The 72,089-nt window shown below is 45.5% G+C and overlaps 1 protein-coding gene across 7 annotated transcripts; it reads right to left on the bottom strand.

The window, feature by feature from the left end:
* Positions 1-46,963: 46,963 nt before the first annotated feature.
* Positions 46,964-55,601, bottom strand: LOC136506459 (nucleobase-ascorbate transporter 3-like). Of its 7 annotated transcripts, none has more exons than XM_066501390.1 (15): positions 55,007-55,601; positions 54,038-54,239; positions 51,150-51,247; positions 50,880-51,059; positions 50,600-50,700; positions 50,428-50,503; positions 50,252-50,311; positions 49,935-50,131; positions 49,740-49,836; positions 49,562-49,648; positions 49,200-49,258; positions 48,868-48,959; positions 48,713-48,790; positions 48,431-48,594; positions 46,964-48,226 (listed from the first exon to the last, which is right to left on the bottom strand). In XM_066501390.1, the coding sequence occupies exons 2-15, from the start codon at positions 54,192-54,194 to the stop codon at positions 47,999-48,001; spliced, it is 1,674 nt and encodes a 557-aa protein (XP_066357487.1). In that variant the 5' UTR covers positions 54,195-54,239; positions 55,007-55,601; the 3' UTR covers positions 46,964-47,998. The 7 variants fall into 7 exon arrangements, with proteins under 7 accessions (XP_066357487.1, XP_066357489.1, XP_066357485.1 ...); XM_066501392.1 differs by having other exon boundaries at positions 54,038-54,236; XM_066501388.1 differs by having other exon boundaries at positions 55,113-55,601.
* Between the last annotated feature and the right edge of the window lie 16,488 nt (positions 55,602-72,089).

Raw genomic sequence — 72,089 nt, 5'->3', positions numbered from 1 at the left:
CCCTCTTTGGCGTCACGGTCCCTTCACACACCATTACCAAGTTTCATCATTAACACTACCATGGGTATAGAAAGTAAGAACAACCTTAAGATTTCTGTCTCGAGGGACTTTAGGCTTTCAAAACTCTGCAGAGGTGTACAACTATATCCACATGGAAGAGCGAGATGAACCACCATACCCGCGCGCGAGGGTAAGGGTTGCCTCACATCTTCCAACCTTTCCCTAATCTATCCCAAATGTCACATGAAAGGTTTGACTAGTGCCCAGTTAATGCTACCACCATCTAACCGGCGCAATCTTCTTGCTAGTTCCACATATAGACCAGTCGCGATTAGTTACTAGGCTTCCCAGCCCCATCCCCAGCATGTGGTCTGTATGGGTGGTTACTCAGAATCACGTATCCCAATGCATGGTCCTTAACTGCTCCACAAGCTATGTCACTTGAGATCCCACACTCATAGTGACCTACCCCTCGCTTGAGCAAGAATTACCAAATTGATCATCATGTTCATATCACAAGATTGAGTCCTTAATCCAAATTAGGGAAGTAGACATGTTGTAACCCTCATTCATTTTAGTAGTCAATTATCCCGATGTAGCAACCTACATGTGCAAGTATGAGTTCCCTTCCTCATGCTCAACTTTTACCGTTATTTAAGCAAGATAAGCAATTAAGTGTTACCAAACCCATTGGTTAAGTGATGGTTCTAATTAATTAATGAGTAGCTCTAACTTAGTGAAACATCATTGACTTGATTAGCCAAATCTACATGGAATGCATGACTCATAATGAAGCATAATAAGCATCCAAAATAGGGTTTATAATAGTGGGGTGCCTGCCTGGTTATGCCGTTCAAACTGAATTCAAAGCTGACGATGATGACTTGAACACATTCCTCATGCTATTCGATTCTCGAAAGAGACAATGACTGAGATTTGAAGATGAAGGCTTGATTTGGGACTTGGGAAGAGACATCTAATTATGGCTCTACTATTGCACTATTTGCAACTAAGCTTAACTTTGTATTGTTGACCTCTTGGGTAAGCTTTCTAAACAAGCTCACATCTTTTGTTGTCTTGACAGACACTCTGGCCTAAGTGATGGACTCTCCATCGGGTTAGGTTTCGAGGTGACTTAGGTCTGGTTCGACTCTGTTTGGGTTAATAGACACTCCGTCGGAGATGATGGACTCTCCATTACTGGTCGAATGCTTCAGGGGACACTCCGATGGTTTAGGACTTAGGCGTTCCTAGGGTTTACTCCTTCTATCGGATGGTCCGAGCCATGTGTCTGGTTTGACTAGGCTTATAAATTAGCGGACGCTCTGTGAGAATTCTCGGACTCTCCACTGGGAACTCGGTGTTCTCGAGTTGTTAGGTTTCTATCTATATAAATCGGCGGACGCTCCGCGAGATATCGTGGACTCTCTGCTGTCTCATGTCAATAGAAGATAAGGTTCTATTGGGTGGTTTTCTGGAGTTATCGGACACTCCTGTCGAGATTGACGGACACTCCATCAAACGGTCGACGGAACCTATGTTCTTGGGTGATCTTGGGTTTCAAACTTAGATGTGCTAAGCTGTGATCTTTGCCTGTGTAAGACATTTCTAGGGTGGCTTAGGGAGCTTACTAGGCTCAAGATGGCTAGGTTTGAAGCTTGGTTTGCTAAGTGTAGCTATAGGTCTAGGATCAAACTTAGAGATATGAGAATAAGAAGATAAATCTTGAGATTGAGATGAAATCCTTAGCTCTATGATTTGAGAGCTTCCGTAGCCAAAAACTTGAAGATCCAACTCCTTGCTACTCTTGTTTCTTCATCCAAGGATGGGTTGTTCATGAACTTCCTCTTGCAATACTCCAAATAAATGGATCAAAGGATAATCCATGGGATGCTTGGGTGATGGAGCTAGGCAAAGATGTCTTGAACTTACTCAGTAATTTGATGGAACCATCACCAGCAAGAAAATCATCAAATCTTTCACCAAAAACCACAAATTAGTTCTTGGGAGGAAAATCCAAGAAATGAGAGCTACTTCTCTTGAGCTCACCATGAACAAGATTGAGGATGTTGATGGTGTCCATGGAGTGGTGCTGGTGCTTCCTTCTTCCTTCCTTTCTTCTCCAATCTCTCCACCAATCTTTTCTCTCTCTAGTTCTAGGGTTCATCCTTGCTCTTAGGGTGTAGAGAGAGAGAGAGAGTGACAAATGAATGGATGAATGAGAGAGTGAGTGAGAGGGTGGAGCTTCAGCTGATGGGTTGTCCAAACTAGTGTTGACATGTAGGTCCCACTCCCTTAAGTGGCAAATAGCTCATTTCCCACTCACTGCTGCTGTACTGTGATTTGTCGGATGGTCTGGTAGAAATGGCGGACTGTCCGATGCATCACTGTCTTTGCTGAATTGATTTAGCCAATGAGTGGTTTAGCATTGGGGATCGAATCATCATGTCTTAGGATACTCTCAGAGGTTGAGTTGGTGTTGATGATGTCAATAGGATAACCTTTAATACAATTGGGGGTTCCTCCGTTGTCTCAAGTGTGAGCCTGACCATAGCAATCCGGGGTGCTTGCGAAGTAAATTGGCGGATTCTCAATGATTTTCCTTGTCTAGAAGGGATCTTCACAGGAGTTTGGTTTATCGCTTTCTTGGATGGTCATAAATGATGGTCTATATTGTAACAAACTCGGGTCGTTACAGATGGTCAAGGCTTCTATGCCAATCTCATTGAGCATGGAAGGGCTGATCTCACCCAGTAGTTGTGAGATGAACAAGTTAAGAGAGACTCAAGAAGACCAAAGTCTTTGTAAGATGCAGTATCTAGTTACGGTCAAGAGTTTCAAATCATTTGTCCTCTTGTAGTGAATTTGGAATTGCTGATGCCTCCTAGTTACGATCAAGTTCAGTGGAACACCTAACGCTTCATGTTTGTGTATTAAGTTGTTTAGTTTAGGGCAAGGGGCCATATATTGCTTCTGCCATTTGGTAGCATCAGGTACCATCAACCAACCTTGGAAAGCTAAGATCAAATTACGTTTAGTGAGTTGCTTATGATTCATTGAAAGACGAAATGTACAAATAATGAAGAGTAAATTACACCCACTGTTGACACCTGTGGAGGCACATAGAGACAAAATCCGCAAGCGCACGGGTATCAAAGTAGTTTTCACCCGGAGTATTATCTAGTACCGTATCCATGGGGAAACGTGTGTGTGTGTGTTGTCTAACAACTAGTTTGTGCAGGGATAGCAATCAAGGTTTAAGGTATGGGTAGAGAGGATTCCTATGGTTATGACCCTATGCAAAGAAAGACTTATGATTCTAGTGTTCACTTCGGGACACCGCTTAGACGGTAAAGCACCGCTAATAGATAACTCTACCAACGCGACTACGGTCCTACTAATTTAAGAACCTACTCAATTCGACGTGGACTACAAAGGATAGACAGGGCTGTCACCTCCCACTGCTACCACTCAAAAGAACTGTGAACCCATGAACAAGAGAGAACAAAACTTACTTTAAATAGAAATCAATTACCAGAGGTATCTCAGATGTAGACTTGGAGCAGCCTAGATCCGCCAAAGTACAAGCCGTAGAGGTAGCACCGATAGGCCGGTACTTCCCCTAAACTCTTCCCTTACTCTCTCTCTCTCTCTCTCTCTCTCTCTCTCTCTCTCTCTCTCTCTCTCTCTCTCTCTCTCTCTCTCTCTCTCTCTCTCTATTGTGTACAAAGAATAGATCCTAACTAGATGACTAATCACTCATGAATGCGATGCACTGATCCTGAGATGAGGATATGAATTAGGGTTTCAGGATGACCTCAAGGAGGGGGGTACAGGGCCATATATATAGGGGGTAACGTCCATTCTAGACCCTTGGATCAAACCGACTTAAATAAATGGCGTAGATGCGATCTTTAAGGAGGTGAAGAACTGTCATTCGAAGGAGACACTGAACCATGGGTCCCACAGACCGACCGATCTGCAGGTGCGGCCGACCGGCCCCACTTGGTAGCCCCTCGCTGTCTTCTTCGGTGTGGTGTCCTCTAGAACCTTTTGGAGTTGTTTATGCCACGGTTAAGCGCGATTTACTTTGATGAATAGGTCCATCTTGATGGTTTTCTGGATAAATCCTGCTGAAAACATAGATTCACCAAAACTCATGGAATTTATTAGTTTAAACCCCTAGACATATGTTTGGTGATGGAATTAAGTATATATGCAGGTTATATTGACAGTTTATGATTGAAGTTAACGACCATCAACAAGCTCCCCCACACTTAACCTTTGCTCGCCCCTAAGGAAAGCTAAACTCAGCAATGGATCAGGAGTTGCTACAATGCTTTCACTTCTCAAAAGTATACATGCGTTCAATCAGAAATTCTTCTCTAGATTAGAATAAATTGTTCTGACTTTCAAACTTACCCATATTACCTTCAACCAAGGGGCTTCTTATCCTTCACAAGGGGCTTCTTATCCTTCACTTGGGTCTTGAGCAATTGAAAGACAGAACGATCGAGTCAAGCACTATATCTCAAGTTCTTTGTTCCACCATTGTTTCGGAGTTTTTGTAAGTTTTTAAAATAAAACTCAGAGATTCCATTGTATGACACTCTCAAGTCTCTCAATATATGTTGTATTTGTGGATCCTCACCAAGGCAATAAAGATGGTATGCATTTTCCTCTTCCTACCACGCTAAGACTTATATGGAGTTCATAGGTAGGGAGAAAGCTAGAACATACTTGCAATGCATATATTGTAAAGTCAAACCACGGATCCAAAGAGAGTTGAGTCATACAATCAAATCAAGATGTGCATGTGTGTGGAATATATGGTGGATATATATATGTGGCTAACCTAATTCTACTTTGCTCCTTGAAAACATATCTCTCTTTTAAAACTTAGAAATAACTTTGTAAGAGAACATGGTGTGACACCCTGTGTTTTTCACCATGTTAAAATTCACTAAAATTTTAAAGTTTTTAAAATTTTACAAAAATAAAACTTGATTAGTTTATTTTCTACGAAACCGTTTTAGAAAAGTTTTTTCCCCAAAAACCCAGCATTAAAAATTTCATCAACTACATTATGAGTGTTCGTGTATTGTTTGCGTGCTTTTCTAGAATTTATTTGCAGCGCCAAAAATATTTTCCTTGTATATTTCCAGTCCCATTATTTTCTGTAAATTGCTAATCCCATGAAAACCTTTCGTAACCCCTCCTTGATTTTTCTGGGAAAATACAAAAGACTCCTCCATAATTACAAAACCTTTCCGGGCTTAATTAAATTCCCTTCGTGGCTTATACGCTTTAACTGCATGGGCTCAGCCCAGCAAATGCCGCAGCCGTCACTACCGGATACAGGATATTTGCCGAGTGCCAGGGGCACTCGGCAAAGTCCCAAAAACACTCGGCAAAGGGGTTGTCGAGTGTTACACTCGACAAACGACACTCGGCAAACTTGTTAACGGCAAACGCTAGTTTACCGAGTGTTTTCTATTGGGCACTCGGCAAAGAAGTTGTCGAGTGCCCAAAAAACACTCGGCAAACTTTTTTTCCAAAAAAAATAAAAAAAACATGCTGGGGAAGAAGGGAGGGCCCCACCACGCCGCACCACCACCATCCATGCCGCCGCCACCACGCCAGGGAAGAAGGGAGGGCCCCACCACGCCGCACCACTACCATGCCACCAGCAAAGCCGCCATCATCCGCGACCATCGCGGGATCCTACTCTGCCACGCCGCTGAGCTGCGACGCCCTCGCCACGGCCACCTCTGCTCGCCGTCACCAGGAAGCCGTGGTGTCGAGCCTCCACCGTCGTGCCATCCACCTCGACGAGCCTCGCCCAAGCCCGTCCTCGCCAGCGTCGCGCGTCGCCCGTTCCTTCCTCGTGGAGCTGCAAACGCCGACGAGCACACCACCGGATCCGCCGCTCCTCCCTCCGCCACCACCACCACACCCGTCACCGCCGGATCTAGAGAGGGAGGGCCGGGAGGGGGGCGCCGCCGGATCTGGAGAGGGAGGGCCGGGAGGGGGGCGGCACAGCTAGATCCGGGAGAGGGAGGGCGGGTCGCGCCGACGAGGGAGGAGAGGAGGGCGGGCCGCTCCGACGAGGGAGGAGGGGAGGGCAAGCCACACCGGCGCCGGAGAGGGAGGAGGGGAGGGCGGGGTTGCGCCGGCGCCGAGAGGGAGGAGGGGGCGGCGCGTGCGCGTGCACGGAGAAGGGGAGGGGGCGTGCGGACGCGGCGCGGGGAGAAGTGGAGGGGGACGCGCGGGGAGAAGGGTGGGGCCGGTTAAAATAAGATTGTTTTCCTTTGCCGAGTGTCCTAGATCTGGGCACTCGGCAAAGTTTTTTTTCATTTTTTTTCTTCTCTTTCTTTCCCAGAAAAAATATTTTTTTCCTTTGCCAAGTGTCCTAGATGTGGGCACTCGGTAAAGTTTTTTTTTATTTTTTTCTTCTCCTTCTTTCCCAGAAAAAAGATTTTACTTCTTTGCCTTGTGTCAAAAAAAACACTCGACAAACCCCATCTTTGCCGAGTGTTTTTTTTTTGACACTCGACAAACCTCCTCTTTACCGAGTGTTTTTAGCGCAGCACTCGGCAAAGAACTTGTTTGCCGAGTGCCCGAGAGAATATACTCGGCAAACATAAAAACACTCGGCAAATTTGACGTTTCCGGTAGTGCGTGTCGTACGTCCCCGTGTGTCGCCTTGCTCGTGTCCCACGGATGCACATTGTCTTTCTTCCGCAATTTCCGTCAACAACGCATCACCAGCACGAGTATGAATCAGCTGCGCTGCTCTACCCAATCTTTTAAATCTCCTGCTACAGCTGTCGCTATAGCCCGCTATAGCCATTTAAGACAGGATGCCGCTATTTATATTCATGTACAATCTAGCCGTAATATTCCACTATAGTCTAATTTAACTCCGCTATTAATTAATTTAGAAATATACCGCTAAACACCTTATCCCGTTATTTAAACCTATGGCTCTACCATGGCTGCCGGAAAATATCCTCCGCAGCCGGAACACGTGAAGCACACTTGCACAACAGAACCCATCGTCTCGTCTCTTGTGACTATATCTGCTGCCATGTCCCATCCAGCTCGACCAAGCGCCAGTTCAAGCACTACACGAAGACGCTGCTGCCGGCCCACCCTGCCGGCAAAGATCTTCACCGTCGGAGATTGGAGATAATTCCTCCGCCGCAATCGCCTTACTATACGGCCACACGGGCACCAGCGTCAGCTCAAACAACGGCGCGTGCGCCACGAAGGCACTGCTGCCCTGCCACCATTGCCGACAAAAATCTCCCTGGGCACCAATATATTTCCTCCACCACCGCCTTCCTGTAGCGACTGCTGCGGCTATAAAGGGCCGGCGAGCTCGCCACCCACGGAGCTAAGCTCGAGCACTATCTGAGCTCGGATCCGGCTCCCTCCTCCTCTCGGTGCGCAGGCGGCCGCCGCCAAGGCTTCTCGTCTCAAAGACCAAGGCCGGCAGCCCGGCACAGAACCCAGGAGGACCTCCGCCGCCGTCAACGCGAGCACCGCCGACCAGACTCGCTGGAGCTGAGCACCGCCCGAATACCGACCGCTCGCGCTCACTGCAGCTAGCCGCCGGAGGCCATCCTTACCTACACCGCCGGAACCGCGCTCGCCTCTGCTCGCTGAAGCCGCCACCGGAGCGCCGCGCCTCTCCACGAACGCCGGGGCCGAGCGCGGCCAGCCGCACGGACACCGCGGCCCGCGACTCCGCTTCCACGCTCGGGCCGAGCGCCGCCGTCCGCTGCTCTGCTTCTCTCTCCGTCTCTGCGCTGCTCTGTTCTCTCTCTCCGTGTCCGCTCTCAGCCGCTCCAGAAAGGATGAGAACGACCGGGTCATCCAGGGCTACTGCTGGCCATGTCACTTGATCCAATGGAAGCGCGCCACGTCACCACGGCGGGACCCGGCTGCTAGAGACATAACTGCCCCACTCATTTTCCGTGAACCGGGCATACGTGAACCACACATAGGAAGGCGAGTTCGCTCCACAAATGAACGAGCATGTTCCCGGAACAGTGCCATGCAAAGCCCAGGTTATAGTTTTCCAAACGTGCCGGCACAGGTACTAGCCCGCCCCGGCACGGCACGTCTGGGCACGGCATGCTAGGCACGGCTGATGAACCGTGCTGTGCCATGTTGTGCCACCGTGCCCGACTCCAGGCCCAAGGCACGGCTCCAGGCTCATTCCTGGAGCGTGCCGTGTCGTGCCGTGCCGACTCTAGGCTCAGCGTGCCTGTGCCGGCCCAGGCACTAAACTGGCAAAACCCCTCAATGAACTCAGCACAGCAATTCAAAGAGATCTAAAATGACTAAGTTCACAAAAGATCAAAAATAGATCAGAACACAGCACAGCAAAGAACACAAACTTTTGAAACTAAAAATAATTTAAGTAGGAGCTGTACAATGGCTGTCTCATTAAAAACCTGTTTAGGTAAAACTCATCCTTGTGAGAAACCCTAAACAGGAAAAGAGTATAGCCAACTCTAAGATTAATTGTTCATTACATCCATCACCACGAGTCTAAGTCTCAGTTATTACAGAATCATTACATAAATGAGAAGTGAACTAGTCGACATCAAGATAAAGACCAGCAAAGGCCTCTTTCAGCTCCTTGTCCTCCACTATGTGCTGCAGCCTTGTCTAAGCATTCTCCTAATCTTTGATGCAGGTAAGCGCCTCTATAGTTTTAGGGTTCAGCCTCCGCCGCCGCTCCTCGATGATCCTGCCAGTTAAGCTAAAAGTAGACTCTGAAGAAATGGTTGACACAGGCACTGTCAAAATGTCTTTAGCAAGAATAGAAAGTACTGAATAAGTAAGCTTGTGCTCATGTCACCACTGCATGATGTCAAACTCATCATCCAACTGGCTTACTGTGTCATAGTCCAGGTAGGATGCAAGCTCCCTAGAGTTAGAACTAGCAGTTGCTGCCTGCAGCAAGGAAGTGGTAGAAACACTCCTAGAATGATCAAGACTAGAAGGGAGGGAAGAATAGCCAGCTCCAACATCTAACTCATCATCATCATAAATTTCAGCCCAAGCTATTCTTTTCTTACCAGACAGGGATGGAGGAACAACCCTTTTCACCTATTAGAGCCATACATTACATTATACCTGTTATACATTTTAAACAGAAGAGCTGTGGTGTCCAGCAACTTATTAGTGTAGTCAATATTAAAAAGAGAATGTAACTTCCTAAGCACTTTGGTAAATCCCTTAATTTTAGCTCTTGGATCCAATATGAATGCAATAGAATAAAGATCAGGTATATTCTTCCAGTACTTATTGTATTTGTCAATCATAGGTTAGATAACAGATCTTAGATGTTCATCATATTGATACCTATGCAGTTGTATAGCAATCTTAACAAAATAATAAATCATAAGTGGAGAAGTAGGATAGTAAACACTAGACAAATCAACAGTTGAGACATAGAATAGTTCAAGAAATTCCAAGATTTTATTTGCCATAGCTCAGTGATCATCAGTCAAAAGGAAACCACTACCTGAACCTCTAGGGTAATTGGCCTCAATGAAAGTACTGAAAGTACTCTTGTGAGGCAGCAAGTGCTTAAGCATTAGGTAGGTAGAGTTCCATCTAACATCCATGTCTAATCCAAACTTCCTAGGTCTAACACCATTAGCAATGCAATAACTCTTGTATGCAGCAATTCTTTGATTAGAGGAGTTCATAAAAGAGATTGCTGTTCTAAAATCCTCAACGAGAGGATTCACAACAGCCAGTGCTTCTTTCACAATCAGGTTAATAATATGACAAGCACATCGTTGATGCAAAAACAGATCAGAACCCAAATATTCTTTAAGTATAGGTTTTAGTTTATCCATAGCATTTTTATTTGCAGATGCATTATCCAAAGTTATAGGAAAAACCTTGTTAAGTATACCATACTCAGCAAGGACAGATGCAACACGCTCAGCAATGTTCTCAGCATTATGGGACACATCAATCAACCTTAAACTAAGTACCCTTTTCTCTAATTGCCAATCAGCATTAATGAAATGAGCCACAACAGATAAATAATCTTCTTTAGCCTTTCCAGACCATATATCAGAGGTAATAGCGACAGATGAAACAATATTATCCTTTAAACAGACCATCAGTTTATCACGTTTCTCATTGTAGTATTTAAACAGATCTCTACCAGTGGTTTGCTTAGAGACAGGTGAAAAATTAGGGTTATGAGCAGTTTTAATATAATCTTTAAATGCCTCAATTTCACCAATCATAAGAGGTAGGTCCAATCTAGCAAGCATACGAATAAGTTCAACATGAGCTACCTCGGCACTGTACTCCCAACGACGAACAGAACCATTAGAATTAAAAGCAATATGAGTCTGAGTCATGCCCCGGGTCTTCTCAAGTTTCTTAGGACACTTAGCAAGATGTCGAGTAAGATGCCTAGTGCCATGAGCAGAATAAGCAGAGTAGCGCTTATGGCAATGAAGGCAAGTGGCAGCAAACCTGATCTTTCTATCTTTCTTAGTTTTGTAGTGCTTCTCAAAGTCCTCCCAGACAGCAGACGTGGAAGGGCGATTAGAACTGACAGGGCTAACCTCGCTCTGGCCACCATCCACATTAGCCACGTCGACTGGGGGGTCGGAGTCATCGACGGGAAGGGGATCAGCAGCAGAACGGCTAAAGAGCACGGCAGCGTCCTCGCAGACATCATCGTCCTCATCATCTCTGGCCATCCCGCACATACGTAGCTCATCGTTCTGGGAGTGGTCAAACTCCCCGTCGTTGTGTCGCTCGACGCCTGGGGCCATCTCTACCGTCTCCGGTTCCTCGACGACTGCCACAATCAACAGATAAAAGCAGGGTTAGGTTGGGGATTAGGGTTAGGGTTAGGGTTTGCCCTTACCTCTACGGCCGGAGCCCCGTAAACGACGACGATGAGACGGACCGATTGCACACCCCTGGTACCTCAATGGAGACCAGAGCCCCAGAGGTGGCGGCAGCCAGCGATGTGGATGACAGACAGATGACGGAGATGCGGTGAGGATGCCGAGAACTGAGGCTCAATCGACTGTTCAGGGATGAAGAATAAGGGAACAGATGGAGATTGAGGGTGGGAACCACCGGATCTGAGGGAGAAGAGGGAGATTGAGGGTGGAGAGGGAGAAGAGGGAACCACCTGCCACCGGAACTGACCCCTTACCCGCCAGGAAGACTCCACGGTGATGGAATGAGCCAGGAGCGGCGGCTGGCTTATAAAGCCGTCCCACCCGACGATCTAGACCAAAGAGCAAAAAACATGCTTATAAGTCTCAAAACAACCGGATCTAAGATGAGCTAGGGTTTAGGGTTTAGGGTTTGACAATAGGGGGCTCACCTCTACGGCCGGAGCACCAGAGGACGCCGGAGAGGTCAATGATGCATAGATCCGGACCCCTAGAACCTTGACGGCCTCGCCTTGGCAAAAGACCTACGAAAACAAACAAATCAAACCATTAAAACATGCTTATAAGTCTCAAAACCACCGGATCTGAGAGAGATTAAGGGTGCAACCCACTTACTGGAGCCCTAGAGGTGTCGGCGGCCGACGAGGTCAACGACGGAGAGGAGACTGTGATGCGGCCAAGATGCGGAGGACTGAGGCTCAATCGATGTTCAGGGATGAAGATGAGGGGCAAAGATGGCTGAGTCGTGTGCCCGTGTCGGCCACCAGTGGCTCAACCAGCCACCAGAGGGCGAGAAGAAAGAGAGAGAGGCTAGGGTTTCCACCGGTAGGAGAGAGGAGAGCGACGAGAGAATGAGCTAGGGTTCCAGCGCTGGGGGAGCGGCCGCGGCGGGGAGGATTATATAGCCCTCCTGCCCCATGGGAGGATCCAACGGCTAGGAGCGGGGGGAGGGGATCAACGGCAGGCAGGCACCCGTGCCACCCCTGTGCTGCCCGTTGGAGCGGGTCGTGCCCGTGCCGACACTACGAGCCGGTGTGTAGGCCTAGGCACGGGCACAGTGGCAGGCCGGGCCAGGCACGGGCACGGGCCAAGCCGTGCCGCACCTGGTCCAGTGCCGTGTTTTTTTCGCACCGGACCCATGCCGGCCCAGCGGGCCTGCCCCGTTTGGAAAACTATAGCCCAGGTCCGCTTGGGAAGTGCACGCCAGGCAACTGTGCTGAGTAGAAAATAGTACACGCACCCGGAAGAGATGCAGGAGCTTGAGTAAGCCCTTTCCCATTCTAGAAAATTTTCCAAAAAACTCCTATAAATATTAGAGACACTCCAGAGTCTACCCAGACCCTTCCCCACGCCTTCTCCACCATCTAAAATTCCCGTAAAAATTTCCAATATCATTTCCATACGCCTTTTCTCGAAAAACCTAGAAAATCCCTATCTCATCCATTCCAACTCAAAACTCCTTTATGCTTTTACCAAAATTCTTCCTACACACCCATATCCTTTTTTTAATCTTTGGTGCCCACTTAAATTCTAGTTATGTTTGTTTTCTTTTTCTTTTATTTAACGCTAACCTGTAGTTGCACCCGTCCACTAGCACCACTAAGCATGTTATATTCGTGTATGCATGAATACTCCAATGTACACACAAAGCATAATAGGCATGCACTCATACACAGGGATACTTGGTGATATATATATATATATATATATATATATATATATATATATATATATATATATATATATATATATATATATATATATATATATATATATATTGTGCTGAGAGTCATGCCTATGTATGGCTAACCCCACACCCACCTTTTCCTCTTAATAAAACTTGGGCATATACATATGTTATGTGCCACTAACCTAGCCACCACTCCCCCATCCTAACCATGCACTTGTGCTTAGACTACACCCTTTCGGTATGTGTATATAAATGTATATGCATGTACCTAACTACCAAGCTTCTCTCATGTATACTAATATGTATACGTGAACTCACCTAGATAACCTCGCCTAACCCTGGTGGACCTGTAGAAGTGTCAGTCAAGTCATCTTTCTTTCAGGTTCACATAATAGTGAAAGCTAATAATGTGGTTTGGTTTTCGCTAGATAACCACACCATCCCAACCAACCCAAAGGAGCCACACCTTGTTGGATAGATTTCCTTCCATTCAACCTTACTTCAAATTGACATAATAATGATAGTCTTAGATTTAAGTTCACTAACAAGTCAGGACCAACCCATCTAGGACCGTTTTCTTTCTTTGATGGATTATGCCTGTTTTGCATTCTTTGCTTGGTGTTTTCCTTGCTTGTCGACGCTAGACAACGTAGGATAGAAGACGTGGAGAGAGAACCCGATGGAACCTAGAAGCACAGTTATGCGAAGACATACGAGCAAGAAGCACAGGAATCAGGATCTTGGAATAAGGATATAATCATCAGCGAACGGAGGCAAGTCCTAACACCCACCTACTATCTTTCCCACATATAGTTTGCCACATATATATAAAAACCACTCCCCTTTCCACCATCACCACGTCTTGTCACCTTCACCACAAAACCTACCACTTTTCATTTCTACCCATTATCTAATAAACTTAATTTACATTATGTATTCATACCACCCACTTTTATGTATTTGTGAGAATGAATGATATGAGCTCCTGTGATATGTTATGAGCATTGAGCTTTTGTTGATTATTATGAGATTTTGGTGGTATGGATGAGCTTAAGAACATGAACCGTGATATTAATTAAATATAACCCGTGGAACTAAAATTTATACCCGATGGGAGCGAGTGGGGGTATTTCATGTGGTGTGGATTACCTTGGCAGGTTCGCCTAGTGAGGGTTCCTGTGGGAGTTACTCGCTTCGGTCATATAAGGACCGGTTCATTTGCCATCTCGCCTAGCCAGAATTTCGTACAGCCACATGTCTGTATGGGCAGACTTGATCTCATACCCCGGTAGATAGAAGTATGATTCTACTAGGAGGCCGGTTGGCGTGGTTGCTATGTGATCCTCCATGTAAAGCCCCTTGATTTTGGCCACGTTGGAGCCCGTACTTATTATTATTAACTGGATGATTTGGTATCATCCAAAGCATTGAGATGGGATGACTTGGTATCATCCGAGCTTAGTGTGTTTTCCAACCCCTGAGAAGCCATGGTAGAATTATATGGAAATCTAAGGTAGCACCCTTTCGGATACGGGGTCTCATTAGGCCTATTCCTGCCACCGTGCATGGTTAGGAATTGTGTCTATCATGTGGGAAAATTTGTACAACCTCTGCAGAGTGTATCAAATCTATTCGAATAGACACATCCTTGGAATGGGCAACCGCTGGAATGAGGTCTCAAATGATTAGATTCTTTTATGTGTAATGAAACTGTGATAATCTGGTAAGTTGTAATCAATTAGCTAGTAAGTTATAATTTATAAACCCCGGGAACTGGCGAGAAGGGTTAATACTCACCCAGGGCCCAAACTCCCATTTGATATATAACTCTACTCCTAATATATATATACACCTCCACCTCTACCACCATAAACCACTTCCACATACAGCCTTCGACATTCACCTTACCTCTACCCCAAACTTAGGGCTTGCTGAGTACTTTATGTACTCAATCCCTTCCATTCTATGTTTTTAGGAGAAAAGCTAGGGGAGCACATACAAGGATGGAACTACTGAACTACGCAAGGATAGGACAGCAGGAGTACACATGAAGACGAAGCTATATGACTATGCAAGGAAGCTACGCTAGGACTACTAGAATTAAGATATAGAATTGAGCTTAGGGATAAGGTTTGCATCCGCACTCCAAGTTGCCTATAGGAATGGAACCACGACTTCGTAGGACCGCTGTGTTAGAACTCCGATGTATATTATAAGGCCAATGGCCCAAGCTATGTAAACATGAACTTTGTAATGTGTTTTCCCCGTTATTAATAAAAAGTATGGTTTTTGATATCAATCTTGTTCGATCTGTGCATATCAGCTACTGATCTAGGGACTGATATGTGATGCCCAGTGGACCCTAAAGTAGGGGCTCGGCACATGGGCTATCTTATTTATTTTTCTTCTTTTTTTAGGCGGGCATCTAAGTACCCATTGTTTTAGATATCTCGGACACTTGTTCATTTTTTCAACTTTTTTTTCTTCTTTTTTTATGAATAACTCTTGCATAACCCATGTCTCTTTTCTGTAACAAAACTTTTGAGAGATAGCAACAAGAACTTGAAGCACTTATTTGGTGGATGGAAAAACTAACAAGCATGCTTTTGTGTTCACCCCAGTGTAGGAGTAGAACATTTTTGGGTGGATCTAGATAGGAGGAATGTTTTTGCGCCTACCCCCAGTGTAGGAGTAGTGCATATGTGGATGGTGTGTACGTGATCTTGATTAAGAGCATGACAAATCTCTCATAAGGGTCACAAAGCTTGACAAAACTCAATACAAAAGCAAGCAGCATATATATGGAAGTTTTCCTAGCCTAAATAACATGTATGGCTCTGGTGGGAATTCAAGCTTTGTCATACAAGAACTCATCATGTAGCATTTTTGTGTTTTCAAAAGAAATCTCTAGAACTTTAGTGTCACTTGGAACAAGATAAACAGTAGCTCAGACCTTCTCATATCATATCCATCAATTACTTAGACTTAGATCAAACATATGCTACCCACAGAGTTTCAAGTTCAGAGTAAATCCTTAACTCGGGAGAATTCCAGGCTGAAAACTAGGTACTTGAAAGGAATTACAACAGAGCAACTATTTATCATTTCCATTTACGAGATTGTCCTCAGAGTCTTTATTATTTATTCTTAAAAGAAATTAAAGTAAACTAGACACACTCTTTTTATTTTGTTTTCATTTTTACTACTATAGGTATAACTATTAATTTTGCTTTTAGTTTGTAGTTTTTTTAACTAGAATAAAGGGAAAGAATACTTACCTGGATACACGGGGGTGCCTTCTCCCCCAAGCTGGTTGTTGCCGTGATTCTTTCATCATTTGTTGATGCTTGTGCTCTGCTTGGGAGGTTTGTTTCCCCCACACTTGAATTATGTTACCTTGCATAAACAACATGTGGAAACAAGCACCAACAAAAGACTAGGGAGATCCTGGCAATACTTTAACAGGTAAACATGGTTTTTAAGGGTTTTTCACATGGTAAAGAAGAAGAGATGAATTGAAAATGTTATTTAAATTTTATGAAGTTAATTATATCCAATTCTTCTTCTGGCAATTGTGTGTCATGGAAAAAATTTAAACGCTGACCATTTACCTTGAAAAGCTGTACCTTCATCATTTTGAAGTGTGACTGCTCCATGAGACGATGTACTAATTACCTTGTAAGGTCCTTCCCATTTGCTTCGTAGTTTCCCATGTCCGAACAACTTCACTCTAGAGTTGAAAAGCAACACCCTGTCACCTGGTTTGAATTTCCTTCTTTTTCAATCTTTTGTCATGCCATCTTTTTGTCCTCTCCTTGTAGAGTTTTACATTATGATATGCCTTTTCTCTCCATTCCTCTAGCTCAGAGAGTTGCATTTTTTTTCTTTCCAGTTGCTTCAAAGTCCATGTTCCACCTTTTTATGGCCCAATGAGCTTTGAATTCTAACTCGATAGGTAGGTGACATGTCTTCCCAGTAGACAAGATGGTATGGTGACATTCCAAGAGGTGTTTTGTAAGTTGTTCTATAAGCCCATAGTGCTCTATGTAACTTGTCCTTCCATGTTGTCCCCATTCATTAACGGTCTTTGGCAGAATGTTCTTGATTTGCTTGTTTGATGTTTCTGCTTGTCCTCTAGTTTGAGGATGATATGGTGTCGCAGATGTTATATGATGGACGCCATGATCAGATAAGAAGCATTGAAACTTTCTATCAATGAAGTGAGGACCTCCGTCACTAATTACCATGCGTGGAACTCCGAAGCGTGGAAAGATGGTCTCTGAAAACATCCTCCTGGCAGTTATTAGAATCTGTAGCTCGACATGGTAAAGCTTCAATCCATTTTGAAACATAGTCGACTGCCACAAAAATGTATTCGCACTGCCGAGGATTTTGGAAATGGTCCCATGTAGTCGATTCCCCAGACATCAAAGAGTTCTAACTAGAGGTTGGTGGTGAGTTGCATGACGTCTCTTGCATTGATATTCCCTTATTTCTGACACAGGATGCACCTCCATATGAATTCTTTGGTGTCATCGTACATGGTTGGCCAGAAGAATCCACTTTGTTAGATCTTAGCATTAGTGCGGAATCCCCATAATGTCCTCCATATGGTGATGAGTGGCATCTTTCAATGATCTTGGTTGCTTCCTTAGCCGAAGCACACCTCCTGAGCAGTCCATCAGTGTAGACTCGCTAGAGGTACGATTCATCCCATAGGTGGAGGTGACTTTCATGGATGAGCTTCCTCTTATTCTCTCATGGTGGTACATAACCTGCAACCATAAAATTAACAATATTTGCATACTAGGGGGTTAGATCATGCGACCTTTAGGAGCATGTTGTCCCGTAGAAAGTCGTTGATGGGCATCTCCTGTGGATTCTCGAACTACATTCTTGTCAAGTGATTAGCTATAGAATTTTCTATTCCTTTCTTATCTTTAATTTCTAAATCAAATTTTGAAGCAACAGGATCCATCTTATAAGCCGAGGCTTAGCATCTTTCTTAGTAAGGAGATATTTAAGAGTAGCATGATCAGTGTAAACAATAACCTTGGCTCCTACTAAGTAAGATCTAAACTTATCAATAGCAAAAACAACAGTCAGAAGCTCTTTTTCAGTTGTTGCATAATTAAGTTGAGGTCCTGATAGAGTTTTACTAGCATAAGAAATTGTATGATGCTTTCTCTCTTTCGTTTGACCCAAAACTACCCCTACAGCATAATCACTAGCATCACACATTATTTTAAAAGGCAGTGACCAATCAGGGGGTTGAATAATTGGTTCAGAGATGAGTGCTTTCTTAAGGATTTGAAAAGCATTTAAACACTCATCATCAAACTCAAAGGGAGCATCCTTGGCTAACAAACTTGTAAGGGGTCTAACAATATGACAAAAATCTTTTATAAAACGGCGATAGAACCCCGCATGACCAAGGAAACTTCAGTACCCCTTTGACATTTTTGGGAGGAGGTAACTGTTCTATTACTTCTATCTTAGCTTGGTATACCTCAATCCCATGTTCAGACACCAAGTGTCCAAGCACTATGCCTTCTCTAACCATGAAATGACATTTTTCCCAATTAAGGACTAAGTGCTTTTCCTCACATCTTTGCAAAACTTTGTCTAAATTTTCTAAGCAATCATTGAAAGTTTTTCCATAAATAGAAAAATCATCCATAAAAACTTCCATGATTTCTTCTATCATATCAGAAAATATAGACATCATGCCACCTTTAGAATGAAGCTGGAGCATTGCACAATCCGAAAGACATCCTGCGATAAGCATATGTTCCATAGGGACAAGTAAAAGTAGTTTTGCTTTGATCATCAGGATGGATCGGGATTTGATGATAACCAGAATACCCATCAAGGAAACAGAACAAAGAATGCTTTGTAAGCCGTTCCAACATCTCATCGATGAAGGGTAGCAGGAAGTGATCTTTCTTTGTTGCCTTGTTAAGTTTTTGGTAATCAATACACATCCACCATCATGTGACTAGTTCATTGTGCGATTAGTTCATCTTTTTCATTTTTCTCCACAGTCATGCACCCTTTCTTCAGGTACAACTTGTATCGGGCTTACCCACCCACTATAAGGCATGGGATAAATTATCCCTGCATGCAAAAGTTTTAAGACCTCTTTCTTAACAACTTCTCTCATCGCGTTGTTAAGCCTATGTTGGGGCTCCCTAGAAGGTGTAAATGTTGGATCTATGAGAATGCGATGGGTGCAAAGGGTAGGACTAATCCCCTTGAGGTCTTTGAGTGAGTAGCCGAAAGCATAGCGATGCTTTTCTAAAATAGTAAGGAGTTAGAGAGTCTCGTCCTTAGAGAGTTTATCACTAATAATCACAGGAGACTCTCCATCATCATTTAGAAAAGCGTATTTCAAACCTGAAGGAAGGGGTTTGAGCACAATGGGGGGTTTTGGCAGCTCTTGAGTTTCATCCAAAGGAAAAGGATCTCGCGGTTCTTCTTCATCTTAGATGAAATCTTGGGCGTCCTCTTCGAGATCTTTGTTCGAGGCTTCCAGGAGAGAAGCTATCATAATCTCCTACATTGGATCTTGCTCGGGACTCAACTATATCTTAAGATGTATTAAGAGAGTGATGGGAATGGACAGGTTTATGCTTTTCCCAAGACTTACATTTATACTCCCCTTTCTTCCTTCATGGAGGAGTCTCTATTGGATGCCCTATCAAAAGATCGAAATCCCAAATATCGAAAACATAAAAACTAAGGTACACCTTGGTTTCAGTCTACTTTGATTGGGATGAAGTGAAAGATTCCTTCACTAGGAAGGATTTGTCATGAGAGACTTTTTAGGAGTTTGGTTGTCCAAGAGGGGGGTGAATTGGGCTAATTCTAATTTTTCACATTTGTTTGCAATGTGATGTATTGGTGTATCATCTTTCACATTTGTTTTTTATTATTAGAAAGAATGACAATGAAATTTTTTGATCTTATCCCCATCTAAAGAAATTAGCTCCACAAACAGCACTACTACAAAAAAAGATTTGGGGAGACAGGTTCCAAACATTAACGGAGGCGGGCGCAAAATGTCCCTGTCTCCAAAAATATGTTGTGGTTTTCAGAGACGAGCAACCTATTTACGGAGACACTCAGAAAACAACCATCTCTTAAAACTGATTAACAGAAGCGGACCTCTTAAGAGGTCTGCCTCTGTAAATGTGGACCATTTACAAAGCCGGACCTGTTAAGAGGCCCACCTCTGAAAATAGCCCCGAAGCCCTTATGAATCGATCGGCCCATCTCAGCCCGATATCGATGTTATAGTATATAAACGAGGAACTCCAAACCCTAGTCTGCACTCTCTACCGGTTGCCGCTCTCCTCTCTTTCGTGCACTCCCTCTCTCGACAGCATCCTCCACTCCTCCCTCATCGCCCCCACCTCTCTCTCTCTCTCTCTCTCTCTCTCTCTCTCTCTCTCTCTCTCTCTCTCTCTCTCTCTCTCTCTCTCTCTCTCTCTCTCGCTCTCGCTCTCTCTCTCTCTCTCTCTCTCTTAGCCGGCGACAAGGGCAAGCGCCCGCAGCGGCGGATCGAGCAAGCATGCTCGCGGTGGTGCCTGGCATGGATCTGTGAGGAGGGCGGCGGCGCGGATCTGCCCGTGGCGGAGGATGATAATTAATTAAGGTATGGTGAGTAAATAACATAAATGGCAAAATATTTTTCAAAAGTAAGGTCCTTTTATGAGAAAAAAATAGTCTTTTATGCACATTAAATATGTAGTTATTGTCAAGTATGAAATGTAGAAGCAAGAACATAGATATACATAGAAAAAAGTCCTCAAATCTGCATTCTATCAACACCAATTCACTAGCATGTACATGCACAAATGGTAAATAATTTTATTCCAAATTTGCCACGTTCAAAAGGCAATATGTACCTGGAGTTTTGGCATTGCCCTAGATCTTTTCTTTTGAATCCATCTTTATTTAATTATATGTTCATTATGGTTCACAAATTAAGCAACCAAATTAAGTAATTGACCGACAATTTAAACAAACAAGACAAACCCGAATTTTTTACTATTTGGCCCTTTTTTCGAAAGTTTCTCTCAAATAGACCCCTGGTGGAAAGAATTCCAGAAATGGACCCTTGGCTCGGCGCCAGAGTGAGTGGCGCCGAGCTCGGCGCCACTCTGACTAGCGTCGAGGTCCTGGGCACGGGCAAACGGCCTGTAAGGGGCTCGGCGCCATCCACTCTGGCGCCGAGCGCGGCGCCGTAGATCTTGGCACCGAGCTCGGCGCCATTCACTCTGGCGCCGAGCTCGGCCTAAATATCTACCCTCGGCCGGCCTTCTTCCCCATCTCCTTGCCCTAGCCATCCCCCGCCGCCGCCGCCGCGCCCACGCCCACGTCCGCCCGCGTCCGCCCGCCCACGCCCGCCCCGCGCCACACGCACCACGCCGCGCCACCCACCCGCCCGCGCCCCCCCGCACTGCGCGCGCCAGCCTGAGGCCGCGCCGCACCTGCCCGCGCCGCGCGCCCGCCCGCGCCGAGCCCGTGCCACGCTGGGCCCGTCCGAGCCGCTACAGCTCCGCTTGCCCGAGCCGCTGCTGCTCCGGCGGCCGAGCCCGCGCCGCGCCGCTACCTCCGCTCCCTCGCTCGAGCCCGCACCACGCCACTGTGCCCTCGCGCTGTTGCCCGTTGGTTGGCTGCAGCACCGAGCCACCGCCCTCCACCGCCATCCTAGCCTTTGTCTCCACCGGCGGCCTTGGCCTCGCCCCGCCTCCCACGGCCGTCGAGCCAGTCTCGCAGCGTGGAGCGCCAGCCACCCCGCGACTGCCGCGCGCCACCTCTGTCGTTGGTCGCGCCACCGCAGTCTCGGATATTCGCCTTGACCTACGCCCATCGTCCGTCGACCCGGAAAGGTAAAAAATATGAATATGCAATGTACCTATTTAGTTGGTGTATGTTATTGACTAGTTATACTGTGATGACTTTGTTAGTTGATTTAGTTAGATATATATGTAGATAGATAGAAACATAGATACATTGGTAAATAGATATAGTTAGATAGCTACTTAGATATGTAGTTATATTTGTAGTTAACTACATATGATCTTGCTATTAAGTGAGTACACTATAAATATATACGTAGTTATTATCATGATTACTTAGTTTGTAGTTAGAAAGTACTTGTTAGGTACTATCTATCGTCTAATTTGGACTAAAGGACATGTGTTTCGTTATGTTTTTTAAATAGATGGACAACCTAGTGACCATATATCATGGAGGCACGGTTGAAAGCGATCGTTATGGATATGTTGAGTTTCTTGACATGCAAAGCGTGCCTGTGCTATTCAATGATAGGCCTTCATTTAGTGATATGGTTGCAAGGGCTCGGGAGGAGCTGCATTGCTTTGGAGATGATGACATTGCAGTTGATGGTGTACTGCACCTAGGTTGTCCTCCAAACATCTTCAGGCGAATGATCTCAATTGGTTATGCGGATCAGTGGGACAACTATGTGAGATCGGCTATGAAGAGCCAACTGCAATGTTTGGACGTAGTTGTTCGTCGGGTGTTAGTTGATCCAATCCCTCATGGGTTTACCCCAGCAATGGATCATCCGGCACACATCGACCCTCCTGTTCCGGAACCTTACCTGCATGTGCAGATTGCGCCTACAGTTCCTAATGCTCAATCTGCCCCCAATGCGTTATTTGGAGATGGTTGTCATACTCATGTTTTCATGGCAGATCCTCCTTATGAGATCCCTTTGACACAGAATCATCCGAGTAAGTGTCTTAACCGCATGGTTTTTGGGAGCTTATCTCATTCCTTACATCTATTTCTTTCATTCTTTCCTCATTTCTGTAATGACGTTGCAGGAGACATTCCTGAGAATATCGATGTGCCCCATGTTGCTGCGCAAGTGCACTTTTCAGATGGATTTCGTGGCTCCAATAATGTTGAAATTATGAATGATTCGGAGCCATATGAGATGGCTAGGGCTCTTGATTCTGATGATGATCGTCCTGTTGGAGAGCTGATGGAGAGTGATGTTGAGATGATGAGGCGTATCTTTCCCAGCCATTGTGATCCTAGAGTTCATGAGTTTAGTGATCTTGTTCATTCTGATCTGGCGTTTGCAGAAGGACATGATGATGAGCTCCTAGAAGCTCCTGAGGCCGGTCCTAACATGGTAATTGAGGAGGGGAGGGTGTTCAATGACCTCCCTGCTTTGAAGAGGTGGTTGCAGGCTTTTGCAGTGATATGAAAGAGGCCTTACAGGGTATTGCATTCATATATGGAGCGCCATTACACAGTTGTGTGTGACAAGGAACGCTGCCCATGGAGGGTTTGTGCAAGGAAGCAACAGGTGACCGGAAAATGGAAGATCACAAAAAGTAGTTGGGCCACACAATTGTGCTAACCATGAGCTGACACTGAGGCATCGACAGTTGACATCTACCCTCATTGCCAAGCGGTTGATGGGAATTTTGCAGGGAGAACCCAACATGAAGGTGAGAACAATTATCAGGACCGTTGAGACGTTGTATGGAGGATATGTGATAACTTATGGTAAAGTATGGAGGGCTAAGCAGCGAGCGTGGAAGATGATATATGGGGACTGAGAGGATGGGTATGAGCAGCTGCCAGTTCTTTTCAATGCAATCAAAGCGGTGAATCCAGGCATGCATTATGAGTACATCCCAAAACCTAATGCATGGAAGGATGGGAGGCAGATATTTTTCCATGCCTTCTGGTGCTTTCCTCAGTGTGTCGAGGCCTTTAGGCACTGTCGTCCCGTCTTCTCCATTGATGGTACGTTCTTGATTGGCAAATACCAGGGCACACTTCTTATAGCCATATCCTGTGACGCGAACAACAAGTTGGTTCCTTTGGCATTTGCTTTGGTTGAGAAGGAGAACAATGACAGTTGGGGATGGTTCTTGAGGCTAGTCCGGATACATGTGGTTGGCCCTGGCAGGGAGGTTGGCGTCATATTTGATAGGCATCAGGGCATACTTAATGCCATGTGAGAGCAGTTAGAGGGGTATGCACCTTTGCACCATCGTTGGTGTACTCGACACCTTGCCAAGAATCTACTATGGAAGGACACTGTCAAGAAAAACTTTGATCTGTTGCAGGAGGCTGCTCGACAGCTTGAGGACAAGTACTTTAGGGAAAAGTTGGAGCAGGTCAGAACCGCATCAAATGCAGAAGGTAGACAATGGCTCACAGGTTTGATGAGGGATTTGGAGAAATGGACGAGAGCTCATGACGACGGTGGCTGGAGGTACGAGTTTCAGTGCAGCAACATGGCAGAGTCATTCAATAAGTTGCTATTGGGGATACGTGGTATGCCTGTGAATGCAATTATTCAATTCACTTTCTATAAGCTTGTTGCTTAGTTCAACGATAGACACGCCCATGCATTGCAGTTGAGGAGTGATGGAGAGATATGGGCTCCGAAACCAAAGGCACACCTAGAGAAGGCAAGAGAAAGGGCTGGCACACATGAGGTTGCATGCTTTGACCACGCCACAGGGACTTATCAGGTCGAGCATAGGGGCGGTACAACGTCCGACGGCAAGGTCCGAGAGTCGAGGATACATGTGGTTGTCCTCTAAGATTTCAAGTGCACTTATGGTAAACCAATGCAATACCACTTTGTATGTTCGCATTTGGTGGTAGCAGCTAGGCATCGCAACTATAATATCGAGAGGAGGATACCTCATGAGTTCAGTGTCAACACACTTGTGAACACATGGAGCCCTCGCTTCGTGCCTTTCTGGGACCCTGGAGAGTGGCCTCCTTATGATGGGCTGAAGTACATTGCAGATCTAGCTTACCATTGGAACAAGCGTGGATCAAGGCAGAGGACGAGGCATAGGATGGTTATGGATCAGATACCCGGAAGAACTAGGCGTGGGAGAGGAACTCCATTTGTTACTGATCCCGAGCAGTACGAGTGTGGCAAGTGCGGTAGACTTGGCCACAACTCACGAAGTTGCCATTGGCAGATTAGTGAGGTAGGACTATTGGTTTATAGTATTATTTTATATTTTGTCGTATCATATATTTAATTATGCATGTCTCAATTTATGCTTGTATTTGTGTCAATTACCTATACATTTATAAGTTCATGTTTCATTGTACATTGCAATTCTAATTCATTCACTTTTTTTGTAGGATGGAGCAATTCCACCTGCTCGACCCGACGTACGAGGAGACCCACAGAGGACGTCTCGTTGCGCTAGGGCAGGTAATAATCTATAAGTTTTATTCGTACATGTGTTCGTGAAGTAACATGTGACTATGTTATATTCGATGCAGGACCTTCCACACCTTCATTCTAGGACCCATAGTGGGTTCTTGGACATTCAGTACGACGATAGGTACACTCCTTTCCTGCAAAGAGTTGGCCTGGATGTCATCTCCTTTCAGGTTCGTCGTGGGTTGCCCAAGTTCAACTCAGCGGTGATAACTGCGTTGGTAGACAGGTATTAAAGTGAATCATTGCCTCCATTCATGGCCATTTGTTAATGCGATTGACTTTTTGACAAGTAATCTTGCTTGGTGTTAAATATAGGTGGCGGCCGGAGACTCACAGCTTCCACCTACCTTTCGGGGAGATGACAGTCTCGCTTCAGGACTGTCAGAAGATGCTAGGCCTAAGGATTCATGGGAACCTAGTCACCGAGCAGTGCAGGTCAGAGGGATGGAGAGCATGAGTGGAGGCCTTCCTTGGGCGTGAGCTTGGCGAGCAAGGGGCTCGCACTTTTGGAGTTCCCATCTCATGGCTACGTACAGAGTTCGCACAGTGCCCTGAGGAGGCAGATGAGGAGACGGTTGGGTACTACTGTCGGGCGTGGATCCTACACCTTTTTGCTTGCGTTCTCTTTCCTGACGTGATGGGTGACAATGCGTCCTGGATGTGGATCCACTGCCTCAGTAACTGGGACTAGGCGGGTCAGTATAGCTAGGGCTCTGCAGTCTTGTGTTTTCTATACCGGCAGCTGTGCGAGGGGTGTCGTCGGTCTACGGCAAACCCGTCACTTGGTGGATGCGTGTACCTATTACAGCTGTGGATGTGGGCTCGTTTTCTAGTTGGTCGTCCAGAGGTACTAGCTCGTCATGAGTGGTTCCAAGGTCAGCCTCCAAGTCGCCAGCCGATGTGGGCGTACCTTTGGGACCAGGTCAGGGTTTCGCACATGAGGATAGACCGGGCGTACATTCAGTACACGAACGAGCTAGATTCGCTGATGGTGTCTAGTGTAAGTAAATTTTATTTTCCATGCAGCTATTAAAAGGATTAGTATACCATCTAACATCTTATTTGAACATGATGCAGGTAGAGTGGGAGCCATATGGTGGAGAGGACGCACTACTTTTTTAGCTGAGCACCGTATGTGGGGCCGACGACTACTTCTATAGGATGAGGTGCCCTCTAATCTGCTTCTATGCTATCGAGTACCACCTGCCAGATAGGGTTGCACGCTAATTTGGAGTGAGATAGCTTTGGCCTATGCCTCTGTTCTCGACTGGCGTTGACTTACACAAGTAAGTGTTTTGATATTTCAAATGAGTCATGATGATGGTCCATTTCTTATAATATGGTGCCACGTACGTGGATTAATGTAACGATGACATACGTGCAGGTTGGATCGTCAGAGGAACAAGAAGATTTTTGACTGGGAGAGGCACCACCAGTCCTACATTGAGGAATGGGAGGAGATGCACGACAACCTAGACGACAACAACGAGCCACACACGAACCGTGAGTTCAGGCGGTACCAAGCTTGGTACCAGTGTTCGACAAGGTGCAGGCTCAGACTACAGTGGACCGAAGCTAACTACACCGACATCGAGTCCTCCAACGATGAGGACACGACGTACGACCGGTCCACTTGTGCAGGAAGGCAGGTGGAGGCAGGACCGATCTTGGACAGAGTGGTAAGCCAATCGACTTATTTTGTTACGTTTAGTTACATAACAATACATTAGGTGTTCTTGGACCGACGTTAGGAGTTATCTATTGTAGTTATTGCAACCTTCGAGCTGTATAACCCTTGTAATAAGTTACATTCTTGTACAAAAGAAAAGAAAACTAAATGATATATGTTCAAAAGTCTTATTATTGAAAACATTGTTGCAGGGCAATACACTGAGAAGCGCGTTCGGCCTAGAGTCAATGATGACTACATACTTGGCTTCCTAGATGTAAGATTACAAATATTCTTTCAAACAAATCATTAATACGTTATATTCTTTCACTTAACATAGTTTTGTACAACAGAGGTTGTCACATCGTCTACGCCGTGCGGCTGGTCGTTGTGGTTGCAGGACAAACACGACGCATGACGTGTATGATCCTTCCGCAGGAAGAGTGTGACAACCCAAAAATCCACACACCAAAAATTCCAACTACAAAATTTTTCTTTCTTTAAAACCCTTGAGTGATGATGTGGCATGTAGGAAACCCCTAACCTTGCACTAACTAAACCTATATGACTGGCACGAGTATCTCACCTCATCACCTAGAATTTATTTTACCACATAGCATACATCAAGTTGCATTATATTCAACATGGTGATTTGGATTTTATTTGATTTATGTGTTGATTAAATAAAAGCTAACAAATATGTGTTTATAAATAAATGAACTAATATGGAATTAATATCCCAATAAATACTTTGACCAATGTTTATCACCATGGAACATTTTATCAAAGGAGAAATAGGCCACTTTGATTTATATACATGAAAGAAGTGTAACATTATACGAAGGGAAAGAAGAGGGAGGCAGCAACTCGACCCAGCCTGCCTCGACCGACCCAGCCTGCCAGCCCAGCATCACCGCCCGTACGTGCACGCCGCTGATGAGCCGGACCTGACCGTCAGCCCTCACGCACCACACGCCGCCGCATTAGGACAAGTTGACAGATGGGCCCCCTCTGTCAGCCACCCAGCTACAGGATCATCTTCTTCCCCACGCCAGCCTCATCTCTCGACCGAGCCCCGACCAAAGCAGCAGACGCGGGCCCAGGTTCACGCACATCGCATGACCCTGTCCCCCACCTTAGCGCCGCGCCCACGCAACCGCCCCCGCGCACGAGAGCTGTCCGATGCGCTCGGCACATCACCAGTCGTTCCGTCATCCGCCATGGGAGCTTAGAGCTCCGGCTATAAAAGCCACGACCCTCTGTTGCCCTAGCGTTCGCCCCATCGCCTCACCGCCACTTGGTGGCCAACCACTTCACTGAGCCAGAGAAAGGAGAGAAAGAAGGAAGAGAGAAGGAGAGGCGTGGAGAAGGACACCGCTGCCGGAGCAAGAAAGGAGAAGCGGAACCACGCCTCGCCGGAACCAGGAGCGTCGCCCCGATCAGCTACATCGACGTAGCTGCTCAGCACGGCACTACATCGCCTCTACACAGCCACGACTCTCCACTGCACCGCCATCCTATCTCCCACAACACCCACGGTGAGCGCTCGATTTTTCCCTGCTCACCGCCGGACTCTGCTATTCCGGCCATGGCGCTCCACACCGTGAGCGCGTAGGCCGAGGCCATCTCCGGCCTCTGGATACACAAGCACAGCATCCACGACCACACCGTAGACCCCTCCTAGCCCCATGGACACTGTAGCCGAGCACCCTCATGCCGCGCTCACGACGCCACCGCCATGGCGCAGCCACCACCGGCTCACCCGACCACCTCGCTAGACTGGAACATAGCCGTAAAGCATCATTGTGATGACCGGAAGATAGCTGCGTAGACCGAGACTCCGTTAGCAGGCCACAGCACCCTGGCCAAGAGCACTGGAGCTCCGCCATGCACCACCACCGCTCGCGGACTCCACCACGCCTTTTGGTCACCGTCGTTACTTCACCATGTCGCCTGCTAGCCGTCTAAACAAGGAACGAGGCACCAGGACCACTAGAACAGACCACCGAGACTCCGCTTCGCTTGCCGAGGCCACACGCAGAGGCCACACGTAGAGACCGCACATAGAGGCCACATGAAGAGGCCACATGTAGAGGCCACATGTAGAGGCCACACGCAGAGACCACACGTAGAGGCCACATGTAGAGGCCACATGTAGAGGCCACACGCAGAGACCGCACGTAGAAGCCACATGTAGAGGCCACATGTAGAGGCCACACACAGAGGCCACACGCAGAGGCCACACGTAGAGACCGCACGTAGAGGCCACATGAAGAGGCCACATGTAGAGGCCACATGTAGAGGCCACACGCAGAGGCCACACGTAGAGACCGCACGTAGAGGCCACATGAAGAGGCCACATGTAGAGGCCACATGTAGAGGCCACATGTAGAGGCCACACACAGAGACCACACATAGAGGCCACATGTAGAGGCCACACGCAGAGGCCACACGCAGAGGCCACACGTAGAGACCGCATGTAGAGGCCACATGTAGAGGCCACATGTAGAGGCCACATGTAGAGGCCACACGTAGAGGTCACATGTAGAGGCCACACACAGAGGCCACACGTAGAGACCGCATGTAGAGGCCACACGCAGAGACCATACGTAGAGGCCACATGTAGAGGCCACATGTAGAGGCCACACGTAGAGGCCACATGTAGAGGCCACTGAGACTCCGTCTCGCTCGCCGAGACCACATGTAGAGGCCACTGAGACTCCGTCTCGCTCGCCGAGACCACATGCAGAGGCCACTGAGACTTCGTCTCGCTCGCCGAGACCACCGTGGACCAGTCACAGTGTAACACGTGTCAGCCCATGATTAATTTAGCCTTTTCCATTTTTAGAAATGATTTAAACTTCGGAAATTCATAACAAATTCATACGACCTCAGAAAAATATGAAACCAGGACCAAAATTCATCTAAAATCGAGCTCTACGCAATGAACCCATGTTTGAGTGCATTTGGCTCTTTTGAATTTTCATTGCTTCTTTGTGCTATTCTATAGACGTCGCTGACGCGACTATAATACGATCGTTGCAGACTCGGAGGAGAACCTGATAGACGAGGATCGTGAGTACCGAGAGGAGTACGGAGATGACTACACTGAAGGTGCCACATCCCACCCAACTTCGTAGCACCTATTACGCATGGCTAATATAGAACTGCTAGTGCTTTACTATGTTGTTATATTCACACTGTGATAGGACTTGCATGGTAGTATGCCTTCTTGATGGCCTTTACCTTGACGCAACCTTGTCCCTGCTCACCTAGCTGTTAGGCTAGTCACACGCTTGCTACTATATCTCATTGCTTATTACTTCTACTACGCTTGCACTACATTGATGCGTGGTGGAAACTAGTATTATCTGGACTATGGGGAGAGTGCTGCGTGTGTGACTTGGGTGCGTGGAGGGTGAGGGTTGTGTCGACCAAGTTGGAGTATACGACGAGCCTAGGGCAAGTCTTGCCGTAGGGTGCTACCTGGGCACCCCTGGAATGGATACCTGTGGTGGGTAAATGGATACCTATAGTGGGTAAATGGTATACGAGGTGGCCTTGGGTGTGAACCTATGGTGGGTGGAGCCCAGGGTGGAGGTGCTGTGGTGGCACGGTAAATGGAAACCCTGATGGAGACATTCTGGCTTGGTCATCCCTAAGGACTTACTAGTACTCAGATTCACCGGGAAGCCTTATGAACCACTCGCCCTATATGGTGCGGGACGGCCGGACTACTTGGTAGGATATTGCCACTACTGCTAGGTTGTTAGCGGACAGTGTAAGGAGGTACGGGGTACGGAGGATCTCCCCCACACCCTTCTGAGACTTCATGGAGACCTTGTGGACCCGGCTCATGACTCACAGTTTTAGCCACCCCAGACCGGACTTGGGGTGAACCAGGGCTGAAAGGTAGAGTGGCATTATCCTAGGCTAGCAAGCGGCCGGAATCAGCCTAGTTGACAACGGTCAGCGAGGAAGGCGGATCTTGTGGTTATGTAAAACCTCTGCAGAGTGTATGGTTGATCGATCGATACATGTGCCGACTTGTCGGCTATGGACCTTTCCTAGGTTTCGCTTAAACTAGATATGAGATGAGTCCTTCTCTTCCTCCCCTAGGAAGTGAGTGTTCGGTCGTAGCCAGGGGCTACGGGCCTTGAGACAGTGCCGAGAGGGAGTTGGCCTGTCAACTGAGCGATGGTATGGGTGTGGTATGGTGAAGGTGTGGAGATGGTGGTATATCGGTCCCAGGGTCGAAACCTGGCTTTGGAATGGGAATGGGGTGGAATGGGTGTGGTAACAGTGTTAAAACCTGACTATACTATTATATACTTGATATGCTAATACATAGGAAACCCTAGCCTTATAGGTTCCTTTTGAATATATCCGACTTGCATCCAATTACCACAAAGCAATGCTCATAGGGTTGGGAGTGGCCAGTACAAATCATACTGATAAATTTTGGCATACAAGTTCTGCTGAGGAGTATAGCTCCGAGGAGTTTGACGGTTGAGGGATTCGTTCCTACGCTCGAGTTTGGCGATCTTATCTTCAAGCTGTTCTGAATGAATACTACTTTTGATTCCGCCAATGCGGCGATGTAATAATTTATGTAATTCCACACTATTTGTACTCTGATATTATCGATGTATGGATGTGATCATCGACTGGAATTTGGGTAATATGATCTACCACGGTCTTATTACGCTTTGACTCTGTGGATTTCCCATCGTGGAAATCGGGGTTGTTTCAGTTGGTATCAGAGCCATACTTGACCTTAGGACGAAACCCTTAGAAATGGACGATAGAATAGGACGTGAACAGCCCCTCTTTCGGTTATATACCGACCCTGCATTTACTTTTATGCAAGGCTTATCTATTATTGACCTGCTAACACATGTCCCCTTGAAACATGCAGATGGCAACGAACGTCGACTGGCCGCCTCTAGGACCGCTACCTCTGGACCACGCCAAGCTTACCTTTGACCTACGTGAGCTCGGGGGTTTTGCACAGACCCTCTGCCGAGTTCTCGTCACGTTAGGTGTTCCCGAGGAGCTTGTCAAGGTCACCTGCACCGGGAAGCCAGCTAAGGAAGGAGGAATCAAAGGACCGATTGTCACCTCAGTGGAGTTTCCAGCTAGCACTACCTTACCTTCTGTCCTAGCTTTCACCGAGTTGACTATAGAGGACACAGTCGAGGAGGGACTACAGGCTATCTCACACAAGGCACTTCGCAGAGTGATGAGGGACCACTACGAGCACCTAATGATGACAGAGTTTCATCTACTTCCCCAGGCCCTCGACCTCAGCCTTACCCCCAGTGAGCAGAGTTTCGCAGCAGGCAGAGTTATCCTTGCAGAGGAGGATAGATGCCTTCGAGTCTCAGCTATTCACCTACTAGAGCAGGACAGGTACATGACCCAGCTTGAGCAGAAGAGACGACAGTACCAGGCCCTTCTGTGGGAGCACCAGGAGCGAGACTCGCAGGGAGCACAGGAGCGGGCTAGTCTACTTGAGATAGTGGCCAAGCTACAGGACGAGCTCAGCCATCATGATGAAGTCCACAGAGCTGAGGTCACTGACCTATAGGACAAAGCCGCCGACCTAGGCAATAGGAACTGCTACCTCGACAGCAAGGTCTTGGAGTTGCAGAGAGAGTTGGACGACAAGAAGGCTGAGTTCAACCGTAGAGGGGACAGAGAGAGATCCAAGGGGATTGACATGCTGAAGATCCAATCTCGGAACAAGACCCTGACTCAGGAGCTAGAGGAGTCCAGGAAGAAGGCCGTTCACAACCAGGGTCACCTGATCGAGGCACTCAGGCAGACCGAGTACCTATAGGACAAGTGTGAGAGGACTTGGCAGGCTTGGCAGAAGTCTGACAGGAAGCGCCTCAGGGAGATGAAGGGTATGTGGGATCAGCTACCCAAGGAGATTCGCAGCAAGACGAAGCCTAGGATAGAGGAGTTTGAGCTAGCCCCAACTCGCCTCAACCTAGACGCCTGCCCTACCCTACCAGGAGCCAAGCCTACTGAGGAGCTTGCCGAGGCCTTGAAGTACGTGTCCCGACTTCACAAGTCTGATGGGGAGATCGAGATCGAGAACAGTCATATCCCAGCTGCGGTATACGAGTTGGAGTAGATGACCCTACGTGGTCATAAGTCATGTCAGTAGCTTCCATGAGTTGTACCCCTTATGAGATGTATTATGAGACACTATGCGTAGAACGATTCTCGCACGTCTTCAAGTGTAGCTACTGGAGATGATGCTATGTAATAAAAACCATGTAATGAATGCTTCGGATCTTATTGCATCTTTATGAATCTTACTGCTTCTTTTGTAATGAGTGTTGGATAGCATAAATGTTTTTCTTTAAATCGTTGAAATCATGTAATCATATTGAATTATAAGCACATATGGCACAAGCACTAAACTCTCTATGATCCGTGTTGCAGATGCCGAATCGCCGTTCTATTCGCTTAAGGCAGCGAGGACGTGCGCCCACCCCTGAACCAGTTGAACCCAATGGGGAACGTGGTGGCAACAACCGTGGTCGTGGCCGAGGTCATGGACGTGGAGGGATACCCTTCCACCTAGAGAATACCCCGCTGCCTGAGGGAACATTCCTCCACCACCACCGAACCTGGCGGAAGTGATGGCACAACAGACCCAGCTTCTTGCAGCTCTTGTTGAAGGAGCAAACCGTCGCCAGGGAGGACAGTAGAATGACTTCCAAAGGAAGCTAGAAGGATTCCTAAAGCTAAGGCCACCTTCCTATGATGGCACCGATCCTAACCCACTGGTAGCCGATGACTGGCTCAAGGAAATGGAGAAGAAGCTTGACCTCACTACTTTCACCGATGATGAGTGTGTTGGAGCTGCCACACACCAGCTCACGGGTGCAGCACGCGCCTGGTGGGACAGTTTCAGTGACTCCCATGAGGACCCTGCCCACATCTCATGGGATGAGTTCGCTGAAGCATTCACTGAGTATCACATTCCCAAGGGTATCATGGAGGCCAAAGCCGAGGAGTTCCGCAACATCAAGATGGGAAAGGACAGGGTGACTGAGTACACTACCCATTTCACCAACCTTCTGTGCTATGCACCTTCTTATGTTGTGAACTCTGAGAAGGAGAAGCTGTACTATTACCGCAAGGGACTTAACCCGTACATCAAGCTGAAGTTTGGCGGTATTGAGAGCAACACATTGCGTGCTCTGGTGGATCGCTGCATCCAGATTGAGAAAGACCGCGCTGAAGCTGGAGAAGAGTACAGGGAGAGAAAGCGTAAGCCTGAGGAGTCCTTCTGTGGCCGTGATCGCAAGAGGTTCCGCAGAGATGCACCAACCAGGGAACGCTATCGCCACAACAGGGAGGACAACCCTGGAGCGAGTAGAGGTAGTGGAGGCTACACCACCAAATACTCCCGCACTGCTCAGGATCGTTACACCCGGGACCGTTATGCTCAGGACCGCAACACTCAGGATCGTTCCAACCGTCCCCGCACAGCGAATGAACGCCCAGCACAGAACCGCTCCGCATCAGGCACTGGAAACTGGAAGGCACCCGCGCCAACCCCTACAGGCGGTATGCCTTTCACCTGCTTCGCATGTGGGCAACCAGGTCACAAAGCCGCTGAGTGCCCTCAGAACTCAGCTGCACAGAAGTCTCAGTTCAAGGGATCTGCTACTCGTGGACGTCTCAACCATCTGGACGCCGAGGAAGCACAAGCTGCCCCTGACGTAGTGTATGGTATGTTTTTAGTTAATGGCAATACTGCATCAGTTCTATTTGATTCTGGAGCAACTTGTTCATACATATCATCCAAGTTTGCACGAGCGCATGACCTGCCTGTAACCCCACGTGAAAAGCCTATCATCACCAGCTCACCCTTAGGAGATCTAAAGTGCACCCACATATGTAAAGGAGTGAGTCTTACCATAGAGGGTCTTACCTTTGAAGCCGACCTAACCCTATTACCTTCCACTAACCTAGATGTCATCTTAGGCATGGATTGGTTAACTATTCACCGAGGTATCATATCATGTTCACCTAGATACGTCCAAGTGACCCATCCATCAGGCCAAGTTGTTAGATGTGAACCCCAGTCTGGAAAATCCACCTCTATCCTATGTGCCCTGAAAGCAAGTTCAGAATCTCAAAAAGAGGAGGAGACAGTTCATGATGTGCCAGTAGTCAGAGACTATCCCGATGTATTCCCTGAAGAATTACTGGGTATGCCACTAGACCGTGATGTAGAGTTCATCATTGATCTGTTACCAGGAACGGGACCCATTGCCAAGAGACCCTATCGCATGTCAGTTGATGAACTGGCCGAGCTCAAGAATCAACTTAATGAGCTCATCTCGAAGGGATATATCAGACCCAGTGCTTCACCCTGGGGATCCCCTGTTCTGTTTGTTAGGAAGAAAGATGGCTCAATGAGAATGTGCATTGATTACCGGAACTTGAACGCAGTCACCATCAAGAACAAGTACCCCCTGCCAAGGATTGATGATTTGCTTGATTAGCTCAGAGGTGCCAAGTATTTCTCTAAGATTGATCTCAGATCTGGCTATCATCAGATGAAGATTCGAGAGAGTGATATCCCGAAGACAGCCTTCGTGACTAGGTATGGGCAATTTGAGTTCACTGTGGTGTCCTTTGGACTCACGAATGCTCCCGCATACTTCATGAACATGATGAATAAGGTTTTCATGGATGAACTGGATAAGTTTGTGGTAGTATTCATTGATGACATCCTTGTTTATTCACCCACCGCTGAAGAACATGAACATCATCTAAGAACTGTGCTTGAGAAACTAGCCCAACATCAGCTCTATGCAAAGTTCAGCAAATGTGAGTTTTGGCTACAGGAAGTTGCCTTCCTAGGCCATGTACTATCAGCTAAAGGTGTTGCAGTTGACCCAGCCAAGATTGAAGCTGTAAAAGAATGGGAACAACCCCGTAATGTGACAGAAGTCAGAAGTTTCTTGGGATTGGCTGGATATTACCGCCGATTCATCGAAAACTTCTCCAAGATATCCCGTCCAATGACCAACCTTCTGAAGAAGACCAAGGAGTTTGAATGGACGCCCGAGTGCGAACAAGGCTTCCAGGAATTGAAACAGAAGCTTACCACAACTCCTATGTTAGCATTGCCTGATATCAGCAAAGACTTCGTGGTCTATTGTGATGCATCCCGTCAAGGACTTGGCTGTGTATTGATGCAAGATGGAAATGTGATAGCTTAGGCTTCTCGACAGTTGAAAGAACATGAGAACCGTTACCCTACTCATGATCTTGAGTTAGCAGCAGTTGTGCATGCTTTGAAGATTTGGAGGCACTACTTGATAGGCAACAAGTGTGACATCTACACCGATCACAAGAGCTTGAAGTACTTTTTCACTCAAGAAGATTTGAACATGAGGCAACGCCGTTGGCTGGAGTTGATCAAGGACTATGACCTGGAAATTCACTATCATCCGGGGAAAGCTAATGTAGTCGCAGATGCTCTCAGTCGCAAGAGCTACTGTCACACTTTGATCACTAAATCCGTACCACCCGAGCTCAAGGAAGAGATTGATGATTTCCAACTTGAGATACTACCGCACGGCTTGTTGAATGAGCTCCGCGTACAGTATGATCTCACAGATCGCATCCGTCAAGCTCAGAAAAATTGTGAAGAGATCGAATATCTCCATGGTCTGATGAAACTAGGCTACAAGACCAACCACCATGAAGATGAACAAGGAACCATTTGGTTCAAGGACAGAATCTGTGTACCTTCTAATCTAGCTCTACGAGAGGAAATTCTATCAGAAGCCCATGATTCTAAGTACTGTATTCACCCTAGAAATTCAAAGATGTATCAAGACTTGAAGAAACACTTTTGGTGGAAAGGCATGAAGATGGACATTGTAGGACATGTGGCACGATGTGACACTTGTAATAGGGTCAAAGCTGAACATCAAAGGCCTACAGGGTTGCTAAAGCCTCTTGATGTTCCCGAGTGGAAATGGGAGAGCATATCCATGGATTTTATAGTTGGATTGCCCCGTTCACAGAAAGGCAATGACTCCATCTGGGTGATTGTTGATCGCTTGACCAAAGTTGCTCACTTTGTACCAGTTAAGACCAAGACCAATGCCGAAAAACTAGCAGATCTATACATTGAACATATTCTCAGACTGCATGGAGCTCCCTCTAGTATTGTATCTGATCGTGGTCCTCAGTTTGTGTCTCGATTTTGGGAAGCCCTACACAAGTCCATTGGAACCAAACTTGACTTCAGTACCGCTTATCATCCACAGACAGATGGACAGACTGAACGAGTAAATCAGATCTTAGAAGACATGCTTCGCGCTAGTGTACTGAATTATGGCTCTGATTGGGAGAAATGCTTACCCTATGCAGAGTTCTCTTACAACAACAGCTACCAAGCCAGCATCAAGATGTCACCTTTTGAAGCTCTATATGGCAGACCGTGTAAAACACCTTTGATGTGGTCCCAACCGGGAGAAAGGTCATTCTTCGACTCCGCTAAGATTCAAGATGCCGAAGAAGGAGTTGCCCAAGTAAGAGAGAATTTGAGGATTGCTCAAAGTCGATACAAGAGCTATGCTGACAAAAGGAGAAGAAGACTTGAGTTTAATGTGGGAGACTTCGTCTATCTCAAAGTATCTCCGCTACGTGGGACGGTCAGATTCCATGTGAAAGGCAAGCTTGCCCCTAGATTTGTTGGCCCATACAAGATATGCAAGAGAATTGGAAAGCTCGCCTACAAACTTGAGTTACCTGAGGAATTGACGGGTGTACATCCCGTATTTCATGTGTCCCAGCTACGCAAATGTTTGAGAGTGCCCGATGAAGTGATCCCAATTGATACACTTGACATTCAAGATACACTTGAGTATAGAGAACACCCTATCAGAATTCTGGGCAGAGATACCAAAGAAACCCGAAGCAAGACTATTCCTATGTGCAAGATCCAATGGAGTAACCACACTGTGAGAGAAGCAACATGGGAGAAAGAGTCTGACCTCCGGCTACGATATCCTTACCTCTTTAAAGAGTACGTTACGCTTTAATCTCGAGGACGAGATTCTGTTAAGGGGGTAGGACTGTGACAACCCAAAAATCCACACACCAAAAATTCCAACTACAAAATTTTTCTTTCTTTAAAACCCTTGAGTGATGATGTGGCATGTAGGAAACCCCTAACCTTGCACTAACTAAACCTATATGACTGGCATGAGTATCTCACCTCATCACCTAGAATTTATTTTACCACATAGCATACATCAAGTTGCATTATATTCAACATGGTGATTTGGATTTTATTTGATTTATGTGTTGATTAAATAAAAGCTAACAAATATGTGTTTATAAATAAATGAACTAATATGGAATTAATATCCCAATAAATACTTTGACCAATGTTTATCACCATGGAACATTTTATCAAAGGAGAAATAGGCCACTTTGATTTATATACATGAAAGAAGTGTAACATTATACGAAGGGAAAGAAGAGGGAGGCAGCAACTCGACCCAGCCTGCCTCGACCGACCTAGCCTGCCAGCCCAGCATCACCGCCCGTACGTGCACGCCGCTGATGAGCCGGACCCGACCGTCAGCCCTCACGCACCACACGCCGCCGCATCAGGACAAGTTGACAGATGGGCCCCCTCTGTCAGCCACCCAGCTACAAGATCATCTTCTTCCCCACGCCAGCCTCATCTCTCGACCGAGCCCCGACCAAAGCAGCAGACGCAGGCCCAGGTTCACGCACATCGCATGACCCTGTCCCCCACCTTAGTGCCACGCCCACGCAACCGCCCCCGCACACGAGAGCCGTCCGATGCGCTCGGCACATCACCAGCCGTTCTGTCATCCGCCATGGGAGCTTAGAGCTCCGGCTATAAAAGCCACGACCCTCTATTGCCCTAGCGTTCGCCCCATCGCCTCACCGCCACTTGGTGGCCAACCACTTCACCGAGCCAGAGAAAGGAGAGAAAGAAAGAAGAGAGAAGGAGAGGCGTGGAGAAGGACACCGCTGCCGGAGCAAGAAAGGAGAAGCGGAACCACGCCTCGCCGGAACCAGGAGCGTCGCCCCGATCAGCTACATCGACGTAGCTGCTCAGCACGGCACTGCATCGCCTCTACACAGCCACGACTCTCCACTGCACCGCCATCCTATCTCCCATGACACCCACGGTGAGCGCTCGATTTTTCCCTGCTCACCGCCAGACTCTGCTATTCCGGCCATGGCGCTCCACACCGTGAGCGCGTAGGCCGAGGCCATCTCTGGCCTCTGGATACACAAGCACAGCATCCACGACCACACCGTAGACCCCTCCTAGCCCCATGGACGCTGTAGCCGAGCACCCTCATGCCGCGCTCACGATGCCACCACCATGGTGCAGCCACCACCGGCTCACCCGACCACCTCGCTAGACTGGAACATAGCCGTAAAGCATCATCGTGATGACCGGAAGATAGCTGCGTAGACCGAGACTCCGTTAGCAGGCCACAGCGCCCTGGCCAAGAGCACTGGACCTCGGTTGGAGCTCCGTCGTGCACCACCACCGCTCGCGGACTCCACCACGCCTTTTGGTCACCGTCGTTACTTCACCATGTCGCCTGCTAGCCGTCTGAACAAGGAACGAGGCACCAGGACCACTAGAACAGACCACCGAGACTCCGCTTCGCTTGCCGAGGCCACACGCAGAGGCCACACGCAGAGGCCACACGTAGAGACCGCACGTAGAGGCCACATGAAGAGGCCACATGTAGAGGCCACATGTAGAGGCCACACGCAGAGACCACACATAGAGGCCACATGTAGAGGCCACATGTAGAGGCCACACGCAGAGACCGCACGTAGAAGCCACATGTAGAGGCCACATGTAGAGGCCACACGTAGAGGCCACACACAGATGCCACACGTAGAGACCGCACGTAGAGGCCACATGAAGAGGCCACATGTAGAGGCCACATGTAGAGGCCACACGCAGAGGCCACACGTAGAGACCGCACGTAGAGGCCACATGAAGAGGCCACATGTAGAGGCCACATGTAGAGGCCACATGTAGAGGCCACACACAGAGACCACACGTAGAGGCCACATGTAGAGGCCACACGCAGAGGCCACACGTAGAGACCGCACGTAGAGGCCACATGTAGAGGCCACATGTAGAGGCCACATGTAGAGGCCACACGTAGAGGTCACATGTAGAGGCCACACGCAGAGGCCACACGTAGAGACCACATGTAGAGGCCACACGCAGAGACCATACATAGAGGCCACATGTAGAGACCACATGTAGAGGCCACACGTAGAGGCCACATGTAGAGGCCACTGAGACTCCGTCTCGCTCGCCGAGACCACATGTAGAGGCCACTGAGACTCTGTCTCGCTCGCCGAGACCACATGCAGAGGCCACTGAGACTCCGTCTCGCTCGCCGAGACCACCGTGGACCAGTCACAGTGTAACACGTGTCAGCCCATGATTAATTTAGCCTTTTCCATTTTTAGAAATGATTTAAACTTCGGAAATTCATAACAAATTCATACGACCTCAGAAAAATATGAAACCAGGACCAAAATTCATCTAAAATCGAGCTCTATGCAATGAACCCATGTTTGAGTGCATTTGGCTCTTTTGAATTTTCATTGCTTCTTTGTGCTATTCTATAGACGTCGCTGACGCGACTATAATACGATCGTTGTAGACTCGGAGGAGAACCTGACACACGAGGATCGTGAGTACCGAGAGGAGTACGGAGATGACTACACTGAAGGTGCCACATCCCACCCAACTTCGTAGCACCTATTACGCATGGCTAATATAGAACTGCTAGTGCTTTACTATGTTGTTATATTCACACTGTGATAGGACTTACAAGGTAGTATGCCTTCTTGATGGCCTTTACCTTGACGCAACCTTGTCCCTGCTCACCCAGCTGTTAGGCTAGTCACATGCTTGCTACTATATCTCATTGCTTATTACTTCTACTACGCTTGCACTACATTGATGCGTGGTGGAAACTAGTATTATCTGGACTATGGGGAGAGTGCTGCGTGTGTGACTTGGGTGCATGGAGGGTGAGGGTTGTGTCGACCAAGTTGGAGTATACGACGAGCCTAGGGCAAGTCTTGCCGTAGGGTGCTACCTGGGCACCCCTGGAATGGATACCTGTGGTGGGTAAATGGATACCTGTAGTGGGTAAATGGTATACGAGGTGGCCTTGGGTGTGAACCTATGGTGGGTGGAGCCCAGGGTGGAGGTGCTGTGGTGGCACGGTAAATGGAAACCCTGATGGAGACATTCTGGCTTGGTCATCCCTAAGGACTTACTAGTACTCAGATTCACCGGGAAGCCTTACGTACCACTCGCCCTATATGGTGCGGGATGGCCGGACTACTTGGTAGGATATTGCCACTACTGCTAGGTTGTTAGCGGACAGTGTAAGGAGGTACAGGGTACGGAGGATCTCCCCCACACCCTTCCGAGACTTCATGGAGACCTTATGGACCCGGCTCATGACTCACAGTTTCAGCCACCCCAGACCGGACTTGGGGTGAACCAGGGCTGAATGGTAGAGTGGCATTATCCTAGGCTAGCAAGCGGCCAGAATCAGCCCAGTTGACGACGGTCAGCGAGGAAGGCGGATCTTGTGGTTATGTAAAACCTCTGCAGAGTGTATGGTTGATCGATCGATACATGTGCCGACTTGTCGGCTATGGACCTTTCTTGGGTTTCGCTTAAACTAGATATGAGATGAGTCCTTCTCTTCCTCCCCCAGGAAGTGAGTGTTCGGTCGTAGCCAGGGGCTACGGGCCTTGAGACAGTGCCGAGAGGGAGTTGGCCTGTCGACTGAGCGATGGTATGGGTGTGGTATGGTGAAGGTGTGGAGATGGTGGTATATCGGTCCCAGGGTCGAAACCTGGCTTTGGAATGGGAATGGGGTGGAATGGGTGTGGTAACGGTGTTAAAACCTGACTATACTATTATATACTTGATATGCTAATACATAGGAAACCCTAGCCTTATAGGTTCCTTTTGAATATATCCGACTTGCATCCAATTACCACAAAGCAATGCTCATAGGGTTGGGAGTGGCCAGTACAAATCGTACTGATAAATTTTGGCATACAGGTTCTGCTGAGGAGTATAGCTCCGAGGAGTTTGACGGTTGAGGGATTCGTTCCTACGCTCGAGTTTGGCGATCTTATCTTCAAGCTGTTCTGAATGAATGCTACTTTTGATTCCGCCAATGCGGCGATGTAATAATTTATGTAATTCCGCACTATTTGTACTCTGATATTATCGATGTATGGATGTGATCATCGACTGGAATTTGGGTAATATGATCTACCACGGTCTTATTACGCTTTGACTCTGTGGATTTCCCATCGTGGAAATTGGGGTTGTTTCAAAGAGGAGCCTTGGGTTCCTCTAGTCAAGCAGCTACAGGGGACGAGGAGGACGAGGAGGCCGACGATGACGATGACATGGACAAGAGGCACGATGAGCTTGGGCCCTCTCAGCTCCATGACGCTCCATCGACTCATCCTACACCGCCTCTAGGCACTAGGCGACGCCGTCCATGTGACCCTTACACTCCAGGCACCAGCGCTCTAGGTCACAAGGGTAGGGGCAAGAGTATGAGACAGTGAGGGACGTGGTAGATGTTACTATGAACTATTGTATTTACTTATCTTTAATTATTCGGGACTATATGGACATTATGGACTATTTGTACTTTGCATGACATATTATGTTAGTTGTGATTTTCGTTGTGGTTGCATTATGCTTGTTGGATGATTAAATGTTTAGAATATATATTGATGTCTCTATTTGTAACTGTGGATGCTTCTAATACAAGACCGTATCTTGCGAATTTTATGCGTGAATCTTTAATCATACTATACTTGTACAAAGGCACAAATGTAGTACACAGATTAACTATAAATTTATTATGTTTATAATCCAGGAATATTTGTACATACGTTGTGTACAAGAATCTATGTTTTTTAGAGAATCTATGCTTTTCAGAGAATAAACATAGACTTTTCAGATACATGGACATCATCAAATTATCACATCACTGATATAGACCTCTCAGCTGCAAGGACAACATGCAAGGAAGCACAACTAAACTCTATCTCCACCATCCATCTTATGACTGTTTGATCCAAGGACTGAGGTAAAGCGGCACACGGATCGCTGACATGGCACATTGACAGGCCTCCATTCCTCCTCTCGACCTATAAATAACCACTCACTCCCTCTCATTCACACAAACAATAAGGAAGAAGAACACTCCTCAGCATTTGCTTTTGTTGTAGTACTAATGTCTGGAGGGTCGTCCAGAGGGAGAGGAAAGGGGAAGAAAACTACCTGGGGGTGGGAGGGTCCTCTTGGTCCCGATTTCTTTGAGGAAACTCTTTATGAGAGGTTCCCAGTTGAGAGCAAAAGTGATTTCACCAAAGAGGCACCACTGACAGGATACGATGAAAGGAAAGAAGAGTGGCCAAAATGCATGCATGGTGAGGACTGCCTAGTGCAGATGTTCACCGAGGGAATAGATGGAGGTCGTCGTTTCTTCAAATGCCCACGAGCATGGGTAATTTCTATTACTATTTGTTTCTTCAATATGTTTGTCTTGTATATCACTTACACGACATACTTTTTGTAGTCTTCCTTGACCGAAGAAAACTGTGGGTTCAGTAGGTGGGTCGATCCTTGACCTATTTATCCGCATGCGGAGTACATCTACTACCTACAAGACCGTATCTTTGATCTAGAAAGGGAAGTTAGCAGCGGTTACAAGGACGACGAATAGGACAACAACAATAATGGTGTCGATTCATAGGAGGCACTCTGCAATGATCCATATTGCACCTGCCCTAACCACAAGAAAAAGGGGTCTCCCCCATCACCCCCGCCACCACCACCAACAACAACGGGAGGCTACTATGGAGAAGGTGCAACACAATTTGCTATGTGGCCACACTACTATGATGACTTTATGTTTTTCTTGTGGAGAATCCCATGTTTAATTATCTAAGGCATGTTAGGTTTAATTACCGAAGGCATGGTTTAATTACCTAAGGCATATTAGGTTTAGTCAAAGAAAACTATGTACCTAGGTTCGGTACCTGTAGTCACATGCCATTTAATGTGTTTCGTGTGTTGATTTCTATAATGTCGTATGTCGTTAACTATTTTTTGCAGCACGTGTTCAAATGGAAATAAGTCTGTATCATTAAGCGGAATATTAAGACCATTGATAATGAAAACAACCACATAATGAAAAGTTCGATACTATGTCACATTACACAATATATTAATAGTATAACTAAGTGCCGACAGTAGACAAAGGGGCAAATGCACTTTCAAATCCTCAATCTGAAACGTACTGAGTAAGCAACTCATCATCCGAGTACCAGTCCTCTACTACAACCCTGTTGCTGCGGCTAGGCTCAACTGCGTTGCTCTGACCTGCCTGTCGCTTGTAGTAAGCGGCCTCCGCTTCGTTTGCGGCTGCTGCGGCCTGAGTGAAGAACGCGTCATCATCCTCCTCTGCCTATAAGCCCGCCTCTGCTTGAGCGATGAGCTCACTTAGTCTGCCAGTGTCGTCGTCAGCCTCCTGTGCCTGAATGCCCGCCTCTGCTAGAGAGATGAGCTCGCTCAGTCTGCTTGTGTCGTCCTTAGCCTCCTGCGCCTGTATGCCCGCCTCTGCTAAAGCAATGAGCTCACTCAGTCTGCCAGTGTCGTCCTCATCCTCATCTCTATCATCACACAGCACAATCGGTGATTGAACGGTGCGACCAGCTCGTGATCTATGGGCATCTAACTTCTTCTCCTCATATCTTGCACGAGCCACCTCTGCAGCATGTTCCCCGCTGCAACCAATCCCTTGATGTATAAAATGCAATCAGTTAGCAACTCGATAATATTACATTTAAAACCAGACAACGAAAAAAGGTTTTCAAGCACTCACTGGCACATAATGTAGCAACATGCTCGTCCAAGACCTGCATATGTACTCTTGTCTCCTCCCTTGCCTCATTCCTTGCCCTCTCCTCCTCTAACGTCGTCCGCCTCTCCAATCCCCATTTGTTAAGCCCAACATCGATCGGGTTACAAATACCGCGCTGTCTAACAAACTCACACATCTTTTCTTTGTGATGTTTAACGAATAGGTTGACGTAGTCAGGTCCATATCCCCTCTTCCATGCAATTACTTGCCTCTTCTTCAGTTCATCCAAGAACTTAGCTTGACCATCATAACATTCCCAACTGCATTTCCTAGTGCTCTGTTCAAAATAAATATTATATCATATATGTATTAGGAAAACAAACAAAATACGATTTCATGTTTACCAGAAATATAACGAACCTCATCATACTCAATCATATGGCCGCAATAATGACCTATTCCAAGCTCCGAAGGGACTAGGCCATAGTTAGATTTTACACCACATTCGCACATGACAGGAGGTGCTTTGTAGATTACCCGTTCTTTCTTCTTTTCCTTAACCCTCCGCGGTTCTTCCGGCCATTGGTTCTTAGGACCATACAACCACTCCTTGAAATGACACTTCGCCATTGAATACACCTAAATAATGAGACATTAGTACATAAACACATATAGCTCAAGATTTTAACACATACACTTTGCACTTACTTTATGCTTGTTTGGACACATAAACTCCAACGTATTCTCAGGGTTTATCACAGCTCGATCTCCGCAATCGCACAGAGGAGGTTCCTCGAGTCGTCTAACTGCGGCTAGGTGCTTCTCCTTAGCCGTCATTGCCGGAGGGTTAGGGGGGGTGGAACCCACCGCTTGAAGTGCTCACGTGGATGTCTCCCTCTAAACCAATCGTCGAAAAAGAGGTACCTAGGATCAAACTTTTCTGCACCATCGATCCACTGAAAGAAAAAGCACCTCTCATGGTCCTACACAACGAGATTCCAATAATATATTAGTACCATACTTAAACAAATAAAGAAAAAGGATAGTACAAATAATTTCTTACATTAAACCGACTACATGTGTAGAAGCAACGCGTGGCTGTGTCCGGATGTTTCGATTGAAAAACATGGGCCGGGAAACCACAATCACAGTTAGGGACAGGAAGGTCAGGGGGAACGGGGGCATCTTTGCTAGACGCGTCGGGGTATAATTCTCGAGGACGACCCCGTTTTCGCCAAAACTCCTCCCGAAACATTTCTTGCATCTAACAAATAGGATGTAATTTAACAAACATAAATAAAAACATCACAACAAAATATCAATGAGAACCATAACTACAATACAATCAATTTCGTTCTAAGAACCAAAAGCAGTTAACATTATACCCAAAACCTAGGGTTTCTCATTTCATCCACAACAATAAACCCATAACAATAAACTACATGTGATGCGGCTTGGTTTGCTAGCTTTTTCCACGCCTTGAAATGAACCTACGGTTGTATAATACATGTATTGAGGGATACAATGAAACCCTAAGTGATGACGATTCTTAGGTTCAAAAATCCGACTAATATGTACCGAATCGATGCGAGAAAAACAAGGAGGTGAGCGAGTATACCTTGCTCTCGAAGATCTACGGATCAAATCAAGGTTTTCAAGGTCCAATATGTCGATTCGTGAGGTTGGATGAAGTGGCGAGAAAAAAAACCGAGGAGAAAGAAGAGGAAGAATGCTCGCGGAAGAAGGCTGGGCTGGGGTTAAATGCAGGTAGCTCGGCGCCAGAGTGGATGGCGCCGAGCCCCTTACAGGCCGTTTGCCCGTGCCCAGGACCTCGGCGCCAGTCACCGTGGCGCCGAGACCCCTGGCGGAAAGAATTCCAGAAATGGACCCTTGGCTCGGCGCCAGAGTGAGTGGCGCCGAGCCAAGGGTCCATTTCTGGAATTCTTTCCGCCAGGGGTCTATTTGAGAGAAACTTTCGAAAAAAAGGGTCGAATAGTAAAAAATTCGGAAAATAACAAACCGACCTTCGTGACGAGTGCCGAGTAGTGCAGCCACAGTTCGCCACTTTGGAGCTCGGCAGCAGGAACGTCGATCTCGTCTTGCAGCACCAGATAACAGGTTGTTCTTCTTCCTCAGCATGTCGACACGATTTAGACTTCAATAGCTCCAGACAGAGATTCATGGCAGACATGGTTCAGAGGGGTTCCCCGGCGAACTCAAGGTATGGCGGCCGCCATACCTAGCCGTCAGATCAAGACGGGGACTAAGACTGATCCATGACACCACTCTTGATGTGCAGTATGTATGAATCAGAATTCCATTTCCAATCTAAAGGCTACAGTGAGCTAGGTTGGCCAACAGACAGACAACATATTTCTTTTTCTTTTTCAAGTATAATAAACCACATTTTCTCATTCATTAGCCAACATCGAATCAAAGATAATACCTCTCGAACTGTTAGGAGAAAAATGATAGTCTTAAGGAAAAACAGATACAGATGTTATAAATATCTAAAATCGCAACATGATATGGCCCATTTTTCCTCTCTTATTTTCTTTCCAATGTTGTCAGGTTGAACATTGCAACTCACGGTTCTTGGGGTTGAAAGGCACTACTGCTCTCCACCAACCTCTGCTTTCTCATCCCCGACAAGATGTGGCCAGCATGGATGGTATGTACTTGCACGGTTTTCTTGCCTCTTCACTTATGTAGTAAGGAACGCCACCCATTCACAGTGAAACGAGCACTCCTGATGCTTTCCAAGCCTACAACTACACTAAGCCACTGCAATTACCTCAGGCGAACGCCTGCACTGTGTCGTGCACTCTTGCTCCTTCAACTTCTTTTATAGAGGCAAGAGATGGCAATATCACACAAGAAATTTAAGTGAGATACTAGCATTTGATTTGCGTCAGGTTATTCAGTGCCTGTAATTCCATTGAATGGTCACAGGCACCCACCTGACGACCACTGCACCACTCAGTTCGTTACTGTCAACAAACCGCACCACTGATGTCAAGCCTTCCAGGGCAATATCATCGAGCGTGGTAGGGCTGGCATCAAGTTTAAGTGACCACTGTGAACAAATCTTGTAAAATAAAATTGTCAAAACCCTTTTGCCAGACGGCAGATCAAGTTCCAACAGCCATACAATGGGTAAAAACGAACCAATGCCTTGCACTTAAAACCCATCAACATGTAAGGTGCTATTCTTCTGTAAGCTTTCCCAAAACCATGTATCTGGCACAGAGCTCTCTACATTATCATGTATAACCATTTCTCAGCCCAAAAGAGTTAAACAAAGCAAATGCCCTAAACATTCTTTTACCCATGTACCCCTAGAACCAACGGCTACAAGTCACATGAGTATGCCTAACAAGAGCACGGGGATTTACATGCACAGCTGCGGGTAACAGCAGTCATCTGAAATCAGAGAAATCGGCTTGGGATGAAGTCATGAACCCTGATTGGGAAGCTATAGAACTCCTCGTTCCTGGGGTCCGAGTATCCTTTATGACGAAGCAGGAATGGCTGAAACCACGAGAGCCCCCGGTCAGACTCGTAGCCCCTGAACTCCAATGTGTTATCCAGGACAGAAGCAACAATTAGCGCCACCGTCGGGCCGGAAGCAAACACTGTGTTTATAATGTCGTTGAACTGCAGAAAGACATTTAGATGTCAAAATTCTGGCATAGTCGTATAGAGTCCAAGATGCAACCTGACAACTGGCATAACTGCAGCATCAAGTTACGGACTGTACTAATGTGGCATGCAGAAAATTTAACACATGCAGATGGTAGATGGGTGATGCAAACTACAAACACTGAATGTAACAGATGTAAAAGGAGAAGCTTCAAATACCCATCCAGCATTTGTCCGGGCAGGTCCACGGCCGTCAGCTGAAGAAGTGTATTCATTGAAGTATTGAGGGATTGAGATGCCAAGGAACAATGAGAGTCCAATGATATAGATGTTCCTCATGGAGTTTTTGTTGGCAAACTGCATGAAGGAGACTCCCACAGCAGCTGACATCAACAAAAGTTCAGTGATAATTAGTCTATGAATGACGAATCTGCACCAAGTTCTGCCTCTAGAATTCATCTATAGAACTATGTAAAAACACAAGAAAGAAGTTTGACTCACCTACAACGCCAAACAAGATGCAGTAAATTGCTGCAAAGATTGGCAATGGAATTGATGCAAAGAAGGCACCAAACTTCCCTGCAAAAATAGGAGTTCACAATTTGAGCAAAAGAGTTGCAAATTCTCTCCTGGCAACCAAATGAAAAAAAAAATACCAAATAGGGAGAAGAAGATCATAAACCCAGTTGATATCTGGATCACTCTCCTACTTCCAACTTTGGTCAGCCCAAGGAGACCAATATTTCCACTGCATTGACGAAAAGAAAAAGGAAAAAGAAGAATTTTTTCAGAACAAGCAGTAATGGTTAAGCATGTCTTCTAATAACAATCCTTATCTTAGTTGAGTTTTCTGGGGTATCATGTTCTAGGTTCAACCATAAAACTTTTACATGCCTTTTTAGGAACCAAGGTGGAAATTTTGAAGGTGCTAGAATCTTATCTAGAATGAAAACCCTCACAGATAGGGGAGAAAGCTAAGATTACTTACACTGATACAGATGAGCCTGCTGGACAACTAAAGATCCCCTCCAGGAACATTCCAATACCCTGCATGAGAACATTTTATCAGAAGGCTCGAAATTTTGTAAGCACAAGAAATGGTCACATCACATTAGTGTAAGGAGCTACACTAGAATAGAACATATCCACCAGTCAAAGCATTTTGGTAAGTAACAAAGGAAAGTTTAAGAGTATTTACAAAGGACTAAATTTAGAATCTCATTTTGACAAAGATTAGTAACAGAGAAGTATCTCCTGGATCCACATTCAGATGGAAGGACAGCAATAAACGATGTAACAATATGTTAGTAGCGCTAGTCTTTCAAGAGGAAACTCTGGTATAGATCCAACCTGCAAGCCAACGCTCCGACTAAGGACATGAGCTGGAGGTGGTGTAGCACCCGCTAGACGAGCAGTAGCAAAGTGTGCTCCAGTTGACTATAACAGACATAACATATTTAAAAAAGGATACCAAAAAGAAGATAAAAGAATGATCTAGAGATAGAAAAGCATCAGGTTAAGTCTTGACCTCAAAGGCTGCAACAAGTACAGCACCCATCATCCCAAATGAATGACCAGCAGTGAAGATTGGAGGACCCCATTGGAATGGCAATGGAATTTTAATCCTACAAGAATATGCATGCAGAAAGTAGATTAAAATGGCTTCTCCAAAAAAAATGGTGGTCTTTAAATCTTGATCGAAGAATCGACTTTATGGCCATACCATGGTGCCGATGAGATGAGGAAAGACTTATCAGTACGGCAGTGCTGCTGTGTCTTAAGTGAAGCATGGTCATATGCACCCGCAGCAGTAAGGATGGCTGCAAAGGCCCACACAATGCCGATACAAAGAAGCAACGAATACCTCTCAAACAAGAAGGTGACCCGTTGATGGATATAACCGAAGTAATTTGGCACATACTGCATACACAATATCACATCATTGATCTCCTAGCTAGTTTTATAACAGCAAATAACGCAGGGCTATGCTAGGAATAAATGTTTCACTTGAAATACATTCCACAGAGATTAAGCCATTACCTGTTGCACAATCACCGCAAGAATTAGCATTGGAAGCCCAATCTCCACACATTTCCCAACCTAAATTGACAATCGAACATTATAAGGTTCCTTTCCTTTTCTTTTTCTTTTTCTCTTTCTTTTTCCTTTTTTCCTCATGAGCTGTTCTGTTTTGCTGTAGAAGTACAGAAACATACCTGGGGAAAGCCAAGTTGGAATAGTCCAAGACCAACAACACAAACAACAGGGGTCATTATTACAGGACTGAACTTCCTGCAAAGAATATCATTTGAGTGTTAATATCTTGGCAAATACAACATGCGAGGACTATTATTCTCACCCTAAGAGCAAGTACTATAAGATCCATACTTGGCATATGCCGCCCATATCGTGCTGAACCCAAGAATCATGTTGAGGATGGAAGCCACAATCAGAGCTCCTTGTGCTGTTCTCATTGTGTGTTTAAATCTCTGCAAACACTCTAATAGGTTACAATTATTTGTATTATGAAGTAAAATATATTTAAGCAGTCAATCATAAAGAATTGATTATGCTCCAAACAAATTTACCCACACCCCAATAAGAAAAATGGACGAGCATCCATTTCAAACCCAAAAGTGTAAGTTCAAGCAAATGAGCACCATTATACCTCATGATTATTCAGCAAGTCATTATTTGATTCGATCTCTCTTGCTATTGACAGCACTGGGACAACAAATGCAAAAGAGGCATTCATAACTGTTGGAAGTCTCGTTCCAATAAGTGTTTGCAGCAGTGTATTTATGCCACTCATAAAGAGGAACGATTGAATAACCCGAGCCTTGTCACCCTGTCAGTAACAAGCACAAATGTGAGGTGGGAAAACACTAACCCTTCAAAAGGAAACAAATAACTGCCAGCCAAAGCACTGAACACTTACAGCATTACCACCCATGGGAGGAACAATAACTGATACAAGCATGACGGTAGAACCCAACATCACAAGATAGTGAAGGAATGCAAGTGCTGCCACCTGAACTGAAGATTAAAACAACAATAATGAGTTAGTAAGGACAAAGTTTCCATAGCGTAATCATGTCTATGACGCACAGAGTAATTCAATTTCTAGCAGTTCAGTTCATACTAAACATCTAAGGTAGCGTACATGATATCCAAAGAGAACTCAATACTAAAGGGGATGCACCTTCGAAAAGTGGAGTAATACTACATCTACAAACAAGTTATACAAAAACTATACTTATGTGCTGACATGGCTAACCACCACCACTACCACGTCAAGCCTTTTAGTTGGTAAGTTCAAATTAGCACGCATGGCTGCTACTATCCACGTCAGCACGTAGGTAGCGTTTTGTGGAACGTTTTTGTAGGTGTAGCGTTACTTTTAAAAAACGGTTAGGTACAAAATTTGCCCACTTGATTATCTAAATACGGAAATTTATGATCTGTGCAGCTCCCTTTTGATAATTTATCAATGCAGCAATTAATAGCCATTTGTTTCTATTGCAATCGCCGAATGGTTCAAGTCATTATGTTCCATGTCTAGTGACCAAACTACTCTATTCCAATCAGAGACTACATAATTCCATTCTGCGTGCGAATAGCTACTACAATAGCACAATTAATAGCCATTTGTTTCTATTGCAATCGCCTAATGGTTCAAGTCATTATGTTCCATGTCTAAATGACCAAGTCATTATGTTCCATGTCTAGTTCTAGTGACCAAACGACTCTATTCCAATCAGAGACTACATAATTCCATTCTGCGTGCGAATAGCTACTACAATAGCACAATATACAAAGGTAAACAACAAAGTCTTAGGTAAAACAGGGGCTTGCACGACATCACTACTGTCAATCAACTTAAATATACCAGAGGGAATTCGCAAAACCCTAGATTAAGGAGGTCGCAAACAAAAGTAAGAGAAAGGAAACATTTATTAGCATGTCAAATATAATACGGGCATGACACAAGTAACGGAAACCCGCCACTCAAAATCCATGCAACGTGCCAATAACATGTGCAGACAACATCTAACCGGCAACAAAAAAAACAAATCTTTCAACCGACAGAGTCAAAATTACTATCCAGATATGTTACACGAACAGAGCAAATGTTACCTATATATACACATAAAAGCATTGAGCTCCCTGACTCTAATCTAGTACACCAAAATAAAGAATGCCTGTCAATCAACTTAAATATACCAGAGGGAACTCGCAAAACCCTAGATTAAGGAGGTCGCAAACAAAAGTAGGAGAACAGAAACATTTATTAGCATGTCAAGTATAATACCGACATGACACAAGTAACGGAAACACGCCACTCAAAATCCATTCAACATGCCAATAACATATGCAGATAAAATCTAACAAGCAACAAAAAAACAAATGTTTCAAACGACATAGTCAATATTACTATCCAGATATGTTTGGGGAATAATAAGAAACGCCATTCACAAGAACAGAGCAAGCGTAACCTAGTCAATATTACTATCCAGATATGTTAGGGGAATAATAAGAAACGCCATTTACAAAAACAGAGCAAGCGTAACCTATATATACACATAAAAGCATTGAGCTCCCTGACTCTAATCTAGTACACCAAAACAAAGCATGCCTGTCAATCAACTTAAATATACCACAGGGATTCGCAAAACCCTAGATTAAGGAGGTCGCAAACAAAAGTAGGAGAACGGAAACATTTATTAGCATGTCAAGTATAATACCGACATGACACAAGTAACGGAAACCCGCCACTCAAAATCCATTCAACATGCCAATAACATATGCAGATAAAATCTAACAAGCAACAAAAAAACAAATGTTTCAAACGACATAGTCAATATTACTATCCAGATATGTTAGGGGAATAATAAGAAACGCCATTTACAAGAACAGAGCAAGCGTTACCTATATATACACATAAAAGCATTGAGCTCCCTCACCCTAATCTAGTACACCAAAACAAAGCATGCCTGTCAATCAACTTAAATATGCCAGAGGGAATTCGCAAAACCATAGATTAAGGAGGTCGCAAACAAAAGTAAGAGAACGGGAAACATTTATTAGCATGTCAAGTATAATATGGGCATGACACAAGTAACGGAAACCCGCCACTCAAAATCCATTCAACATGTGCAGATAACATCTAACCAGCACCAAAACATCAAATCTTTCAACCGACATAGTAAAAATTACTATCCAGATATGTCAGGGGATAATAAGAAACGTCATTTACAAAAACAGAGCAAACGTTACCTATATACATACACATAAAAGCATTGAGCCTGCCTGTCAATCAATCAACTTAAATATACCAGAGGGAATTCACAAAACCCTAGATTAAGGCGGTGGCGAACAAAAGTAAGAGAAAAGAAACATTTATTAGCATGTCGAGTATAATACGGACATGACACATGTAACGGAAACCCGCCATTCAAAATCGACACCCGCCACTCAAAATCCATTCAACATGCCAATAGCATGTGCAGATAACATCTAACCGGCAACAAAACGTCAAATCTTTCAACCGACATTGTCAAAATTACTATCCAGATATGTCAGCAGATAATAAGAAACAGCATTTACAAAAACAGAGCAAGCGCTACCCATATATATACACACAAAAGCATTGAGCTTCCTGACTCTATATCCAGATATGTAATGGGAATAACAAGAAGCACCATTTACAAGAACACAGCAAACATTACCCATATCTACACACACAGAAGCACTGAGCTCCATGACTCTAATCTAGTACAAACACCAAAAGAAAGCAGGTCAGGGTGCCTCTGCTCATGCCCTTACCCCAGGACGGATTCGAGTGGACGCAGTAGTTGAGATGGTGGAACTGCTCGTGGGGCGGGTGGATGGCGCCCGCGCCGACGGGCGGCACCATCATGGCCATCATGGGCGGCGGCGCGGCCACTGGCGGCGGCAGCGGCTGCTCGTTCGTCTCTCCCATTGGATCAGCAACGCAACGCGAACTTCCGCTTCTCCGACTGGACTGCTGCAACAGGAGAAAGAGGAATCGAATTATAAACCTAAAATGCTCCACCTCTTTCCTGGAAGCTTCCTACTATTAATTACTCGGATTTGAGGTGGCGTAGTTAAGGGAATTAAAAAGATGTAATAGCAATTTCAAGCGATTCACGAGGGGGAGGAGAAAGCAGCAAAGAAACCGCCGATGGCCAGAGCAGCACTCAAAGTTCGCCACCTTTTCTTCCTCATCAAACATTCAGAAAGGGGGGAAACCCGGAAATCCGCAACATTTTCTGGAGATTGCTTAGCAAAGAGAACACAAGAAGACTTCACCTTTGCTGCTGCTAGCGTCTCGCGCTAGACTGGACTCTCAGATGGAGTGGCACGCAGCAAGAGACTCCATGGACGCAAAAAAGATTCAGATTTCGGGTAAGATTCGGAGGACAAATCTTCGGGAATCAAAGACCAGACCTTCACCGATTCCTCTTTCTTATCCCAGAATTGGCGAGACAGGGACAAGCAGAGGGCTGACGGGATGGGAGCTTCACTCCAAAGATTCGCGCAAGCAGCGCTCGCTTGTTCGAATAACTTGCGCTAAAGAAATGCAGCGAAAAGGATGCAAGTATTGAAAACCCAGCACATCACATCATCAGCGCAAGCGCACTAAGCGCACTAAAATAAAGAGAAAAGCGGCACGAAAACGAAACCCGCACACAAAGAAAAAAAATCCAGGAAACAAGAGACAGGAATTCCTCAGAAGCGCTCAGGCTGCTGCGGGTTTTCTCTCCCACCCACCTCTCGAAAAGCAGGAACCTTCCAGAGAATCCAGGGAGATTGAGGTGGGGCGGGGCGGAAAAGATGTGCGCGAGTGCGGCGAGAAGCAATCGGAAAAAGCCCTCACCTTTTTATGCCCCCTTTTTCCTCGCTTCCTCTGCCTGTGGTCTTCTCCCTGGTGTTTATTCTTATTCTTATCTTCTTTATATGGCTGCTGGCCCTCTCTGAGCTCTCTCGGTACCCAGCGGCGGCGCGGCGGGGCGCAACAGGACAAGCGGGGGGATTTGTAAGCTTGCGGGGGATCAGGAAAAGATTGAGAATTCGAAAACACCTACTGCCGCTTTACACCCGGTTTATCGCTGGTTTTTTATCAGCCGTGTTGATTTGCTGCCTTCCTAATCACTCTACTACTAATCACAAGCGTCCAAAGCAAAAGGCGAGGCACCGCGCTCTGCTCGTGCTCGGTAGACGGTGGAGGGCGGGCAAGAGCTGGTGTTGGACGGCTGGACTGGACCGGATGGTTTGATGGGGTGGATCTGGGCAGGACTGTGAGGGCTGTATGGAATGCATTGACAGTTCTTGTTTTTGGGAAGGCGTATTGAATGCAGCCAGCAGATTCCGAGGAGGGTGAGGGTGTCTTGTAGCATTAATCGCTGTGTGTGTGGGGGGTGACCGGTCGAACTGTGAAGCGCTGAGCTCATTCCGAGCTTCTCCCCGTGTCTGCGGCCGTGTTTATAAGCAAAATCTAAACTTTGGTACTGGGCGTGGTGAAAATTGTGGAACGGCTTACGTAGCCGCATTTTGCTCAGTTGGTGAACTTGGCTCAAAGATTCGTCTCACGTTTCGACTAACTGTGTAATTAGTTTTTTTTCGTCTACATTTAGTACTCCATGCATGTGCCGCAAGATTCGATGTGACGGTTACTATGCAAAAATTTTTAGCTTTTGGGTAGAACTAAACGGGGCCTAAGCGAAAAGAAGATTTCTCATCACATCAAACTTGTGGTATATGTATGGGGTACTAAATGTTGACGAAATCAAAAACTAATTACATAGTTTGGTTGTACTTTGCAAGACGAACGTTTTGAGCCTAATTAGTCAACGATTAAACAATTATTACCAAATACAAATGAAATGCTACAGTGCGCTACAGTGGTACAGAATTTCCGCCGGCGCCGAATCGGCAGGCAACTAAACGCGGCCTAGGAGCACAAAGTACGTCCGAGAACGACGGCACGACTGACTTGAAATTGGAGTTGCACCTACAGTAGAAGAGCATCTTGTGCCGTGGTGGTGACTGGTCGAACTGTGAGGCACTGAGCTCAGTTCCAGGCTGCTTCCTCCTACTCTCCCCATTGTACTAGGAGCACATAGTACGTCCGAGAACGACGACACGACTGACTTAAATTGGAGTTGCACGTACAGTAGAACAGCATCTTGTACCGTGGTGGTGACTGGTCGAACTATGAGGCACTGAGCTCAGTTACAGGCTGCTTCCTCCTACTCTCCCCATTGTACTAGGAGCACATAGTACGTCCGAGAACGACGGCACGACTGACTTGAAATTGGAGTTGCACAGCATCTTGTGCCGTGGTGGTGTCTGGTGGAACTGTGAGGCACTGAGCTCAGTTTCAGGTATTGAGCTATGATCCAAATTCAAGCTTGGGGTTCATTAGCGTTAAGAGGGACTATACTATCTATTAATTCTGTATTGCTAATAGGCGAGGATGTGGAGTTTTTCCTCCCTATATGGACCACCTTCCTCATGAAAGGAGGCATCGTAGACTTGTATATGGAAAGGCCCCTAGGTTAGGGTATCCCAAGTTGTAAATCTCCGACGTTTGTAACCTTACCCGATATAGTGAAGATTTGTTAGTTGGTGCCTGTGGTTTTTTCCCTTTCACCTCGTGTCTCCTATATTTGATCTACTGTTCTTCGTCGTTTATATTGGCTATAGTTTTATAACACCAGGCTGTTTCCTCCTACTCTCCCCATTGTACTAGGAGCACGTAGTACGTCCGAGAACGACGGCACGACTGACTTGAAATTGGAGTTGCACGTACAGTAGAACAGCAAATGTCCTCTTTCTTCGCATTCAGAAACAAGAACCTTCTGGTTCTCGACCTTCAACTGCGGCCCCATTGAGGACGCCCTCAGTGCAGTGTATGAACGCGCACGTGTGTACGTGGTACGAGTGTGCAGTGTGTAAGTTATGTGCGTCCTATTGTATTTAGAAAAAAAAATACCAACCTTGTGGTACATGTTCGGCCTTCTCAATCTCAAGGCTTGAACTTTTGCGTGCATGATGTTGGCCCAGGGACAGATCCAGAGGGGCCCCTCCTTCCGTGTGAGCTAAAACACCAGGGAGTAGGTCTTTAACAGCCCAGCCGAACAAGCATGCTACGTAAACCAGTGGCGGAGGCACAGGTATACTCGCATATTCTGGGGCACCGATGAATATACTATTATATACTGTATATGTATTTGCATTTGTATTTATGTAAAAAAAAAAAGAAAAAAAAACTTACCTGAAAGACTGGAATGCATCACGCCACCACGAAAGGCCCACTTGAGGCTGAGGCACCCCACGCGGCCCACGCATCCATGCAAACCGTGCTGAGCTGCTGGCTGCTATGGTAGGCGGAGCGGAGCGGAGCCAGAGACGCGGTCACGGCGCCAGACCACGAAGCAAAGAAGGCATTCACGGACGGGCGGAGCCAGAGATGCGTAACTTTCCCCTAATCTAATCTCGATAGCAGGCGACAGACGGGCGGAGCTAGAGACACGGTCACGGCGCCGGCGCCGCCGGACACCCTGACGGTAGAGTCACACAGACGCGGACACGCGGTGAGTACGACTACGCCACACTTTCCCAGTTCATGATCTAATCTCTTGTGTTATTTGCTAACATTACAATAATATATAGTTTCATTATTTAGCATCGTGTTTTTCTAATATTCGTGCAGTTACGAAGAGAACCTCCGACCTCGTGTCCTGTTTGGCCTACGCGCTACCCTACGGGCTACGGCGGCACCGACCACCGGCGGCATCTAGGTGAATTAGTGATCACAATTGTTCTGGTGAGATTCAATCTTTGTTCTTCGGCTTTTTTAAAAAAAATCATGTGTACTTTAATTGCTAATTGCTTAGCGCTAAAATTATAGAATCATCTATCACGCGGCGAGGTGGAGGATTTTTCTCAACATCAGAGTCGATCTTAATTGATCTTTTGTTCAGTACTCATATCATGTGAGTGATCCATAATCGCATCTGAGAGTTCAATCGTGCAAGCGTAATTTATTTAATTATTTGGCATTACGTTCTTTGTAATATTTATGCAGTTATGAAAAGAAACGGGGACATTGCATCTCTTTTCAGAAGCATGCAGCAAAGAAGAAGGCTGCGACAGCTGCTGCTACTTCTAATCCTGGGGCGCGTTTAGTTCGGCTGCATAGTGCATGATTCTCCACTGTAGCATTTCGTTTGTATTTGTGAATTATTGTCCAAACATTGACTAATTAGGCTCAAAAGATTCGTCTCGCAAAGTTAAAGCAAACTGTGCAATTAGTTTTTGATTTCGTCTACATTTAGTACTCCATGCATGTAACACAAGTTTGATGTGATGGGGAATCTTTTTTTTGCATAGTGCACTTTTGGAGAACTAAACAAGGGCCTGATCCGATTGAACCTGTGGTGGAAGAGCAGATTCATGAGAGAGTAGTTGAGGAAATTGTAAATCCTATGCCACTACCACAACCGTCTTCACTGCCACGAGTTTATGACACCAATCGCCTTCCACATGATCCAGGTGAAAGACATCATATTCTAAAATATCCTATTAATGATCAAGATGTAATTCGAAGAGCATATATTATTAAAGGTCCATTCAAACCTTTTGCACATGATTTTCCAAAAAGAAAGATTTTAGATAGGGATCGGGGATTCAACTATTGTTGGATGTATAATAATGATTGGCTTGAGTATAGTATTAAGAAGGATGTTGTGTTTTGCTTCATATGCTATTTGTTCAAGAAGGGTACTGGGTCAGACACATTTGCTATTGATGGCTGAAAGAATTAGAATATAGGAGAGAAATCACTTTGCAAACATATGGGTTCTAAGGCACATATTGCAGCTCAAGAGAGATACATTGGCTTTACAAATCCCAAGGTAGTAATTAATTATAATATTGAGAAGTGGAGTGATGAGGATCTTCATCTTTATAAGAAAAGGTTGACTTATTCACTTAGGTGTATCAAGTTTCTTTTGCATCAAGGGTTGGCGTTTCATGGACATGATGAAAGTGAAGAATCTAGCAACAGAGGGAACTTCATTGAACTTTTAAAATTTCTTGTTGGAAATAGTGAAGAAGTGAAGAAGTATGTTTTGGACAATGCTCCAGGTAACTGTACCTTAACTAGCCTAGACATATAAAAGCAAATTATTCACTGTTGTGCCCTAGAAACTAGAAAAAAATAATTAAAGAACTTGGTGATGAGCCCTATGCAATTTTAGCTGATGAGTCTAGTGATATATCACATAAAAAACAACTAGCTCTTTGCTTACGTTATGTTGATAAATTGGGAAGGCCATGCGAGCATTTTATTGGAGTTGTTCATGTAGATGATACTACCTCTTTATCACTTAAGGATGCAATTGAAGCTTTACTTATTAGTCATGGCTTGACTGACTCAAATCTGTGGTCAAGGATATGATGGGGCTAGCAACATGAAATGAGATATTAAAGGGTTGAAAACATTGATCATGCAAGAATCACCTTCTGCTTATTATATTCATTATTTTGCTCATCAACTCCAATTGGTTCTTGTTGCTGTTGCCAAGGGAAATACTGATTGCAAGACTTTTTTATCAAATATCTATCTTGTTGAATATTGTTGGAGTTTCCTGTAAGCGTCATGACATGCTAAGAGATGCTAGGCTTGAGAATGTCAAGAAAGCACTTGACTGTGGTGAAATTGAACCTGGAACTGGATTACATCAAGAGATGGGTTTGCCTAGGCCTGGAGATACTCGATGGGGATCTCATTACAAAACTGTATGCAGCATCATTACTATGTATGAAGCAATCCATGATGTACTGGTTGATCTTGGGGATGATCCTGCATATAAGGATGATTGGACCAAAATACATTTTATGACCGGAGCGTTTGAGAACTTTGAGTTTGTTTTCTTTGCACACTTAATATATATTATTCTTGATATACAAATGAGTTATCTGAGTGTTTGCAAAGAAGAGACCAAGATATTCTTAATGCAATATTACTTGTTAATGTGGCAAAGAAAAGAATGCAAAAATTGAGGTCTGATGGTTGGGATAATTTTCTTGAGAAGGTCACTTCATTTTGCGATAAACATGTTGTTGAAGTTCCTGCTAAGGATGGTTATTATGTTCCTTATGGAAAATCAGCAAGGAAAGCTCGTGTCCAAAAGCAAACCAATGATGACCACTTTAGAAGAGAAGTATATATTGGTGTCATTGATCAAATAAGTCAAGAACTTGATAATCGGTTTGATGAGATTAAAATGGAGTTGTTGTCTTGTATGTTGGCCTTCAGTCCTTCCAAGTCATTTGCTTCTTTTGATGCACAGAAGCTACATAGACTAGCTTAGTTCTACCCAAAGAAGTTCTCAAATAATAATTTGCTCAAACTTGAGTTGCAGCTAGATAATTATATTGATGACATGAGACTTGATGATAGCTTCAAAGGTCTATAGACAATATTGTTGATCTCTTAGTTAAGCTTGTTGAAACAAAGAGGCACAAAGTGTACGATATGGTTTATGAGCTCCTCAAATTGGTATTGCTTCTACCTGTGGCAACGGCAAGTGTTGAAAGGGTATTTTCTGCAATGGTTTTTGTGAAAACAAAGTTAAGAAATAAGATGGGAGATAGTCTTCTGGATGACTGTCTAGTCACTTTCATTGAGCGGGATATTTTCTTTGAAGTTGATGAAGATGATATAATCAATATATTTATGTCTCTTCGAAAGCGTCGAATAAAATAATCACAAAAATAACATTGTAAGTCTCTGATTCTCTTTTATGCCTTATTTCAATTATTGATATGGCTTTTGAACTATTTATACTATACTTAGTGGATGGTTTGAACTTAATCCATGAATTTAAGCCTTATTGTGTTATTTAGTGCATATATATCGAATCATGTACCCTACTCCAGGGAAATCATCCGCACCAGCAAGGACCGTGCCTCCCCCGTTCCCGTCCGCATTGCGACACGCGATCCGACGATTCCCCGTTCCCGCTCGACGCCTCAGCCGCTCCAGACCTCCAGTCTCGCCGTCGCCGCCCACCCCCTGGGCCTCGCGGCGGTGTGGCCCCTATAGGCGTTGGGCGCGCCCATGGCAGCCCTCAGGCCCAACTGCCCAGTGCCCAGCCGTAGAGCCGCCCAGGTCAAGCCGACGGCGGCAGCCGGACAAGCTGCAGCTAGCCCGGCAGGCCCCAGCCACTAGCCGCCCAGCAGGCCAGGTGCCTAGCCCAAGTGCGACCATGCGAGGTGCCCCTTGCTAGTACAGTGACTCAATGATACTCCTGCTTCATTCTACTTTTCGATTTTTAGTATTTAGTGATTCACTAATTCAGTCATATTGTAGGGCATTCGAATGGAAAAAATATTTTTAGTAAGAATGATGCACGTTGAATCGATATAACGATTTCTGCTCTTTGTTATATCTATCATCGTAGAGATAGCAGCGTTTGAAGTGTTCTATCATTTAGCTCCCCTCTCGGTCCATTTCTGGATCCGCCAGTGTGTTTGCCCATTTGGAATTGGAATTGGAGACCCCAATATCAGACACAGGGACAGCTGTTACAGAAGATCAGGAGCCCGGTACTATTTCCCTGACAGGTTAAGCATGAGCAGCACATTTCTTTAGTGTGTTTGACCTACCCCATGCCAGCCAGTTGACGCCTTGCTGGCTACTCCCCTATACTAGTAACCGTTAACAAGCCTCATTTGCAACCAGGTTAGCAGTGGCAATCATCATCGTAACCAAGGATCAAGATTCGTGACGCCACGATCGATCCTGGGTGGCACTACACTCTCACTCACTGGTCACTGCCCCTACGGATTTGTTACAGCTTTCTGTATCTGTTGCGCTTTCGATCCATGGGGCCCTGGACCTAACCTTTGTGCTGTGTTTGTGCTTGTGCCAGCCTGCCAGGTCAGATGAGGTGAGGGATTTGGCCATTTGCTAGGTCTGGGAGTGTGACCGTGGAAAGGGAGAGAAAGGAAGGAGGCAGGCAGAAAGGTGTCTCTGCTCTCACTCCAGACAAAAGCATGTTCCTCGCACATTTTTTTTAATGGTTTTGTTTTCAGTCTGATAAATGATATTCACTCCATTCTAAAAAATACATATATATAATTTTAGCACACCATTAAAGCAAACTGTGTTAAGTTTAGCCAAATTTGAATAACAAGATGCATAGATTTATCATACTAAATAAGAAGAAGTCATATTAAATGGAGGGATTGCTTTCTAGTGAATATTAGAGGAGCCGAAATCGTTTTTGGACGAAGAACCAGAGCCGTGTTTTTTTTTTCTTAAGGAGCCTCCTCTGAAGGAGCACATGAGCAGGAGCCGTGACAACCCGTCTCTACATCTATTTAGAGAGTAATAAATATTGATACTGCACTTGATATAGTTTCATGTCAATGGTAAAAAGTTTGTATCCTCTCAAACAAAAATTGAGAAATCGTTGCTAGTACAATAGAATATTCGTACAATTTACAGGAAGGTCGGCACCGTCCACGTGACGAGGGCAACAGTGTGCATATTGGACTCTGGGCGGTCAAGTAATTATAAACTGGTTATTTTAATTAGATAATCAATAAAATATTTTGTTATATTGGGACGAATTATTGGGTTTAACAAGTGAGACATCGTACACTACCCACGTCACATCATGGGGCTAAAGAAGGATAGGACCCTTGCAGTGCAATTTAAAGTGGTACTACACGGTTTCTGTATTGACAATCTGCCGGTGAGCGGTGCCACACACACAAAAAAAAAAAGGAGTGATGAAGTGCAAGAGGTGCGTCGAGCGGTGCCACAGAAAAAACGAGTGATGAAGTGCAAGAGGTGCGTCCCCCCCTCTCGTCTCCTTCACTTCCCTCGGGTATCACCCACACCATTTCAAAACAAAAAGTATCATCGACACCACCTCCGTTGTACCATCGCAGCCCAAGCACTAACACCAATACTAACCCCACTGTGGGCCGGTATGAATTTATTAGTACTAAAAAAATTAGCTGGCTAATAACTAATAGCTACTAATTTTTAGCAAGGAATTTTGTGTATCTACGTGCTAATAGGTGGTTGATAGTGAGTTGAAGGTGCATACGAACTATTAGCATCTATTAGCAATCAAACCTGTTAATAGAACTCATAGTTAGTAGCCCTCCAACTAATAATTATTAGTAGTTTATTAACAGATTTGTTTGGATCCACTAATACTAATTTTAGCTGCTAATTTTTAGTGCTAATAGATCCAAATAGGCCCTAATAATAGTTGGAGTGCCGCCAGAACCAGGTGACGATGTGTCGGAGTTATGATCCCTGGGTGTCTCAAGGCATCGACTAGCCAGCAGGCCGGATGGCCCACGATACCAAAGCCAAGCTTGGGCCCGAACGACTGAGGGCCAACTATGCTAAGCGGACTAGGCCAAGCGCTGAGGTCAGGGTCAGCCACGACCCCTTCCGTCTGCCTTAGCCGCACGCTATGCAGCGGCTCACGACCTCTTGTCGTCCCGACCCCTGGGAAGGGACAGGTTAGACAGAGTCCAGCCAAGCGCGCCTGCTCCGATAGGGGCAAGCACGCCACACTGACCCCGCAAGGACCGAGGGGACAACGATCACCTCGATCCGGTTAGACGCCATCCCTGCGCCACGCAGCAGAGACAAGACAAACCCGCCAAGTGACGACGGCCAGTACGGAGAACCACCATCCAAGTATAGTCCGACAAGACGTATGTACGATCCCACTCACTACGGGATGGGATCCACGACGATGGCCTTGACTTAGAGGCCATCCAAGCCAACTGCGGGCCACGACCCTAGAGCTCGGGATCGTGGCCACCAACTCCACAAGTAGCAAGACAATCGGATACCTATGGGCTGCTACCTACTCTTGTACGATGCCCCCCGGGGGACGATTAGGAAGCGATGACGAAGACCACGGTGAGGCCACGTCGCGCAGGATGGCTGACGAAACACCACCGTGCCCACTGTGTCAGCTAGGACTGAGTGCCGCCATGACTGGCACAGTGGCACCACGTCACGCCATGCCACGACGTGAGCACGAGACCATGACGACAGCCAGGGCATGACGTGCACCATAAGACGGTGTTACTTGCAAGCCAAGTTAGCTAGGCCCCCTCCCTTAGGCTCATGGTCCTTCGGTCGGAAGAACCTCCTTCTTTGTATGAAACCTGGCTCCTAGACTCTATATAAGGGTAGATAGGGCACCCTTCTAGAGAGATCTCCATTATCTCCGGGCTCTCGAAACTTTCCTTCGGGTAGCCCTTTTCCTAACTCTAGCTCTCCTACCTCTTCCACAATTCTTGCCCCCCATTGTAAGAACTTCTGAACATTCAAGCAAGGAACACGCACTCGATCATCTCTAAAACTGGATGTAGGGCTCCGACCTGAACCAATATAAATCCTCGTGTCTTTTGGATGTTACCATCGTCTTCCTAGAGCAGCGCGACATTCGTATAAATTTACTAGTCCGGTTTACAAAACATCGACATGATGGCTAGCCTCCACACAATCTATTATCCTCTAACACACTTCCTAACTGGCAAAGGTTTGGTGGTGGCCGATCATGGGTGAGTCGGGCTACTCACCCTTGCCTCTATTAGTAGCTGAATCCATGCTCCCGCAAAGCCTTGTTATGAAGTGTTGTCTGGACGCCACAAAACTAAGAGTAGAGAGTGATGTCCTGAACGGAGACATGTGGGAGCGGAAGGAGATGAGAGAGAGAGATGACATATGGGCCCATAGAGGAGGGAGTGCAGAAGGAGATGAGAGAGACTGAGTTGCATACCAATTACCAAGTACAATGTTAGTAGCCACGCACGTCGTTTATTCGCAAATATTAATTTGGACATTGTAATGTCCTGATTAGAAAGTTTAGAGACTTATCTATAGTTTTGGAAGTTAGGGGGCAAAATGGCATCAATGTACAAGTTTAGGTACCTCATATGGTCTATTTAGGAAGATTGGGGCATGTATATGCAAGGTTGGAAGTTTGGGACCATGATGGCACCGCCCTGCAAAGTTTAGATACCTTGTGTGGCCCGTTTAACAAGTTCAGGGACCTAGATATTCAATGTTAGAAGTTTGGAGCCTTGATGATACCGTCGTGTAAGTTTAAGTACGGGACCGATATGTCATATCCATATTAGCGCTGAGTCAGTATGATCATGCTAGGTCAGCATATGGAGCGGGTCGAAACTTGTTTGGACGACTAATGAAGCCTAGAACATGTTTAGGGACTAAAAACATAAAATGAAAGTTTGGAGCCTAGATTAAATCATAGGCTAAGTTTAAGGACCATTGGTGTATTTTTCTTCTGCCATAACCACACATCCTGGCCCATGAAAATTGTTATCCAGCTAAGCTAAAAGAAAATGATGTACCCAAATTTTAGGAATTTCTGGGTAATTTCAACCTCTCGAGTGATTGAAGGAAAATGAAATCCAGATTGCTTTATTAATAATAATAACGTAAGGTATCAATCAATTATATGATACCTCCACCAGTATGTCGCTCAGCACAAGGCAAAACCGTTGAAGCCTTACAGAGGCCTATCTAGAACATATGAATTTTATGAATTATGAAGGAATTTCACATAGACCATTTGAATTTGACAAGAAAATCGTAGGAACGAGTCTGAGCCTGCTGCTGGTACGTGATACTAACATAAAGTATGCATGTAGAAGGAAAGGGGTGAGCATTAGGTTTTTTTTTGGTACGGCTTCTGTTGTGATTTCTCTATCGATTTAATTACGATAAATAAAGCTATAGCTCATTCGAGTGATTTGGGACAATCCATCACTCGAATTTTCTCTTCTCCAAATCTGGCCTCTCCCCCTCTTCTTATCCAAGTTTGGCGGCCTTAGAAAGGGCTCGAGGGAGGCAGGGCAGCCAGGTGGCGAGGACGGCGAGAGGACGACGTTAGAGTTCCGACGACAATGGAGATGGCAGGGCTAGGTTGGGGCGGGGTGCCCATGGCCTTGGCGGCGGCGGGAGGGGGAGGGGAAGAAGGAGGCCACCGCCGCGGCCGTGGAGCTCCGGCAAGACCTACCGCGCCGTGGGAGGGCGGTGGACGTTGGGCGGCGGCGGCATGTTGGGAGGAAGAAGATGAACAATGATCCATCCGGAGGAGAAAAAATTGAGCGATCTGTCAAATCCTTTAGTTAAAAGCTCTACTGGATGAGCACATGAGAACGGTTTCTAAAGCTAAAAACAAGTTAAAAACAGTGAAATGGAAGCCTCCACTGACTCCTTCCTTTTTGAGAAGCCCAACCCATGCCAAACAGGACCTTAATGGCGAGATTACGTTGCCTGTGATGACTGAATGATCGCTCTGTTCTCATGGCAAGTTGGCCGGGATAAGATGGCGATGTACGGGGACCGATTATTGGAAACACGTACATCGGCTTGGACCGGCTCATCATTCGTCGCCTTTGTTATGTTAGCGATTAGCGACTACCAGCATCGAGGGATGATCGAGTCGGATTAGGCACGAAACCTTTTTTAACTAATTTATTAATGATGATGAGGGGGTTGCTATTGGCGCCAGACTCTTTAATTAGCTTTTTTTAGCAAAAGACTCTTTAATTAGCTGCGGTCTCGTTTCACATCTGGACCGGCAGGTGGCTTGTATCATGGGCCTTCTATCTGTCATGTACAGTAGGAGAAGACAGAAGTCCATTTTGGACTAGCTGTCCTGTTCGGTTGGCTGGTTCGTCTCGTTGCTGGTTCGTGAAGAAATATTGCTGACTGGTTTGTGTGTGAGAAAAATACGGTTCTAGATAGAAATTTACGATCGTTTACTACAATCCACGGCCAAACGAACAGGCTTTAGATAGCTAGCCGTTGTTGAATGCCAGCAATAATGGGCCACTGTTGCCAATACGTCCGGTCTTTTATTTCTTTTTTTATTTTCATTTGTTTCTTGGTTTTTATGGTGTGATAGATAATCATGTTTATTAGAATTATGATTTTATATATTTGTACATACTTCGGCATTCTTATAATTTTTTCCAACAAACTGCAAAAAACTAAATAAACTTTGATTTTAGATAAAAACGTGTTCTGCATCCACGTGAAAATGCCGAGAACCCACAAAGATAGCGTACACGTATCTGGGACGTATGGGAATTCCACGGAAAAAGCCCACGTTACCTCAATTTTCGTGAAAGTTCGATTTTCCTCCATGAACTCTAAAACCAGTTAAAACACCTCCCTCAACTTTTAAAATCGTTCATCTTACCTCCATGGCTTTGTTATAAGCAGTTTAGAAGGCGATTTTGTCTTTTTCTTTTTTATTTATTTCGGCCGAATCTTTGGAAAATCATAGTAAATCATATAAAAAATATAAGATAAAAAATCTAATTTTATTAGACTCCACATGAGTAGATCTACACAGTGAACATATAATATGGTATGCTTTAGCATAAAGTTTTTGCTGTGCCTTTAGATCTATGCTTTTTTTTAATTAATTAGAGTAATTCATAGCTGTAGTTTTTATGGTCCAATTATGATAAAATTTTTATGATGGAATAATTATTGTATGATTAAACTATAGTAAAATTTAATATTCATTGGATCAGGTATAGCTTAGTTATACATTTATTTATATTTAACAACCATAAACCTAAATAAAATCTATAACTAAGTTATATATGATCCAATAAGTATGAATTTTTTATAACAATTTATGTATACAATAATTAGCCTACCATAAAAAATTCACCACAATTGAACCATAGAAACTGCAGCTATGAATTATTTTATTTAATTACAGAAAGCATAGATCTAAAGCTACAGTAAAAACTTTGTACTAAAGCATACTATATTATATGTTTATTATGTAGATCTACTCATGTAGAGTCCAACAAAATTAGACTTTCTATTTTATGATTTTTCTGCGATTTATTATGATTTTTCAAATATTTAGTCGAAATAAATAAAAAAGAAAAAGACAAAACCGCCTTCAAAATCGCTTATAACCGGGCCAGGGAGGTAAGATGAACGGTTTTAAAAGTTGAGGGATGTGTTTTGCCCGGTTTTGAAGTTCAGGGAGAAAAAGTGAACTTTTGTGAAAATTGAGCGAGGTAATGTGAACTTTTTTCGAATTCCGCTTCTGTGTGGCGTCACGCAAGGCCTTTGGGCCCAATGTCAAAGCCCAATTTAGTGGGGAGCAATTATATACATTAGAGGAAAAGATTCCTCATTAATTAATTAGCGGAGAACAGCAGCCCAGCGTCAGTCCGAAAGGGAAAAAAATCCTTTATACTTCCTCAACTATGTCCGATTTTTTCCGCCTCATTTATAAATCTAGATTTTTGCAGTCCCTAAAATTTTAAAAAATATTTGTTTTTATATACCACGGACAGCCATTGTATCTGACGTTGTGGCACATCAGCTAGGAAATAGTAAATCAGACCTCCTTGATATTTCAGGGCAAATCAAAATACCAATATTTTTTTGATTTTTTTCTAAAAAAATTATGCTACTAAAAATCCTAAAATTTGGTTTAGTCTAAGAAAAAATTGTAAAATAAATTGTTTAGCTCAGAAAATTATGGAAACTAGTTTCATATATTTTTTTTTCTAAAATCATGCTCTATGTACCGTGCTTAACTGACTATTTGAGTATTTTATATGGACTTCTGCTCTCGCATCAATTAGTCTACATCGATGAGCCAGAGTATATTTGTAATAATTCATGCGACTTTAACAACAACACAAGTGTAACGTAAAGAGCATCTCCAACGGTACATACAAATTTAAGTTCTACAAACCATATTTTGGAACCTTTCTAAAAATTATTTGCTACAAATAAAAAATACTCTGTACCAACGGTTCCATTTTATTCATTTCTAAAAATATACATGATATCGTGTCCTATACATACCGAGCTGCCGATTATGGACTTTGCTATGTTATACCCAAATAATTGTAGACCGTCCATTTGAATAACAATTATCACATATTACCTCTTAGGAGGTACTAGATACCCCCTCCTGTTCTAAATTATAAGTCACTTTGATTTTTTTATTACATAGAATTGGCTATGTATCTAAACATATATTATATCTAGATACATAGCAAAATTTAGAATTTGGGACGGAGAGAGTATATAAGAAAAATACCTTTTTATTAGATCTAATATGCATGCATGATCTAACTTTCCTAACTTGATCTAAAGTGTTCTATGACATGGACATGGACACACATGCATAGCGATGGCCGGTGGGACACCAACTTCACATATGTGCAGCCGTATTTTATTTCATTTCATTTTATATAAAATGATGGTTTGTAGTTGGAACTAAGACATAGTTATTTGTATTTATTATATTATAGTTTTTATTTTAGAATGTTGTAGAGCTATTTTGTGGTAGACGTACAAAATTATATCTTTTATAACGTGACAAACTGATATGTATCATGACATACTAGTGATATGCAAACACTAATCCGCTACAAGGTTGCATGCTATCTGCTATTTTTTTTACCTTGGAGGCTTGGATCCTAGTGATAAGCCACTATAATAGATCCTCCAAAAACATGTTGACATCTATTCAACCAATTATCTTTATTTTTTTGAATCATCAATCCATATCTATAATCAATATTCTATATCTATAATAAATAATATAATAAAATTTAAATTTGTTTTGGTTGGGGTGCTCCAGGCTAGGTGTCGATGTTTCGAGTTACCACCAACTAGTAAATTCTTAATATTGCGTGTCTGGCTCGGATGGTGTGCTAAGAGGACATGAGGTTTATACTGGTTCGGACAGAATATCCCTACGTCCAGTTTGTTGTTGTTGCTCATGTTACTAGCACTGAAAGTTCGTAGTAGGCGTTACAAATGGTCGAGAGAGGGACGGGTCCCAAGTCTCTGGTGAGAGGAGCGAACGGCTACTGAGGGCTCGATCAGCGTCCCGGCTATGTGCTTGTATGTTCTGATCGGTTCGAGGTTCGATGGGTTCGAGTCTCCTTCATGGGACGTCCTGCTTTTCCCTTTTATAGGCTAAGGGAAAGCACGGGTTACAGTAGAGGGAAAATAGGAGAATGAGAAGGAGAAGAAGTCCTCCAGGATCGTCGGATCCTTCTTTTTCTTCACGCGGGTCCCGCCAACCCTGTAGACATCAACAGGGACAGCTCCACGTCGTGGCCCTGTCCATCACTAGTGCCATGCGCATGCATCGTCTCCCAGTCGTGGTGCTCGACTCAGTCCTAGCGGACGTCATGGTGAACTGACGCGCCTATCAGTCCTCGTACGAGGGTTAGACAGAACAACATCGGTACACCCTGACACTGTTCTGGGTGTGAATCCCTAGGTAAGCCCCGTCATGGCCATGGGTTATATCGGGGCATGTCGGTCACCTCCCTAGTGTTAGAGCTTTGATCCCAGGGCCATTCGCTTGGACCTGGAGTGGTTGGTGGCGGTATGGGTCTCTATCAGGCAAGACGGATCCCCCGACCTCAGGGTCGGTCGAGGTGGAGTCCCCCCCAGAGGCCGAGCGAGGCAGAGCGCAAACCTAAGGGTCGAGCGAGGCAAAGCCAGCCCTTAGAGGTCGGGCGAGGCAGAGCGGCATACCAGTTTCATATAAGGACCAGACTCTCCTATCTAAAGTGGAAATTGAGAAAGAAGTGTTGTTTCTTTCAAACGTTGCTTCATTGACTTCTGTCGACAACCTATTGCTTTTGGAAGAGAATATTGGAAGCGTAAGAATAGAATATAGAGCTCCACCCTCAGAGGTTGGACGAGGCGGTTAAAGATCCTAGGCTTAAGGCCCTATAGGACCATGTTGTTTGCGCGCTCGACATGCCCGTTCGTGTGGGGGTGCGCTACAGGTGGCCGAATCGACGTGGATGTGATATTCATCGCAAAATTGGAGGAACTTTTTCCTAGTGAATTGCATGTCGTTGTCCGTGATAATGGAGTTCGGTACTCCAAAGCGATGGACGATATCAAGGAAGAATAGCATGGCTTGCTCGAACTTGATCGCGGAGATCGGTTGGGCCTCTATCCACTTTGTAAACTTATCTATAGTGATAAGCAAGTGGGTATTGCCCCTGGGCGCTCTTTTGAGAGGTCGACCAGATCGTCTAGAGTGCTTAGGCTGGTAGGTGGGTCTGTCGTGCATAGTACGGACACCCTTTACAGGTGCGTACAATCTATTCGACATCAGCTAGTGTGGTTGGCCAGTAGAAGCCTTAACGGAATGCATTTACGATCAGGGTTCTAGGCAGCGACATGGTGATCGCAGATCCCACCGTGGATATCGCTCAGCAATCGCTTCCCTTGTTCGATGGGGATGCAACACTGTAGGATCCTGATGTGGCTTCGCTTGTAGAGTTCGCCCTCAATAAGAACAAAAGACTTGGCGTGACACATGAGCTACTGAGCCTCCATCTTGTCCGTCGGTAGCGCCTCACTAAGAAGGTAGTCGAGGTAAGGCGTTCTCCAGTCGGTCAGAGGGTCAAGCTCTAGTCGCTAGATCCTCGTCAAGCTCCATGACCTTAGGCTCGGATAGAGCCAACGGCTGGTTAGCCCTCGAGCCCAGGGCAGGTGGCCCGTCAATAGCTTGTTTTGGCTCCTCATAGTGGACCAAGGGTTTGTGCTGATTGCTGGCGAAGACGCCTATTGGCATCGGCTCTCGGCTGGGCGCCGCCTTCACCAGCGCGTCGCCCTGCCTCATTGAGACGCCTTAGGATGTGATTGAGCTCAAGGCCATCGAATTTGTCCTCTAGCTAGTGGACTTCTCGATAGTATGCAGCTATCTTAGGCGTTGTGGTAGCTCGACTCCTTCATGACTTG

Source organism: Miscanthus floridulus, chromosome 15 (genome assembly GCF_019320115.1).
Source record: "Miscanthus floridulus cultivar M001 chromosome 15, ASM1932011v1, whole genome shotgun sequence".
Classification (NCBI taxonomy): domain Eukaryota; kingdom Viridiplantae; phylum Streptophyta; class Magnoliopsida; order Poales; family Poaceae; genus Miscanthus; species Miscanthus floridulus.
The sequence above is the reverse complement of the archived record's forward strand: the minus strand, read 5'-3'. Positions and strand labels throughout refer to the sequence as shown.

What these genes read in the sequence shown, in the direction of transcription:
- LOC136506459 (XM_066501390.1), bottom strand. Translation starts at nt 54,194, where the DNA reads ATGGGAGAGACGAACGAGCAGCCGCTGCCGCCGCCAGTGGCCGCGCCG. An exon ending in GCAGGCTCATCTGTATCAGT is followed by an intron (nt 48,960 to 49,199) that starts GTAAGTAATCTT and finishes TCGTCAATGCAG; the next exon opens with TGGAAATATTGGTCTCCTTG. An exon ending in GATCTTCTTCTCCCTATTTG is followed by an intron (nt 48,791 to 48,867) that starts GTATTTTTTTTT and finishes CTATTTTTGCAG; the next exon opens with GGAAGTTTGGTGCCTTCTTT.